This window comes from Trifolium pratense, linkage group LG5 (assembly GCF_020283565.1).
Source record: "Trifolium pratense cultivar HEN17-A07 linkage group LG5, ARS_RC_1.1, whole genome shotgun sequence".
NCBI lineage: Eukaryota > Viridiplantae > Streptophyta > Magnoliopsida > Fabales > Fabaceae > Trifolium > Trifolium pratense.
The window spans coordinates 37,444,570-37,516,658 of record NC_060063.1 but is presented as its reverse complement, the minus strand read 5'-3'; the positions used below and the strand labels follow the sequence as shown (position 1 = coordinate 37,516,658).

The 72,089-nt window shown below is 33.7% G+C and overlaps 4 protein-coding genes and 1 long non-coding RNA gene across 26 annotated transcripts; 2 read left to right on the top strand and 3 right to left on the bottom strand.

Annotated features, from left to right (window-relative positions):
- The first annotated feature begins 143 nt into the window (after positions 1-143).
- LOC123884456 lies at positions 144-5,920 on the top strand. 22 transcript variants are annotated; one of them, XR_006800801.1, is made up of 16 exons: positions 158-486; positions 819-870; positions 968-1,101; positions 1,253-1,389; positions 1,931-2,086; positions 2,159-2,198; positions 2,302-2,585; positions 2,792-2,841; positions 3,176-3,291; positions 3,413-3,492; positions 3,605-3,705; positions 3,849-3,905; positions 4,180-4,273; positions 4,373-4,471; positions 5,446-5,619; positions 5,710-5,920. It is a non-coding gene; the product is annotated as an uncharacterized LOC123884456 (long non-coding RNA). The 22 variants fall into 22 exon arrangements; XR_006800794.1 differs by having other exon boundaries at positions 3,595-3,705; positions 3,854-3,905; XR_006800784.1 differs by having other exon boundaries at positions 3,595-3,705.
- Positions 5,921-36,748: 30,828 nt separating this feature from the next.
- Positions 36,749-40,412, bottom strand: LOC123886579. The gene is made up of 10 exons (XM_045935884.1): positions 40,137-40,412; positions 39,820-40,047; positions 39,147-39,401; positions 38,395-39,065; positions 38,118-38,312; positions 37,915-38,019; positions 37,747-37,813; positions 37,559-37,654; positions 37,373-37,475; positions 36,749-37,245 (listed from the first exon to the last, which is right to left on the bottom strand). Exons 1-9 carry the CDS (start codon positions 40,410-40,412, stop codon positions 37,383-37,385), a joined length of 1,986 nt encoding a protein of 661 aa, XP_045791840.1. The 3' UTR covers positions 36,749-37,245; positions 37,373-37,382.
- Positions 40,413-40,779: 367 nt separating this feature from the next.
- LOC123886578 lies at positions 40,780-45,139 on the bottom strand. Its single transcript, XM_045935883.1, has 3 exons — positions 44,767-45,139; positions 44,219-44,373; positions 40,780-44,036 (listed from the first exon to the last, which is right to left on the bottom strand). The coding sequence occupies exon 3, from the start codon at positions 44,032-44,034 to the stop codon at positions 40,780-40,782; it is 3,255 nt and encodes a 1,084-aa protein (XP_045791839.1). The 5' UTR covers positions 44,035-44,036; positions 44,219-44,373; positions 44,767-45,139.
- Positions 45,140-55,047: 9,908 nt separating this feature from the next.
- LOC123886577 lies at positions 55,048-56,990 on the bottom strand. Its single transcript, XM_045935882.1, has one exon. It carries the CDS (start codon positions 56,872-56,874, stop codon positions 55,048-55,050), a length of 1,827 nt encoding a protein of 608 aa, XP_045791838.1. The 5' UTR covers positions 56,875-56,990.
- A 5,230-nt stretch (positions 56,991-62,220) lies between these two features.
- LOC123884853 lies at positions 62,221-63,501 on the top strand. Its single transcript, XM_045934086.1, has 2 exons — positions 62,221-62,570; positions 62,679-63,501. Exons 1-2 carry the CDS (start codon positions 62,484-62,486, stop codon positions 63,144-63,146), a joined length of 555 nt encoding a protein of 184 aa, XP_045790042.1. The 5' UTR covers positions 62,221-62,483; the 3' UTR covers positions 63,147-63,501.
- The last annotated feature ends 8,588 nt before the right edge of the window (positions 63,502-72,089 follow it).

Sequence of the window (72,089 nt, the reverse complement as noted above, 5' to 3'; positions counted from 1 at the left end):
TTTTGACACACCTAGGTTACAAGGCTGTCTTGAAAGCCCTAAATCTTTGCTTATTAGAAACCCTAATCCTTGCCCAATTAGCCTTTGACATCTATCTGCATCATCCAGGGTTTCTATTTCATTTTATATATTTCTTTTTTCTCAATTTTTTTTTCATTTGAGTTGTTTCTTTCTCTCTCTTCTCACGCGCTCTCTCTCTTTCTCTTCTCACCATCTAATGTTGTTCACCATGAACAACAAGAACACCATGCATCTTCATCCCCATCCCCAGATTCCGGCGAGCAACCACCACCGGAAAGTCTAATCACTTCCATCTCTTTTTTCCCTCAACCGTTCTTAATATCTCTCTGCCCTCACCATCTCGTCCTTCACCACCGCATCCACCACAACCTCCACCACCACCTACAAATCAATCTCCGAATCAGAACGTCCTATCCGCTTTTGGTGATGCCGCCGTCATCAGAATCAAATTATTCTTCCTCTCAGGTAGGTCGAAAATCATCAACCCTAACCCCCAAATTTCAATTCCTCAAATTTTGATCTTGCATGTTTGAAATCCTCCATGAAATTGGATCTTTGGATGTCAATAAACTCACGTGACTAGAAAAATCTCCTCTCTTTCAAACTGTTTTCGTTTTTTTTTTTTTTTAATTTTAATTTTTGCAGAAAGCATTTCAATGATAAAATTGAATTTTTATCAATTGGTTTATGCTTAATCAAACCCCAGATGAATTTTGTTATTTTGTGCAAAACAAAGTTAAGTTTTGATTTTTAATGATTTATGTTTTGTGGGGTTTGTTTGTTTGTGTTGGACACAGGTAGTTGAAGTTTCAACTTCCAAAAAACTTGAATTCTTCTCATAACTGTGATGTATGATTTTCATTTTAATATGAGATTATCTTTTGGGTTTGGATTATATTTTTAATTAATTGATTAACTAATGTGTGTTTCTTTGTTGTTACAACAGGTTCATCGTGTCAATGTGCTCATGAACTTGCTTAATCTTTCGTTTTTTTAGTTTTCTTTCATATACAGATTTGATGTTTTCCTGGAAATCTATACTTCAGCACTACTGCTTTTGTTTATCATTGTCTTCTCTTTGTATGTATTCATTCTTTGGCACTTATCTTTTAATTGTTAATGTTCACCGGGAGCCTGGAAATTTTGTTATTACTTTCCCCATATCTCCATCCAAAAATTACCAGCTTAAATACAATCTAAAGTATATCATCTGTATTCTTTGTGTTTTCAGGTCTGAATTGTGCAGAGGTAGTCAATTTTGCTCCAGCTGACTGGCTACCACACCGTTCATTTGGAGCTGATCTCTATAAGCGATTTCACAAAACAGCTGTCTTGTCTCATGAGGAGCTTCTTTGTGTAGTAGCCCAGGTTTGCACTTGATTTGAGTGTGTTACATTTGTTGAAATGATAATATATTGATGAAATTTAAAAAACTTAGATGGTCTGTAGTATGTATGTATTCATTATGATCACTAAAATGCGATCTTGCTATCGTTCTCTTTCTTTTGTCCAGCATTTTGTGTAGTTTTTGTTTTCACCATTTCATTCTACAGTGCAGAAAACCTGGTACCATTTTTATGATTTATAATTATAATGAAATCATACTAGCAAACTAGACTAATGTTTTCCTATTCTATTTCTGTTGATTTAGGTTAGATTTAACAAGAAAGTAGGTTATTTTGGACCTAATTATATATTTTTGATGATTCAAGGTTATTATGTTTTTGAGTTTGATAAAATAGTTTCTCCTGCAAAATTGCACCCAATCCATTATCCAAGGTAGATTTTGGTGGTTTTTATTTTTGATTTTGAGGTTGGATTGTTTGTGTTGTGTGTCATGTTAGTAATTTTGTGTGTTGATATTGTATTATTAAAGTTGAAAATTTTGTGTTATTACCCATTAAAACAGGGTTAGAGAAGTGAGATGGAGAGGAACTGGATTGGTGGTCCAACAATGATACTATTTTCTAAGGATCCGAGACCGTATCTTCACTTGGCGCCGGAATTTGCTCACTACAAGGGAAATCACACTTATGTACCTGTGACAAGAAAAGGATATTGGCAGGTTAATTACTGCATATAATTTTTCCCATGTATAGTATTCTTTTTCGTAACCTTTTTTTTTTTTTCTTTTCAGTTGGATATGGGAGATGTAATTATTGATGGTAAATCCACCGGTATGTGTAGATTGCTATAAGCATAATTTCCAATTTATTTTCCTAATATTTCATAAATTGATCTTAGCTTTCATTGGTTTGACGTTTTCTTATTGTCATTCAGGATATATTGTGTTGATGGTTGTGCGGCCATTGCTGTAATACTGGCTTCTTCATAACCAACATTCGTATCTGCATTGACACCTAAATCAACATCTCTATAGTTCAAATATGAACTTCTTGGTGACTCTGACATGTAAGGTGTCATGTAATCATAGAGGTTTCGAAGCCGATCTAAATATTGATTCGCAACATCATTACCTTCCTCTTTCCAATTTACCAGCTCTATGCGGAAACGGTGTTTCCGCCTCAGAAATCTCACTCATTTTCCCACCATAAGGATTAAATGTAAGTGTAACCTTAAGATGAGTAACTGAACAATGACATATTTCTGATTCTACTTAGTAACTGAACAATGGCAGTGCTTCTTTTTTTTTTTTTTTTTACGTTTAAATGGTTCAATTCAAGCAAATGGTTGAGTTCTTCTAGATTTCATCTTTCTCAATTTGTGAATATTAATCTCTCTAATTCGTTTTCTGTGTTGTTTTTTGCAGGCTCTATGAAAGAGGCAGCTCAGTTTCAATTTTTGGGTTCTCAATTTTAGGTTTGGTTTATGTTTTTCTGTTTCTTTGCTGGGTTTTCTTCTATTTTTCCTGTATCCTTCTTGCTGATTTGTTCATCATCTTCTTGCAAAGAAATAGAAGCCTCATCCCATCAATTTGAGTTATAGTTATTTGGATTAAATATACATTCTACTTAAGTTACAAACAATAGAAGTTTTATCATGTCATTATCTTCTTGATTATGAATGATGACAAATTTAATAAGTTTGATTGACGGAACAATGACAAATTTAAAAGTTTGAAACAATTTTTAGTGTTTTAATAAGTATGCAACAATTTCTTTGTCATAGTAAATAATCTCTTTTATTGTTATAGGTAAAAGATGATTTGTTGAGTATGTACCAGAGAAGTTAGACCTATATGAAGGCATGGATGAAGAATTTAAAAAAATATTTGAGAAGTTTAGTTTCATTGATGTCGCTGCTTCGGAGGTAATGAATTGGTCTTAATTGTCTTTTTCTCATTGCAACTTCTTTGTTTTATTGTTTTGATTAAAGGTTTTCTATTGTACTACTAGGAAACTGATAAGAATTAGGTTTTCTATTGGTAAAGCTTACTAGACTGCTAGCGTGCGTTTTGAAGTGCTTTCTGCTATTAAAAAGACTGTGAAACTTGAAGAAGTTGCTCCTGAGGTTAGTCATATCTGAAAATTGCGTAGTTGTTGCGTTGATTTTCTCTCGGCATTTATATTTTGGAGGATTCAGTATCATCTTTGAATTTTATTGTTTATTCAGATTATTGCAGCTGCTAGAGATGTCCAGAAATAGACGGAAATTTATGCACCTTTTAACATTCTTCCTTTGGATTCTGCTGGGGCTTCTCAGCCTATTGTGCAGCTTGAAGAGGTATCATTTCTGCCGAGATTCATGTGGAGTCTGTTTAGTGTTTCGAATTAATTACACTTATTTCCTTGCCTTTGTTTACGTGTTTAATAGATTAATTACACTCATTTCCATGAAAATTACTTACCATTTTTATTTTACCGCAGCGCAGAGCACACAACGAAGGGACAATGACGACTCTACCATAGAATCTGACATCAAAGGTGCCCCATTCTGATCAAAAATATTGAACTCAATAGCTAGAGTACCACTCTTTTGAGTAACCATTATTCACTTTTGGAATTTTCACCTTAAGTCATATACTATATTAATAATTATAATTCATAAATTTTCCTCTCTGGTTTTTATTTCTGGCCAAGAATTCGGGGGAATGTATTGCATTGTTTTAATTGTGAAGCATGTGGTTTTCTATGCTTTGTTATTTTCCTGAGTTCTTAATTTTTGTTAAGCTGACTTTGTATGTATCATACTTTGCAGTTCTGTCGTAGTATCTGCTGGGCTTCTTAGGAGTTTTGGCTGCAACATTGCTGAGCTTCCCCTGGTTGCTACAAGTAGAGAGCATCAAGGAAAAGTAAGCAATTTATTGTAATTCAGGAATGACTCATTGAAAAAGTGGATTAATAACACTCTTTGTACATCTTCCAAATTAACATGCAATTTTCCATTGTAGGGTTATTTTCAAGTGATGTTCTCTTGCATAGAGAGGTTGTTGTCTTCTCTAAATGTAGAAAAGTTGGTGCTCCTTGCTGCAGGGGATGCATATAATTAGGTATTAGGTATTGGACATTTAATTATTAGTAGCATCGCATCTTTGTCGTTGTATTGTATGATATGCACTATGCACTATTTCATATTGTTTGAGCTTTGCGCACTGGTATGAGATGTTAATTTATGCATAAATTTTTCACTTTGAGTTTTTCCCAAAGTTGATCAATTTTTTCTATCATCATTTGCTTTTTTGAAGCTTTTGCAATAGGCTTGGTTTTACACGTTTTGAAATATTGGAATTCTGTTTCTGATTTTGTGAATTGTGTGAAGTAGATCAATTTTTGCAGTTTGGTTAGGAGTGCTTTTGAATTGGTTGCTGCTAGATAATTAAGTTTTAGCATGGCCTATTGATGAATGAGTTTATTTTTCACACAAGATTCCAATGACAAATGTGTTTGAAATTTCTGCAATAGCCACTGAAGTACCTTTCTCTCAATTTTCTTTTCTTTAATCTTTCTCTCGATGTGTTTGACCATGACAGTGCCTGTGGTGGCAGAGGTTGCAACATCTACCAAAAAATTGTAAATAGATACATATTACTTCTCACTTTTTGAATTTCTTTTGGTTTTCATAGGAAATTTCTGATGTAAGTTAGTTGATTGGTTTTTTTGTCCCCATTCCAATACTGAATGTCAGTTGGCTATGAATTTTCTTTGGACAAGATTGAGTGAAACTGAAAAGGATTGCCGATATGTATACAACCAACCAATTATACATGTTTACTTTTTATTTACATAAAAAATAATTGGTCTTAAACACTGTTTCTATGGAAATTGAGTTTATTGTCCAGTTTAGCATTGTATGGATGATTATGTTTATGTACTATAAGATATTGCTTAAAGGTGTTAAACACATTTTCTATATTTTGTCCTAGCTTCAATATGATAATTCTATAAGTTTCTATTTACATCAGATTTTTGTTTACTTTCTTAACCTTCATATCTACTCAACATCAATGCCCTGCAATTGTTTCAGATTAAGAAGTTGACACGGTGAAAAGGCAAATGATGATAAATATGTAGTAGCAAATATAGCAAATGGAATGAAGTGAAGATTAAAGAGAAGAGATAGTTATTATATATGGAAAAAAGTGGTAGAATAAATGAGATGAATAAAACGGGTGGAATCAAAGTTGCACCCCTTTGCTAGGTACATACCACTAAACAAATGGTTGCTATTTTATCTCTTATTTTTCATTTGTTTGTTTTACTACTGAATTTTCAAATAATGAATATGCAGGGAATCAAGCACTCTATGCTCATTCAACATCCAGCCGTCGGAAGATATTCTATCAAAGTCAGCATCATTATATGCTCTAGAATTCCCACTATTTAACTTTGGAACTATCTTGCTTTTCTTTGTTTTTAATCTTGTGTTGTAATATCTGTACCAAACTTGAATTTTATGCTTTTTGGAATGCTTCATCTTAATGATCCTATTTTGCGCCTTATAGCGGGGTTGTTTATTTGGATGAACATAGTAGGATGACTTATTCTCCAACACAGATGTAGGGAACTCTCTTTATAAGGAAAACAGGCATGATCCCAGTATTTCATAGGTTAGTTGGCTTGTGATAGCAAGGTGAGATCACTTTCAACTAAGTGCCTATGTTTTCTTTCCACTAGGCACGACACCTTATACGATGAATGATCTTGCAATTAAATTGCAGTTCAACCCTAAATGTGAAATGAACAAATTTGCTTAATTTCCATATGCTTATGGCTAACTTTCTTGGCCCATAGCATCCATGATTGTTATATATATGGCGTTACTCCAAATCGGTGCAACACACGGGCCGAATAATAATGTGGTTGTTTAATTTATCATGGTCAACAACATCCATGATTGATAACATCCATGATTGATATATAAATGGTGTTCCGCCGAACCCGTGCAACGCACGGGTGGCCGACTAGTTTAGAGAAAAGTTTTGTTGGAGAATGAGATAAGTATGAGAAGTACCTCAATGACTTTACCAAAATGAATAAATATCATACTCTATGAAGATGGTTTTCGAGATTAGGAAGCAAAAATACTATGAAGTTTTGGATAGGTACTGACAGTTGGTAATTATTCACAAGAATATATCAACAACTGTCAATACCTGTCCAAGGCTTCGTAGTATTTTTGCTTCCTTATTTCGAAAATCATCTTGTTTGAGTATTGATTTTTATTGATTTTCTTAAAGCCATTGAAGTAATTCTAACACTCATCCCAATCTCCAGCAAGAATTTTCTTTTCAAAATACTTCAAATTGAAGAAAAAAAAATCATATTCTTTGATCCACCCTAAAAAAATCCAATTTCATTTTACCATTACTAGCTACACACCAAACCATGCAATATAAAAAAAATTTAAAAAGACATTTTTTGTACATCGATCATTGCTTTTGCCACTGATATAATATTTCTTATACTTCATCTAGTCCTATATATAAGAAAAATTTTACTTTTTAGATTAATTATAAAATTAATGAATCTAGACTATAATATATTTTTTCTTATATATAAAACTGAAGGGAGTACAGCTTTGCCTAAATTTTGGAAATGAAATTATGAAGCAATCTTGGAAGCGTTTTTTTTTTTATCAAAGGAGACGGACAAAGATATGTTTAACCTTAAGTTTAAGAAAGTTTAACCTTAAGTTAAAGAAATTTTGAGTTCTAATAGAAAAACTCAAGTAGTGACCATTACCTACTGTAACAAAGTGTCTTCAAAACCATGTTTGAGCGTCATTCAACGCCTCTGCTCAAACTCTTCTGTCTTGGAATTAATTTGGATTGATTTATTTGAGTTATTCAACTGACATAAACAATTACAAGAGCATTGCTATATCAAACGAATTTTTTTATCACGAAAGGTGTAATTAATAATTTCAAACTGTTGTACCTTTGACGGAAATCAAGGTGGGTGTGTGTGATAAAAACCAATTACAATATGCCACCTCATGTCGTGAAACTGTTTTTCGCTAAATCCAACATTTTCCCAATTACAAAATTGTTTGAGATAATTTATGTAAACAACTGTGAAATGATTTTTAAATATGTATATGCATGTATATTAGGATGGCAACGGGCGCCCATGGGTGCGGGTTTGACACTTACCAAACCCACACCCGAAATCATCACCCAAACCCAAACCCAAACCCAAAGGTTGTTCGGGTGGCAAAACAACACCCACGCCCACACTCATTGGATTCGGGTTTTTTCCACCCAAACCCAAACCCGCAGCACATTTGAAAATAATTTGCAAATTTAAGAAATTAAATTCCAACATAGACTTTGAATTAAATTACAACTAAAATTAAGGTCTTCCAAGGAAATTCAAACATAAACTTTCAAGAAATTACAACATAGACTTCAAGAAATTAAATTACAACTAAAATTTAAGGTCTTCCAAGAAAATTGAGGGAAACTATGGGGATAATTAGGTAATTATAAAATATTTTGGGTGGGTGTATGGGTTTCAGGTGTGGGTTTGACTGATACCAAACCCACACCCATATTATCGGGTGTCACCCGAACCCAAACTCAAACCCAGTCAAATCGGGTTTCGCCCGTTGACTTGAGTTTGGGTTCGGGTGGATCTCTCGGGTTTAGGTTTTTTTGCCATCCCTATTGTATGTATCGTATTCAATTTTTTTTTTAAAAAAAATAGTGTTTTATAATGAATACATAATGAAACAATGAAAGCTCTAACTTACTCTTGACCAACAAGACATAGGATGATATCTCAAACTTAAAATACCTTTTATCCTTATTCAACAATAATAAAAGGGTCATGAGCTTAAAATAAATATTGAAAAAGACAACTTTTGATAATTTTGAGGTATTGAATGCACACAGTTGGAGGTAGAATTTATATTTTTAAATGCTTAATCAGTGCTCCGGTGCACTGTTTAGCATTTTCCATAATAAAATACCTTTTTGTTGCTTAAAAAAACCTTCATTCTAGTAGTTTTGAAGCAAATTTGTCGATCAAGTCTTCATATTGTATCAAGTGATCATTAAAAAAAAAATGATCATTCTATATTGTTGTCATCAATACTAAGCAATTAACTTTTTTTTTTTTTGTAACATAGTAAACCACAAGTAAAACTTTAAATTGAAATCTACTGCACTTGTGGTCGGCCCTATCCATATGTTGCATAAATGTTTTTAAATTGCGGTTGTTGATGGATGCGTTCGTTGCGATTGTGATCATTATGGTTGCTACGACGTGCATTGCGACTATTGTGGTGTGAAATCATTTTTAATTTTCACGAAATTAATCAAATTACACCACTACGTCACGATAGCATTGTCTCAGTTTATTACGGAATAACTAATTCGAAGGTGCTTGAAATACATAATTAAAAGATTGTTAAGGGTAAAAAAAATCATTGATTTGGCACAAATTGAGAGTCGAGATTCATAAATTTTAATTTTTAAGTGAAAATATTTACACTAGCATGATTGAAATCGTCTGATGCAATTACGATGCAATCATACACACTGCAATTGCAGTGCAAAGAGGTTGCCATTATTAACACCCCTAAACCCACTGCCCTAACAGTTGTAGGTATCTTCCCCCTCATCGCCACAACCTCGAGTGTGTGCCATTTTCTGTAGTGCATAATTGTTAATTAGTTCATTGTGAGTCTAGTGCAGGATATACGAAATGTACAAGGTTTTTACTTCATTCGGTTTTCAATATAAACAAAAATAATAATATTTTCAATTTATTGAATAATCGATGAATCTATATCTAAAGAGTTACTTTTTTACTTATATTTAAAATTAGAGGAAATACCGTACTTCTTAAGACATGCATCATGTGAAGTTTATATTGTATCCAATGGCTTTGTCTAACATGCACCACTTAGTGGTGCATGGTGCACAAGTCTTCGATATTTTTATAACGAATACGAAATTTATAAAAGTCACCGTTGGATGTAAAGTTTATATCGTTTCGATCATCCATAAATTTTTTAATTTTTTTGAAAATCATTTGATATGTTATTGAGATCCATCAAGATTAACGGTATTGAATAAAAATCCATAAACCGTTAATTTTGACGGGTCTCAATAACATATCAAATGATTTACAATTTTTTTAAAAAAATTTATGGATGATCTATACGATATAAACTTTCTATCCAACGGTGGATTTTGTAAAATTCGTATTCGTTATAGTGTTTTCGGTGACTTGTGCATGATGCACAATTTAAGACACGTGTGCACCATGGACACTTGTGCACCATAGACTTTCGGTGACTCGCCTATATCCAATAGGAATCACTTAAAAAAAAAAAAAAAAAGAAGAAACACACACTTTCTAATACTTTTGCGCTACTAGCAATTTGCAGTCACCAAACTCTTGTAGCCAAATACCAAATAATGATCATTAGATTATTAGAGTTTTATTAGAAATTATAAGTGAATTGGATACTACAAACTCGAACATGTTGAGATGATGAAGAACATAATAAAAGTTGTTGGAATTTTATGTGCAACTTTTATTATGTTTTTCTTCATCTTTTTTCCTCTCCAAATTTCTTTCATATGAGCACACACAAAAAAACGTCACTAAGCAAGCAAATTTAAGATTTATCAACTTTTAAGATTTATCAACTTTTTCAGCTGATTGATCTAAGAAACATCATTTTCTTTCTTTCTCTAGAGTCTTTTGATCTCATCACTTTGAGATAGAAAAATGGCATCTATGAACAAGAAAACGGTGTTACTCGTTCTTCCACTTCTTCATGAAGAGAATATGAAGGAAACATTTTTTTTCTTAAATAGTCAACTTTCTCACGACCCAATTCGAAGTCATGACCAGCACATAGATCACCGCTAACTAACCATGTATTTAACCTGGCAAGCCTAATACATAATACACTATACACTATAACGAATATACTTAGTTAAAATATAGAGTTACTGAAATTGTATCTTGACAGGGAGGACCCCTGATCCTACATATCTTAAACGATTAGCGAATCAGAGCCACGTAATTCTCTAAGTGTTAGTTAACTAACAATAAAGTATATAAAAACCATCTCATCAATGGTACAACTCAAAAGAGAAATTCCATCATACTCAAATCATAAAATATATAATAATAATAATAATAATAATAATAATAATAATAATAATAATAATAATAATAATAATAATAATCAAATCTCACACATAGATTTCTACAAACATATCTGCAATTGAACATAATAAAAACTTTTCGTATATCGCTTATAATTTATTTCATTCTACTATGTGCATATAAACCACATTATATCTTCATTGTGACGAACGGATATTTACTTAAAAATATACTATGAACAATATTTTTATTTTATTTTATTGTATGGTGAGTAGCTACAATGGTACTACATCCATTCTTTTTTTATAAGAGACAATTCACTTTAGATTCATTGAATAATTAATGTATTTGATCTATATATATCAGATATATTTGTTATTCAATGAATCTAAAAAGTGAAATGTCTCTTATATAAAAGATAAAAAGTAGTAAAACAATTTTTTTTTGTGTTTTGGCTGGAGCAAGAATGTGGTCTCCTCTTCAATTTGAAGTATTTTGAAGAGAAAATTATTTCTGAAGATTGGGATGCGTGTGAGAAGTACCTCAATGGATTTATCGAAACCAATGAAAATTAATACTTCATGAAGATCTTAAAGAACGTCTTCATGAAGTATTTTATTTTATTTTTTTAAAAAAAAAATACTTCATGAAGACGTTCTTTAAGATGTACACGCAAAAGTAGGGTTGGACAATAGGCCGGGTGTCATACCCTAATTTTGTCCTACCCATTTCACATGCACATCTCATTTTTATTTTTTCTTCATTATTCTCACATTCCATTATTTTATTAAAAAAAAAAATCCAAAAAATGTGTTCTTTATTATTATCTATTATATAAGAAAAGAACATACGTATGAAATTCTCAATTTGCCCCTTTTTCATTTTTTGACACATAATCAATTCAGGGTTATTTTGTGTCCTTATTAAAAAAAGTTAGTAGAAAAATGCTAAAAAATTTCTTAGTATGATTCGAACCCTTAACCTTTTAGTTACACTTCTTATTACATTTACCACTAAGCCATATGAATTAATTTGTTATATTTTTGGAACTAACATATAATCAATATGAGTTAAATGCCCAATTGTAACCACTAACCATAAAACTCCACTTTATGTGTTACTTCTTCCACAATTTTTTTTTCTTTTTATCTAAAAATCCAATTTTTGTATGTAACCCAAATTCAATTTAATTACTCAATTTAAAACGTTTCTTTACCTTACAAAAAAAATAAAATAAATAACACATAGCAATCCGCATAAAATTAATAATTATGACCGACGAATGAATATAATGACACATTTAATCTCTTAACAAAAATACAACAATATCATTTAACCACATATACTATAAAAAGAGCATTACTTTGTACATTTTTTTTCACAATGCTCACTAATCAAGCAATATCTTCCTATCAACTATGACAATGATTACAGCTAAGAGAGGTTTTAAACATTCTCTCAAGAGGATTATTCTCTACGGTGCGCGCGAATGATACATTTACTTTTAAAAAAAAACAGTAAAAATTAAATACAAAGTTGAAAATAGTTGAAAAATAAATGACATTTTTTAGAAGTTTTTTTTTGAAAGATTTTTTGTTGTTGATATAAGGACTAATATTTTTTTTAACAAACCAAAATGAGATATATTAACATAGACAACCTCCCGACACAAGACGTACCGAGGTAGACTACAAAAGTTTACAAAGAGTCAGAGAAACAAAACCATAAACAAATCACGCAAGAAAGATATAACAAGAAAGATATGACTTTCGTTCTTAAGAGATTTTTCTATGCGGAAGAAAATTATTGGAGAAAAAAAATGACTAAAATATTATGTTGCCTATTTTTTTTAATAATTTTACGGGTTATATTCATATTAATACGGGAACCTAATTTTTTTGGATATATCTACGGGTCTTATATTTTTACTCATATATTAGTAAAGTTGTTTTTTTTTTTATTTATAATTTTACGAGTTATAGTCATATATTAATATGGGGACATAATCTTTCGTGTGAATTCTACGGGACCTATGTTTTTTCCTCTTTTTTTTAGACTAACAACAAACAATATTCATTTATTCAAGTAAATAGAGTACGTGTGAATCTGCATTGAATCTGAATCGGAGCAAATCTGTAAATCTGAACAAAACAAATATCGTACTACAATGGAATTAAACCGAACACCGTACCAAGACGCGAACTCAAGACAAAAAACTCTGCACTAAGACGAGATTAAAACAACATCAGACAAGAACAACAAAAGAAAACTCAAATGAAACATAAGAATGTGTGAAAATCACTTATTTAAATAAAAAAATATATAAAACAATCAAAAGGGGGTGATTTCAGATCAAAATTGATCCAAAATCCTCTTTAGAAGATGAACAAGAATAAAAAGCAAAAAGTAGGGTTTACTATGTTGTTGTTGTGGGGCGGCTATGAAAAAGCAAAAAGTGACATATGTTTTTCCGCTTATTAATAAGATTTCATGTTCTTTAATAATTTATGTAGGACATATATATCTATCTATTATACGTACGTATGAAATTCGCAATTTGCCTCTTTTTTCATTTTTTCAGATCAAAATTGATCCAAAATCACCCCTTTTTGGAAGATGAACGAGAATAAAAAGCAAAAATTAGGATTTACTATGTTGTTGTTGTGGGACAGCTATGAAAAAGCAAAAAGTGACATATGTTTTTCCTCTTATTAATAAGATTTCATGTTCTTTAATAATTTATGTAGGACCTATATATATTTATACTCATGAATTAATAAGATAACCTTTTTTTTTGTGATTTCTACGAGACTTATAATTTTAATTATATATTAATAAAGTTGTTTATTTTTTTATAATTTTGCAGGTTATACTAGATCAAATATTAAAACAAGGATCTATTTGTTCATTTTTACGAGACATATTTTTTTTTATTAATATATTAATAAGGTTGCTCATTGTTGACATATATTTATATTCATGCATTAACAAAAGGATATAATCTTTTGTGTGATTTCTGCTGTGCCTGGTTTTTTTTTTTGAACAAACTAAAATGAATTTTATTATTAATAATGAGTCCTGATTGGCACAATTAGGTGTGTCAAACAAAACAACAACAGTTTATATCATACACGTACGCAGGGCCTATGTTTTTACTTTTATTAATAAAATTTTCAGTTTTTAACTATTTTTTGTGAACTTATATTTATACTCATATATTAATATACGATAACCCGATCTTTTGTGTGGTTTATGCGGGACCTATGTTTTTTACTTATATTAATACGTTTGTCCGTTCTTTTATAACATCTACGGAACCTATAAAATACTCATATATTAATATGGAAACTTTTTTTTTTGTGATTTCTACGGGGCTTATACTTTTATTTATATATTAATTAAGTTGTTTATTTTGTTTTACAATTTTACGGGTTATACTCATATTTAATACGGTAACCTAATTTTTTTGATGATTTTTGTGACACCTATATTTTCACTAACATATTAACAAGGTTACCTATTTTTTAATAATTTTAAAAGGATTATATTTATACTTATATATTTAATACAGGGACCTAATTTTTTGGTGGTTTTTACGAGGCTTATGTTTTTACTAATATATTTTTTTTTAATAAGGTAGCCTATTTTTCCATAATTTCTACATTATCATTTATATTCAAATATTAATACGGAGCCATAAGGTTTTTTTGTGATAGTTTTATCATTGTTCTTTTTCTATTTTTTACCAAATATTATATCTTTCTATTTTTTTAATCTTTTAATCTACTTCCCAATAAATTACTATTTTATGTTATCAATTGAGGAGCGGCAACGCCGCGACTCCCGTGCGGACGCACGGGTGTCCTGCAAGTTTTAAATTAAGAGAATAAAATATGCCTTACACCAGACCGAGAGAGCACATGCAAATTTTAATTGTAAAAAGTTTATATGATGTGAGATTACAATTTAATACTCCAGTTGGTTATCATTTATGCTATTTTCTTGTTGCTTCACTACCCGATAATATTTTCTTTTATTGTGTTTGTTCTTTTTCATTCCTAGGTCAATCCAGTCTGATCTATTTCCAATTTTTTTCCTGATCTGTGTTGCTGCATTATACAGTTAGAATTACACAATGAAGTGTACGATTTCAATAAAGTTGTTTCTGTTTGCACTTTAAAGATAATAATAAATAATAATGGTGGTGATTAAGAGTGATCGTATCCGAATAAATCCAAAAGTCAAACCGCAAACTGATTTAAACCAACCGCAAAACCGCATTTGTTTTGGTTGGATGAATTCAGATGATTTTTTTACTTAATCGCACAGTTTAGTTTGGTTTGCAGTTTTCATTTCAAAAAAACGAATCAAACTACAATGTGTTATATTTTGAAATTATAATGATGCATTACTATAAAATTTCAAGTTGTTTTTTTGGTACCGTAATGTTATTTTTGGAGTTGTAATGTTATTTTAGATAAACTTGTATCGGTACTGTAATATTATTTTGGAACTTAGACTATCTCCAATGATATAGTACCTATTAGATACTTATTAGGTACTACCATTGGAGTACCACCCATTTGAGTACTTATTAAGTACCACTCCTAAAATAAGAACACTCTCTCCTCTTTGACCCATCTTATTTTTTATTAAAATATTATTTTCATTGGACCCACTTTATTTTATATATTCATTTTGAATTAATGGATATTGTTGGGTTTTTGTATATTGGCTACATTTTGCAAAAACATATTTTAGCCAAGTGTTGAGACAAATGTGCTGACCCCAAGTGTTGTGACAAATGTTGGGACACTTTGGAACAACACCTGACTCTGTATCTGCGCGCGCCAGCTAACTGTTATTATTTTCTACTCAATCTTTTGAAGATCTGTTTGAAGAATTGTTTCAAGGTTTCTTACAGAGGAAGGCGCACGTGTTTAATGTGTTTCATGAGGCAGCCAAACCCTAGTTTTATTTTCCAAAGGAATTATATTTTTGGAAAATATATTTTTGCGTTTCAAAAATATAACTATTGTTTTCAAAAATATATCACAGCTGCCGCAATTCTAGAAGCCCTAATTTTGTCTTGAAGCCCAAGTCGCTCTACTACTATAAATACGAAGGCAAGCATATGGTTTCAAGGATCTAAAATCGTGTCTTACAAAGCGTGTGTTTTTAGGGATTTTAGAGTGTTAATTGTGAGCCTTTCTTGTGTCTTACTGATGCAAGCTTAGGACCTGAGTTTATTGAGTTGTATGTGTGAACTTCTCCTAAGCTTTGAAGTACGGAGATTGTTCTATTGTGTTGTGTGGTTTACTCACAAGCTTTTAAGCAAGAGTGAATCCTAGTTTCTTAGGAGTGTGTCTCCACCTGTTGTGATTGTTGAATTGAATAACAACGCTGTCTGTGTTGTTAAGGTGGGAATTGGGACGGGGTCTCATATCTAGGAGTTCCTAGGTAGAAGTGTCATTGGGTAGTGATTAAGTGAGAAGTTGTAAACGGGTGAGTTTAGCTTCGAAGTAATACTGCTGATAGTGGACTTCATTCCTGGATTGGTATCCCCCAGAGTAGGCTTTAGGCTGAACTGGGTTAACAACTCTTGTGTGTTATTTACTTTACCGCTTGCATTGTTTTATGTTATTTGCTCTGTTTATAGACAAGTGTTGGCGCACTGGTAACAACATCTGTCTACAACAGACAAGTGTTGTCACACCTTGATCAACACCTGTCCACTGTGTGCCAGGAATTGCAATTGGCATCAGAGCAGGCACCCTGTTCTGAACTTTAGGGTGAGCTCCAGGGAAACCGTTCTTGGCAAGGATGGACAAAGAAGGAGGGTTTGTTACCAGACCACCTCTTCTGGTTGGTACTTCAAACTATGACTATTGGAAGTCTCGCATGATGGCCTTCCTAAAACAAATTGATAGCAAGACATGGAAGGCAATTCTGAGAGGGTGGACTCCACCTGTGAAGATGGACAAAGATGGTAAACCAACTCTTGAGTTGAAATCTGCTGAAGAATGGTCCAAAGAAGAGGATGAGCTTGCTCTTGCAAACTCAAAAGCATTATATGCACTATATAATGGTGTTGACAAGCACATATTCAGACTCATCAAAAAGTGTGTCTCTGCTAAGGAAGCTTGGACAATTCTTGAGACTGTTCATGAAGGTACCTCTAAAGTAAAGCTGTCAAAGCTACAACTCCTAACAACTAAGTTTGAGAATCTTAGAATGAATGATGATGAAACCATTCAGGATTTTCACATGACCATACTTGATTTTGACAATCAATTTGATGCCTTGGGTGAAAAGATACCTGAAGAAAAGCTGGTAAGAAAAATGCTCAGGTCTTTACCTAAGAAGTTTGACATGAAAGTCACAGCTATAGAAGAAGCAAAGGATATCACAGATATGAAGCTAGATGAACTGGTTGGTTCACTACAAACCTATGAGGTAGCTACAAATGAAAAGATGGATAAGAAAAACAAAAGCATTGCTTTTGTTTCAAATGCTGAGGAAGAAGATCAACTGAGTGACACAGAGTCTGAACACAGCATCTCTGATGCAATGGTTCTTTTGGGAAAACAATTTAATAAGGTGCTAAAAAGAATGGACAAACGCTCTAAGACAGGTGCAACTGACATTGGTCGCAACACTTACAGGAATTTCAGAAAACCTGTAACAGATGAGAAATCAGCTCCAAATAAAGGTGTTCAATGTCATGAATGTGAGGGGTTTGGTCACATTAGAAGTGAATGTGGAACCTTCCTGAAGAAACAAAAGAAGGGGTTAACTGTAACTTGGTCAGATGAAGATTCTGAGGGAGAAGCTGATACTGCAAAGGCTATACATGTATTGACAAGTGTTTGCACATCTGACACTGAATCATGTGAAGAAGAACTGACCTTTGATGAACTTGCTGAATCATATAAAAAGCTGTGTCTAAAGAGTGCAGAAGTCTGCAGAGTCTCTGAAGAGCAAAAAGAAACAATCACTAAGTTGCAAACTGAGAGAGCTGCTAATCTGTCAAGAATCTCTGAATTTAGTACTAAATGGGAAGATAGTTTAAAGATCATTGAGGAACAGAAGGCAACTATCATCAACTTAGAAGCTGACAAGATCAAACAGCTGACTGAGATAGCCCATCTGAATGAAGAGGTAACTGAATTAAACTCTCATCTTGAGAATTTAAAGAAGCATGTTTTTAGGCTATTCAAAGGAAGTGATCTAGATGAAATCCTGGAAACTTTGCCTGCTCCTAGTAGATCCAAAACAGGCATTGGGTATGAATACAAAAATATTAACAGGATTATGGATTACAACAAAGAGGGGAAATATATGCCTGAGTTAAGTAAACAACCGTCTCCAAAAATGCATGACAGGATGTCATCACACCTGTCTCCTAGACAGCAGAGACAAGTGTTACCACATGTGGCACCACATCAGCAAAGATGGCAGAGACCTAGATTTATACCTAGACCTAGAAGCAGGTACCACTCATGGAGATGTCACCACTGTGGAAGAAAGAGGCACATAAGGCCTTACTACTACAAATTGTATGGGTATCCAAGTGAAATTCCTCAAGAGTCTGATCCATCCATTACTAAAACAAGGATGGAATGGAAGCAAAAAGATGATACGACCAATACCAAGGAGAATACAGCTGAAAGCAGTGGGAAAAGTCTGATTGCCCATACTTCTCTCAGAGCCTCATCAAAAGAAGATTGGTACTTTGATAGTGGTTGTTCCAGACACATGACTGGTGTTGAAAAATATTTGAAGGAAGTAAAATCCTATGCCACAAGTTTTGTGACATTTGGAGATGGAGCAAAGGGGGAAATCAAAGGTATTGGAAGACTGATTGACCATGGTCTACCAAAACTTGAAAATGTTCTCCTTGTAAAAGGGCTAACTGCCAATCTAATCAGTATAAGCCAACTATGTGATCAAGGCATGAAAGTCAACTTTACAAAAAATGAATGTCTGGTCAGTAATAATGAAGGGGACACCCTTATGAGGGGAGTTAGATCAAATGACAACTGCTACTTGTGGATCCCTCTTGAAGAAGCTAATGTATCTACATGTCTCTTAACTAAAAATGAAGAGGTTAAGCTGTGGCATCAAAAATTAGGACACCTTAATCTGAAGAGCATGAAGAGAGTCATATCTGAAGAAGCTATCAGAGGACTACCAAGCTTACAGATACAGGAAGGCAATATCTGTGGTGAATGTCAGATTGGGAAGCAAACCAAAGTGTCGCACCAGAAGTTGCAACACTTGTCCACCTCTAGAGTTCTTGAGTTACTACATATGGATCTGATGGGGCCCATACAAGTTGAGAGTCTTGGAGGTAAGAAATATGTTCTTGTTATTGTTGATGACTTCTCTAGATATACTTGGGTAAATTTCATTAGGGAAAAATCTGAGACTTTTGAAGAATTCAAAAACCTTTGTTTACAACGTCAAAAAGAGAAAGATTGTGGTATTGTAAGAATCAGAAGTGACCATGGTAAGGAGTTTGAAAACTCTAAATTTGCTGAATTTTGTGCTGCTGAAGGAATAACTCATGAATTTTCTTCACCAATTACACCTCAACAAAATGGTGTGGTTGAAAGAAAGAATAGAACCTTACAGGAATCTGCTAGAGTAATGTTGCATGCCAAAAATGTTCCTTACAAGTTCTGGGCTGAAGCCATGAATACAGCATGTTACATTCACAATAGAGTAACATTAAGAAAAGGTACTGCTACAACACTGTATGAACTATGGAAGAATAGGAAGCCTACTGTGAAATATTTCCATGTGTTTGGGTCAAAATGTTATATTTTGGCAGATAGAGAACCTAGAAGAAAATTAGACCCCAAAAGTGATGAGGGGATATTTTTAGGTTACTCAACCAACAACAGAGCATACAGAGTCTTTAACTCCAGAACAAGAACCATGATGGAATCAATTAATGTTGTTGTTGATGATAATGACACAACAAGTGCAGATCCAGCTGAAGAGACAGATGTCATAACACCTGTCCCAACACCAGATGATGATCAAACTGAACCTGAACCTGATCAACATTCTGAATCTACTACAGAGGCTCCTAGACCAAACAAGGGACCATCTACTAGAACACAAAAGAATCATCCTCTGGAACTTGTCATTGGAAATCCAAATCAAGGAGTTGCAACAAGAAGATCAAAAGAAGCAATCTCCAACTCATGCTTCATATCCAAGATTGAACCAAAGAATGTTAAAGAAGCTTTGACTGATGAATACTGGATCAATGCTATGCAGGATGAACTAACTCAGTTCAAAAGAAGTGAGGTATGGGATCTAGTACCTAGACCAGATGGTATAAATGTTATTGGTACAAAGTGGGTGTACAAGAACAAAACTGATGAAAATGGTGATATCACTAGAAATAAAGCCTTGTAGCACAAGGATACACCCAGATAGAAGGAGTAGATTTTGATGAGACTTTCGCTCCAGTTGCTCGTTTGGAGTCCATAAGATTACTCTTGGCTGTGGCATGCATTTTAAAATTCAAGCTATATCAAATGGATGTAAAAAGTGCATTCCTAAATGGCTATCTAAATGAAGAGGTATATGTTGAGCAACCAAAAGGGTTTGTAGATCCAAGCTTTCCTAACCATGTCTACAAATTAAAGAAAGCTCTCTATGGATTGAAGCAAGCCCCTAGAGCATGGTATGAAAGATTGACTGAATTCCTTGTCAGCCATGGATACAAGAAGGGTGGTAATGATAAAACCCTGTTTGTAAGAGAAGAGAAAGGGAAGCTAATGATAGCTCAGATATATGTGGATGATATTGTATTTGGTGGAATGTCGCGACAAATGGTGGAACATTTTGTGCATCAAATGCAATCTGAATTTGAAATGAGTCTTGTTGGTGAGCTAACTTATTTTTTAGGTCTTCAGGTCAAACAAATGGAAGACACCATATTTATCTCTCAAGAAAAATATGCAAGAAACATTGTGAAGAAATTTGGAATGGAGGGTGGTAGTCACAAAAGGACACCTGCACCTACACATTTGAAGCTTACCAAAGATGAGAAAGGGATTGATGTGGATCAAAGTCTCTACAGAAGTATGATTGGTAGCTTGCTATATCTCACAGCTAGCAGACCTGATATCATGTTTGCAGTAGGTGTTTGTGCTAGATACCAATCTGAACCCAAGATGAGTCATCTGACTCAAGTAAAGAGGATCTTCAAATATGTCAATGGAACATGTGGCTATGGAATTTTATACTCTCATGGTAATGATTCTACCTTAATTGGATATTGTGATGCAGATTGGGCTGGAAGTGCTGATGATAGAAAGAGCACCTCTGGTGCATGTTTCTTCTTGGGAAACAATCTAGTATCTTGGTTTAGTAAGAAGCAGAATAGTGTGTCTCTATCAACAGCTGAGGCAGAATATATAGCAGCTGGGAGTAGTTGCTCTCAATTGTTATGGATGAGACAAATGTTGAAGGAGTATAGTGTTGAGCAAGATGTCATGACACTTTACTGTGACAATCTGAGTGCTATAAACATTTCTAAAAATCCTATTCAACATAGTAGGACTAATCATATTGATATACGCCATCATTTTATAAGAGAGCTTGTAGAAGAAAAAATTGTTACACTAGAACACATTGCATCTGAAGAACAATTAGCAGACATTTTTACTAAAGCGTTGGACGCAAGTCAATTTGAAAAATTGAGGGGCAAATTGGGAATTTGCCTATTTGAAAATCAATAGCAGTTATTGCAAGGAGAGTGTACAACAGTTACTTTATCTTCCCTCCTACACTCTCTGCACGTTTACATAGGGAAATCATTACAACATTTATTTTATTTCCAAAACACACAACCAACTGCTCAACTTCCTGTGTTCATTCCAAACACAAACAGAACTGCATCTTCTCTCGCTCAAAATCTCTCCAACTTCTTCATCAACTCTGTTCTAATCTTTACCTTTCTCAGAAAATCTTACTCAATAATCATGTCTGACTCTGCAAAATCCTCACCAACGAAGAATGAAGGTGTTCCGTCACCACAAATGGTGATTAATGCTATTCCTCTCAACACCATACCTTCCACAAGTCCAACGATGAGGAGAAAATCAGTTGCAAAGAAGGAAAAATCATCACGAACGAGTATAAATCCTTCATCTCCCTCCGCTTCAATTAAGAAAATGAAGAAGAAGAGCAAGAAATCGCGAACTGAATCGAGAAGGGCCTATACAATGTCTGAACTATATAATGATCCACTGCCATCGAGTGATGTTCCTACACCTGTCATTAATCCTGCAGAAGAGAATGTTGACACATCTGGTAAGACTTCTGGTAATTTAGGTCTTAATGCTGAAAATCCTGCTGAAACCCTAGGTTTAAAGGATCCTACTGTGTCTGAAAAATTGGGGAAAAATGTTCCTAACCCCCCTACTGTTGTTGATGTTAATATTGGTGCATCCACTGAGACCAATGAGGCTGTTGCTGATGAGTCTCTCAAGAAAACTGCTCCTGAGACTCATGTTGCGCCAAATGTTGCAACACATGGCGCTGCGCCAAATGTTGTGCCAGATGTTACCACATCTTTGGCACAGGAAAATATTGTTGACTATTCTGAGTCTGATGAGAGTCCCCCACCTAAGGCTACTGATAAAGAAACTGTTCCTGATAAAGTTGTGAATGAAAATCCTGAGGTTATAATCGTTAATGAAACTACTGTTAGTGATAAGGCTGTTCCTACAAATTCTGAGGCTAGTGTGGCTAGAAGGACTAGAAGTAGGGCTGGTAAAGGGGTAGAGACTGCTAACACACCTGCCCAAACACCCAAACCTTCTAGGGCTGGAAAAGATACTGGTAAAAAGCCTCTTTATGGACCTCCAAAACCTGTAAGTAAGGTAATACCTAGAACAGAAACTAGGAAAAGGAAGGCTCCACCAACTAGTGATTCTGATTTTGAGCCAGAAATAGATGTTGCTGCATCTGGCAGCACATCTAGGAAGAGTATAGGAAGGAAGAAGGTCCCTCAAACTGTTCCCTATGCTCCATTAGACAATATATCATTTCATCTGGAGAATGGGTCTGCAAGATGGAAATTTGTATATCATAGGAGGCTGGCTCTAGAAAGGAATTTGAAAGATGATATTCTTGACTGTACTACTGTTGTTGAAGCCCTTGAGTATGCAGGTTTGATGAAAACTGTGGTTGGTTTGGACAAGTGCTATGACAGGCTTGTCAAAGAATTTTTGATTAATGTGGCTGCAAACTGTAATGATCCAGCAAGTCCTGAATACATGCAAGTATTTGTTCGTGGGAAGTGTGTTCAATTCTCTCCAACTGTGATCAACCAATATTTGCAAAGGGATTCTGATGAAGTGGCTCCTCTAAAAGTCACAGACAATGAGGTCTGCAAGGTCCTCACAGGTGGCAGGATCAAGGTATGGCCAAGCAAGGCAAAATTGGCTGCAACTTCTCTCTCTCTCCATTTTATGCTGTTTTGAATAGGATAGCTGCACACAATTGGGTCCCTACAACCCATTCAGGTGATGTAGCCAGAGGATTGGGAAAGTTCATATATGCTGTGGGTACAAAAGCAAAGTTTGATTATGGATCATATTTCTTTCAAGAAACCTTAAGCCATGCCCTGACATATGCAGTTGAGAAGCCAGTTGCTCTCCCTACTCTGCTATGCAATATCATCCTTGAACAACACCCAGATATACTAAGAAGTACTGATGTTCCTTGTAAAAGGAAAGGGGTGTTGGTTATTGAGCAGAGGCTACTGGATGGGACAAATGCTGCAGCAGGTGTTGGCACATCTGTCCAGGCTGGTGCACTTTCAAGAAAACAGATGATTGCTGATCTTACTGAGACAAGCAGAGCTCTTGAGGCAAGGAAGCTGAAAATAGATCGTGTGATTGAGGCACTCAAGGCTGAGGAGGCTGCTGAGACTGTTGAGGGTGAGCCTAATGCACAAGAAGGAGAAGGAACTAGTGGCTCTGAGGATGGCTCTGAGGATGTGATGGAGGACTCTGATGAAAGTTCTTCAATATGATTTCTGATGTTTTTCTTATGATTTTCCTGATGTACTTTTGGTGTTTCCTTGTTATTACTCTTTTTGGGCAAGGCCCTGGAATTATAGCACCTGTGTGTGCTCTATGGTCTATAATAATTGCATCCTGACACTTCTATTGTCTACTACTCTATGGTTCTCCTATGCATGATGTTTGTCTAAATTGTGGCTAAAAAGGGGGAGTGGTGTGTGTGTGTGTGTGTGCCAAGTGTGTGGACAGATGTTCTCACATCTGGTGACTGTCTGTGTTTTTGCATGAATTGTTCGCATGCTCGTATTGAGGGGGAGTGTGAGTAATATGCATGTACTGAGGGGGAGTAGTGAATATTCTTTCTCTATCTGATGAGTGTATGCATGAATTCAGGGGGAGTGTGAGTGATAGTATCTCTTGATCGCCTGAATGTATTTGATGACAAATGTTGTGCCAAGTGTTATGGCACCTGACTATTGAGTTATTTGATGACAAATGTTGTGCCAAGTGTTATGGCACCTGACTATTGAGTCCACTATCCATTATGACTGAGAATTTATTTTTCTCAGATGTTTATGGGAATTTATTTTTCCCTGATGTTCTTATATTGAAGGAATGCGCCTTAAACTATTAGGAGTTTATTTCTCCTACTTCTTAGCATCTACTATGGGAGTTTATTTCTCCCTTGTGTTGTTCCATGAGGCTAGTTGTGTTTCTATTCCGCCGTTGCATTGCCTCTGATGCTACTTGACTATTTTGGAAGTATGTTTATTATGTGTTACTTTCTTTCCTAGTTGTGTGATCATGTTGACTCGAAGGAAAGGTAATACTGTATCTCTCTATATACTGGTCTAATATTGTTTTAGCCAAAATTTGCCAAAGGGGGAGATTGTTGGGTTTTTGTATATTGGCTACATTTTGCAAAAACATATTTTAGCCAAGTGTTGAGACAAATGTGCTGACCCCAAGTGTTGTGACAAATGTTGGGACACTTTGGAACAACACCTGACTCTGTATTTGCGCGCGCCAGCTAACTGTTATTATTTTCTACTCAATCTTTTGAAGATCTGTTTGAAGAATTGTTTCAAGGTTTCTTACAGAGGAAGGCGCACGTGTTTAATGTGTTTCATGAGGCAGCCAAACCCTAGTTTTATTTTCCAAAGGAATTATATTTTTGGAAAATATATTTTTGCGTTTCAAAAATATAACTATTGTTTTCAAAAATATATCACAGCTGCCGCAATTCTAGAAGCCCTAATTTTGTCTTGAAGCCCAAGTCGCTCTACTACTATAAATACGAAGGCAAGCATATGGTTTCAAGGATCTAAAATCGTGTCTTACAAAGCGTGTGTTTTTAGGGATTTTAGAGTGTTAATTGTGAGCCTTTCTTGTGTCTTACTGATGCAAGCTTAGGACCTGAGTTTATTGAGTTGTATGTGTGAACTTCTCCTAAGCTTTGAAGTACGGAGATTGTTCTATTGTGTTGTGTGGTTTACTCACAAGCTTTTAAGCAAGAGTGAATCCTAGTTTCTTAGGAGTGTGTCTCCACCTGTTGTGATTGTTGAATTGAATAACAACGCTGTCTGTGTTGTTAAGGTGGGAATTGGGACGGGGTCTCATATCTAGGAGTTCCTAGGTAGAAGTGTCATTGGGTAGTGATTAAGTGAGAAGTTGTAAACGGGTGAGTTTAGCTTCGAAGTAATACTGCTGATAGTGGACTTCATTCCTGGATTGGTATCCCCCAGAGTAGGCTTTAGGCTGAACTGGGTTAACAACTCTTGTGTGTTATTTACTTTACCGCTTGCATTGTTTTATGTTATTTGCTCTGTTTATAGACAAGTGTTGGCGCACTGGTAACAACATCTGTCTACAACAGACAAGTGTTGTCACACCTTGATCAACACCTGTCCACTGTGTGCCAGGAATTGCAGATATTTACACAAAAACACAATTTTTTTTGTACATCACAAAAGCACAATTTTTATATAGGCGAGCTCATCTTCAACTTCTACATGATCTTGTCGAGCATATTTGACAGCATTTTGGGCAAGATGATCAACAAAATTAATTGTTTTTAAAATTATGTAATGTTATTTTAAAGTATTTTTTTTAATTATGTAATTCTTAAAATTTGGCAATATTATTTTAAATTAAATTTTGAATTTTAATTATTTTTTTGAATTATAAAAAAAAAATAGTACATACTAATTTTGTAATTTTATCATTCAATCAATTTATATTATAAAATAGATAATTAAATAATAAGTTATTGTAATGATGTGCAGTTATTGATGGGACCCATTTTAAAACTTTTTAAGAAGTGCTAAGTTGGGGGAATTGAGTACTTATTAGGTACTATTATTAAAAAATAATAAATTAGTAATATGTCCATGTGGACTCATTTAAGTATTCAAATTTGGAGTTCTCCATTGTGGATGCTCTTAGTTCTTTTTTTTTTATATATTTAAAATTTATGTTGTAAACCACACCAACCGAACCAATCCAAACCGCATTGTTTTGGTTTGGATGACTTTCTAAAAACCAACCAAACCGCATGCATTTTTATCTCGCGGTTAGGAAGTCAAAACCGAACCAAACCGCACCGCGAGCACCCCAAGTGATTATAAAGATGAAAAACAGAAGATACAAATGAAAGGGAAGATAATGGTTGTGATCAAGGTTGTCAAAACCGGACCGGACCGGTCGGACCGTGAACCGGAAGTTGGAGCGGTTCGGCTAAGCCTGAAAAACGGACAGCAAAAAAACCGGTAAAAAAACGTTCGAACCGGCGCAGAACCGGGCCAAACCGGTGAACCGGCCGGGACGGTTTAGCGATTCTGGACTTTTTTTAAAAAAAAAATTCACCCCTGTTTCAAAAAAAACAAAAAATTCTTCCCCTTCCTCCTCTTGCGGCGGCGATTCTCCTCCTCTTGTGGCTGGTTTCTTCTTCCAAGTCCAACAATGTCTTTTATTCCTCAACTTAAATCGTTTCACCTTTTTTTCTTCTTCTAAAATAGCACAGTTTGACTCCATCACATGATTTTGCTTTTTCTTCTTAAGTCTTTATTTTCTATAACCAGAGAGACAAGAAGAAGAGAAGTTTAATGGAAGAGAGAAAGAATAAAAGAGGTTAAAAGATACTAAAAGATAATGGAAAAAGAGATAGTCTAATATGTTTCATTATTTTTTTATGGTGTTGTTTATCTGAATTATTACTAAAATTATTATTATAATATTAAAACAAATATTTTTTCATTTCCCTAGAAAATAATATGGGAGTGGAGTAAGTGTATTTCAGTACATGCTGTATGGAACACACTAGAGAACTTTTTTGATAGTCACGCTATAAATTTGTAGTTGTATGCATTTTTCCTTAACAATTTTTTTTAATTACGGAATACTAATATAGTGACATTGGAAGTTGGAGAGAGACACTATCTTTATTATTTAATTTAATAATAATAGTAACAATAGTTATGTCTTGGAAGTTGGAGAGAGACTACTATCCTTTTTAATATTGTAATAATAATTATGTTAATCACTTAATTGCGGCAATTTGTAACGTTTTTTTTATTTAATAAGCAATAATATTTTCCTTTTTAAAAATAAAACAAGTATATAAAAGAAAACGGCGGTGTTTTAAAAAAAGAAAATGTCAAAACATTTATGTGGACTTTATTGTTTATTATTATTTATATATTTTTTAAAATAAATATATATATTTAATTAAAAACAGTTGAACCCGGTTGAACCTCGGTTCGACCGATTGAACCTTGAACCAGTGAGTATTCCGGTTCAATGTCCGGTCCGGTTCTGACAACCTTGGTTGTGATTATGATCAAATACATTAGATTCATTAATTCATTAAGAATCTAGAAAGTAAATTTTCTCATATAAGTACAAGAGAGAAATTTTGTGAGTCCACCGATGAGAAGCCAATCCACGACCGAATTAGCGATCAAAAGGAATCGAAATAAGTACAAGAGAGAAATAAGTGCTGAGCTGATTCAACAACTTCGCAGCAAAATATATATATATATATATATATGACTGGAGGGATTACAAATGAAAGGCGACATTGCAAGAAACACATTAGATTTTCAGAAAAATACAGAAGCTGTTATTAGCAGAAAGTAGTTCTGTAGATGAAGATTACACTTCAATGGAGGCAAGCCTGCTACGACCTACTACGGAAGGTGAGAACAGAGTAAGGGAAAATGCACGCAAGGGCTTCAGGTTAATGTGTTTTAATTGTTTTCTTTTCATAAGGCTGCACTCTGCAATAACACGTCATAGGATCCATTTCCTGACCCACATGAATTTCAACTTTCCATAAACGGACCACTGTAATGGAAAGTTTTGGTACAGGCTTTAAGACTCGGTGTCAATTACTACATTGGTTGTTTCAATGTATTTAGTGACAAAATGTGTGGTATGCATGAGTGAAATGGTTAATGGTGTTTTGACAAGAGTGTTGGTTTGTCTAAGCCAAAAACGGATGGGCAAAGAGGGGATAGGAGTTGATGCAATGGCGGAGCTTGGTTGGTATTTTTCAGGGGGGGCAAATATTAGTGTGCACTAGCAAATCGGGTTCAACCCTTGCATTCCACATTTTTGCCAAGAAACTATTAACAAAAAAAAAAAATACTTACCCCATTCAATCCCTGGAACAATACATTACAAAAGTGGTGGTTTACCACTGCAACAACATGCATACAGTATATGTTAAAAGAGCATCTTAGTAACTGATCTAACCTGTTGATCAGAAAGGTTGAGGAGGCTAATGATGGTGTATTTTAAAGATTTATCAAGTCACTACTAAGGTTGCAAGTTTTCAACAGTTGTGCATTAAGGTGCAAAGATTATCATGTCAAGTATCAAAACAAAAATTTCCAAAAATTTCACCAATCCTACAACTATACTGCTCTAGTCCTAAAACATGTGACTACTCATAACATTTGCATACATGCTGACACTATTTTTTATTTTTTTTTATTTTATCTATTTTTTTTAAAAACAACTAAATGTAAAATGTTCCCCCCACACTTAAATTAGACATTGTCCGCAATGTAAAAATAAGTATAAAGTGAGAAAAAAAACGGAAGGAACACACCCGAGGGGTTAAGATGTAGCTGCTGGAGCTTCCATGTCTGGTGGTTTTGGTGGAGGCCTTTCTGCACTTCGAATACATGAAACGGGAAAAAGCAAATAGCAGATGAACGTAGATATTAGTAAAAAATCTGGTGGCTTGGGAGGAATAGCCAGCACATATGGTACACCTGCAATAACAAAAGCATGGAAATCAGACAATCCACGGTTAGTTTGTGAGTCAGATAAATTGGGTGGAAGAGATGCACAAATGGTGAAGGACAACTGCATGTTTCTTGGCTTAATCAAAGGTTTCACCAACAATTTTTTTTCTATAGTCAATGGTTTCTTCCGACTAAAATCCACATTTTTGCTGTCAACTACAAGAGTTATTGAATTTGCTTGAATTTCTGCACAAGTGGTTGTCGGCATCAAAATATCTTCACTTAAAATAGCTGCATTGATCTCAAGACAAACATTACAAACACCACATTCACAAGAAAAAATTTCAAAAGATTTATCTACTTCAAGCGAAGTATGTAATTCATCCAAATCAGATTGTAAAGCATTTTGTGGTGTAATCTCTTTCACGCATTCACTTGAGTTCATGCTATTTACTTTGTGTTCATGAGATGAAGCAAACAATGTTTTAATGGGCTCACCTGGAGAGTCATTAAGACTTGTATCACATTGCATTACCTCCAGTGGTGCAACAGGTTGTACATTATCATGAGACATCTTGTTCTCTTGAATTTGATGGTCGATGGAGACTATTTGTTCAACATGATCAGGCTGGACTTTCATAACTTGAAGAGATTGCATATGTTGTTGAAATTGCGAATTATCTTCAACCCCTACAAATTGGTTCATACCAATAAAACTAGTATCGAACAATATAGGACATGCATCCATACTATGATAGTTTGATCCACAAAAATTACAAAACAAAAGTGGAATATGATTTTGAAAGCATGCTTGTTGTTCTCTTGCTTCCAACAAATTAATAAGATAAGCTAATTCATCCAATGAGGTACCCATTTTTTTTTAAGTGTTTTTTTTTTTTGGGGTCTAAACAAAAATGAATAGAAAAATAAAAAATGGTGTCAAACAAAATCTAAAAAAAATAAATATACCACCTAAAATCTCTAAAATTTAAATATAATTTTTCCAGATTTTTTTAAGGTGATTACTTCTCTACCCTCACATAAATTGAGGGTATATGTCCTATGCTGACATGACCAATCAAATTCAGCCATATATGTGTCCAAGTCAAACATAAATAATTTTTTACCAAAATATAATTTTGACTACTTTAATTTTCAAATAATTATACTTTAGGTTACTAATTTTCATTAATTATATTTTAGGTTACACATATTCTTATCATTTACTAAAAATTACTTTTCACAAATCCTATTCATCTTTTCTTACGTATTCATCTTTTTTTAAGATTAAATTTTTTCGTCGGTGCTTCGCTTGTCGCCGCCGCTTCACTTGTCGTCGTCGCTTCGATTTAATTTCTTGAGGGATTTGTAATTGCTATTTGAATTGTTAAATTGACAAATAGTGATTAAAACATACAAGAGAAAAAAAAATAAAATCAATGTTATCTAGATGAACCGATTCTGGAACAAACGTAGCCGAAACAAAATTCTGAAAGACAATTGTGAAGAGACCGATGATGGAGAAGTGATTCCGGAGCCTAAGGAAGCGGCGATCTTAAAGGATCACAAGTGAAGCACCGACGACGACAAGTGAAGCAGCGGCGACAACCGAAGCGCCGGCGAAAAAATTTGATCTTACGAAAGAAAAAAAAGATGAATCCGTAAGAAAAGATGAATAATATTTTCAAAAAGTATTTTTTTAGTAAATGATAAGAATATGTGTAAGCTAAAATATAATTAGTAAAAAGTAGTTACCTAAAATATAATTATTTGAAAATTAAAGTAGTCAAAATTATTTTTGGTAAAAAATTATTTGTGTTTGACTTTGACACATATGGCTGAATTTAATTGGTGACATGTCAGCATAGGGCACTTACCCTCCATTTATGTGAGGGTTAATTAGAAAAAACCTTTTTTTAAATATATCGAAAATTAAAACAAAATAAAAAGTGGTCTAAACGAAGGAATTTAGGATTTTCAGCCTGAAATTTTGTATCTTTGATACAAAAGTATTATTCTCTGATATATTTCTGATTTTGTGATCAAATTTCGGACCAATCTGAGCTGTTGGCCGAAAATTGATTATTTTTTTCAGCTTCAATGCAAAATTCAACGTCAGAACCTGTAACACAGCAGAAACTCACAAAACAAAAATTGTTAGTAATGTTAGTTGATTCTCAATTTTACTAATTCTAATCAGAGATCCCCGGCAACGGCGCCAGTTTGATCACTGTCGTTTCGTGATCAAAATATTTTTAATTAAAGAGTAGTACAAGGTAGTTAACCTTGGTCGTCTCACAAGGACCTCTGATTTGACAATTAGTGAAAATAAGAATCGAGTACAAACTGTAAATTATGGGGGTTTCAGTTTGTTAAACAGAAACAGAGATAACAGATTTAATTAATATGAAAGCAATTAATCCATCGGTTTTGGAAACTTTGTTTGTCATCTATCATAGGTTCTCATAAGAATGTTCATTCAGTTTATGCTTCGGCTGATTATAGAACTAATTTAACAAGCGAAAATCAGTTTTATAAAGAATTCGTTGATTAAGCACCAGCGTGTTCAATTAACTATGGTGATGATCAAGCGTCACCGATAACACAGTTAACATCATGACAATAATTCGGCAGCCCTTTTTATGGCGAAAAAGCATATAACAGTTTCCTATTCAGATTAATTTAAACAAGCGATGAATTAATTCGAATAGTCTCAATGGTATGAATATGAAACAAAATAATTAAGCATCAATTGTATCAAACTCATACACAAAAGGGAGACACGAAAATTTATATATGATAAGCATAAACATATGAATTGATATTAAAACCACCGAACCTCAAGAATCAAGAACAAGTTCCCTACACCGATGGATCAATAGAAGGTTTAGTTCTCCATAAAAATGGAGCAGCCGCTTTTCTGTTCTACAGTGCGTGAATACAGACTGAGCAGCCCTAGCTGCGTTTTTAGTTTAAATATTATGGGCTTCAAAAGTTACGGGCCGAAAACATAAGTTTGGGTCGAAAATAAATTAAGTTATCACGTTTGGAACCTAAACGCAATTATTTGACACACTTGCGCTCCGAACTGGGTTTTGGCCTCAACATGAAAGTTGTAGCTCCTGATCTCAGCTTTCCAACGCATCTTCCCGCGCCTCAATCCGATATTCGTAACTCCAGTTATGACCTGCGGACTGGAAGGGTGTCAAAGTGCTATTTATTCATAAATTAAGTGCGAAAATAAAATAAAGTTAGAAATAAACTTAAATATAAAAACACGTTAAAATAGTGAAAATAGTAAATTAAACCATAGGAATACACTAGTACAATAGTAGAAGAATGTGCATTAAAATGCACTGATCACTCCTCTTGTACAGGGCATTGCGGCATAAATTATTGAATTTGAGGCTCATATGTACTATGTAGTGTGAAGATGAACCAAGCTCAATGTGTTGAGAAGTTATGTGTCCTAGAGTATGAAGACGCGTGATGGCCTCGTGGGTAGAAGTATGAATTGGTTATGGTATAGCTTGGAATGGTGGTACAATTGCTTGGAGTAGTCATCGTGAAGCCTGGTTATGGCGATTGGCGACACCATTATGGTTGATGTGACGTACATTGCAGTTGTTGAGGTGTGAAATCATTTTTAATTTTTACAAAACTATATGGCATGACACCATTATGCTAGTATACTATTTACCTACCATATTCGAGATTGGGAGTTAGAGTCTAGGGGCATCTTTATGGGTCGGGTTGATGGTCCACTTGGGTGGTATGGAGGCTGGAGTGTCCTTCTAAGAATGGGATGGAAGTGAACCTCTACTAGGTGGTGTATGTTTTTAGCTTTTTCATTGGTGTTCCGCATATATACGACGCATTTATTTTGTAGTTCTGTTTTTCCCGATATATTCGTCTTGTGCAGATACCAGTTATTATTAATAATATATTCGTTGTTAAAAAAAACTATTTACCTGCCATAGCATTCCATAAATATTGATTCGAAGGTGTTTGAAATCAAGGCCGACCCCAAAAAGAATAATCATTTTGTCGTCATTTAAATTGAAAATACCATCTATTATAACACTAAAAAATAATCATTTTGTCACTAATATAAAAAAAAGTTTGATAAACAAGCGAATATTTATCACATGCATCTCCATTTGATAAGACTACACCAATTATCTATAAGGTGTAGGGGTGCTCGCGATGCGATTTAGTTCGGTTTGGAGTATAAAAGTCGTCCTAACCGCAAGATAAAAATGCATGTAGTTCGGTTGGTTTTTAAAAATTCATCAAAACCAAACCAAACCAAAGCAATGCGGTTATGGTTGGTCCGGTTTTTGCGGCTTATCACGATATAAAAAATATGACAATATTTCCAACTTGTTACAAAATAAACATAGGAAATTTTAATTTATTTTATTGTTTACATGATACAAGATGCATATACAGAAATTACATAACATAATAACTTATTTTTAATACCAACAATATAGTTCTGGATCACGTGAAATGATATATTTTGACAACCTACTATTTTATGAACTCAATTTGGATTGATCACTTGATTGTTAATACTTGATAGAGTTAAGTATTGCGGTTTGGTTTGGTTTTTCGAAATGAAAACCGCAAACCAAACTAAATGCGGTTTTTTGCGGTTTTCGGTTTGGATTGGTTCGATTTACGGTTTTACTTTTAGATTGGTTCGGATACGATCACCCCTAATAAGGTAAGACCCTTCACAATAGACCAATCTCTTTAAAGACATTTTGCAACTAATAAATCTCTCATTTTAGAATAAAGAGAATCTTAAATACTTATATTCCACAATCCCTCATTTTATACCTGATGGTGGCTCTGCAAGTGCACAGAATCGCAACCAAGTAATAAAGTGATAAGTTATAGTTCTCCATAAGGATTGTGTCAAAATTACTAGTTTCGCTTTGGAATGGTTTTGCATTCGCTTTGTTGTTTAGAGATAGTTGTGCGGGTAAAAGTAAATTGTAGGAAAGTAAATAACTGAAAAAGTAAATAAAGGTGTGTGTGTGTGTGTGTCCACGCGGGGTGGTTAAGTGTTTTCTAATCCCTCTCTTACTCCTGCTTGGTGGTTAATTCCCTTGTTCCCCTCTATCAGGATTAGTCTTCTAAAATAGGTTCGAAAGCACTCGTTCCCTATTTCTATTACAAACTAGTCAGAGCCTAGTTAGGGTTGCCTTTACTCTGCTTAAATATCCTCGCCCCAGTCGGTTCCACTTACTCGTTTAAACTTTGGTATCATTATCCTTAAGGCTCAATGTGTCGCAAGCTGTCACGTGTTCCTCAAACTAGGCCTAACTCTGACTTCAGGCAGAATTTATCGTTCTAGACTAAGATTTTAATCCTATACTAAGACCTCGGATACTGAATTTAATGGTCTCATGTTGGACCTTAGCACACCGTCCTTCGTTCGGGATAATTACCTTCGTTTCCTATCTGATATCCACTAATTTCCTTGGATTTAATTTTATTCTAGTGTGATCAGTATTAAAATAAATATAAAAACCAAACAATAAAAGAGTTTCAATAGGAACAACTGAATTTATACCCAAATTATACAAAACCAAGCATTCGTATGAGAGTTCATCGACTCCACCTAACCTAGGAAAAATAAATTACAAAGACAGAACAGAAAAGAACCTCCTTGCCTCCTCCTTAGAATTCTCCCAACTCTCTTTTAGTATCACTATTGTTGAGTGATTTCTGAATATTTTGGAATGAATAATAGTGAAGGAGGAAGGCTCTATTTATAGTTTTTCAGCTGGGTTTGAGCTTTTTCTGCACATCCATCGCACCCATCGTGGCCACGATGGCGTGTAATTTCGCCTTATCGTGACAACGATGGATCATATCGTGGTACGATGGAAGATCTTCTCCAGATTTTCTGTTTTCTTCAACTGCCTTTCATCGTGCCACGATGACAAGTCATCATGGTACGATGGTAAAGATTTGTTGCTGATTTTCTTCAATTTAAACCATTTTCTCATCGCGCCACGCTGAATCTCATCGTAGGGACGATGGATTGCGTTGTTTATTACATTTTTGCCCCTTTTTGCTGCTTTTTCCACTTTTCTTGCTTTTGGGCCAAGTAACTTCGCTTTTCCAGGTATTTGCTTGCTTTTGGGCTTCAATTGCTATTAGAACTACCCTAAATTTCTACTAAAAACATAATATAATTGACTATCATCAATACCCTAATTTAATAATACTACTATCCTATAATATTTTTTATTAGACGTCCAATTTTATGAGGCTCTACTTCATAGCCCATGTAGCAGATGCATAGGGGCTGACCATACTTCAAATACACCCCTAAGAGTCTCTTAATAGCAGATCCTGATGCAGGGTATACTGTTGCGGAAGGTTATCAGATTCTGACTCATCAGGTTTATGTTGCCTTACATGATGCGGAAAATCTTATTTGGCACCCTCAGGTTCCGTTGAAGGTTTCTATCTTTGCGTGGCGCTTATTGCGGGATAGGTTGCCCACGAGAGCCAACCTGGTCACTCGAGGAGTTCTGTCTTCTACCGTTGATTCTTGTGTGTTTGGTTGTGGAGAGACTGAGTCGGTCCATCACTTATTTTTATCTTGTAGCTTTGCTGGCTCTCTTTGGGATCTAGTTTGTGCGTGGGTTGGCATTTCTCCGATGGATTTTACCACTTTGCGTGATCATTTTGTCCAGTTTACAGCTTCGGCAGGTGTATCTCGAGCGCGACGGTCTTTTCTACAGCTTCTTTGGCTAGTTTGTGTTTGGGTGATATGGACAGAGAGAAATCATCGATTGTTCAAAGGCTCAACAGGCACACCTCATCTTTTGTTGGATAAGATCAAGCTTTTCTCATTTAGGTGGTTGAAGTCGACGAGTATTACTTTAGCTTTGAACTACCATAGCTGGCGGTCTAGTCTATTGTTGTGCTTGGGTCTTGTATGATTTGATTGTGATTGCATCCCTACGACTCTATTGTAAACTTTTTTAGTCTACCTTGGCACGTCTTGCGCTGAGGAGACTGTATGTGTTAATATATTTCATTTTGGCTTCTTCAAAAAAAAAAAAGAGTCTCTTAATAGTAAGATTTTCATTAGATCGGACCAAATTGGGATTTGAAGTCACTAGTGCAGAAAGGGGATTCCACTACCGGCCAAATAGGGATTCCACTACTGGCCGCGGCCGGTAGTAAACACACTCGTCGTTGTAAGTCAATACTTTCCACGACGGGTCTTTTTATACCCGTCGTGGTATGTCAGGTTTCTACTGTATTATTAATTAAATTTATGAGGATTCCACGACGGTTTTTACAAATACCGGTAGTGGTATGTATGAGATTCCACTACGGGTATTTTCAATATCCGTAGTGGTATGTATGGTTTTCATTTTTTTTTTTTTTTATAGTCTGGGATTCCACTACCGGTATTTGTAAATACCGGTAGTGGTATGTATGGTTTTCATTTTTTTTTTTTTATAGTCTGGGATTCCACTACCGGTATTTGTAAATACCGGTAGTGGTATGTATGGTTTTCATTTTTTTTTTTTTTATAGTCTGGGATTCCACTACCGGTATTTGTAAATACCGGTAGTGGTATGTATGGTTTTCATTTTTTTTTTTTTTAGAGTCTGGGATTCCACTACCGGTGTTTACAAATACCGGTAGTGGTATGTATGGTTTTCATTTTTTTTTTTTTAGAATCTGGGATTCCACTACCGGTATTTGTAAATACCGGTAGTGGTATGTTAGTTTTCACTACTGATTGTTATAAATATCAGTAGTGGTATGTTAGTTTTATTTTTTTTTTTCGTTTTTTTGTAGCATCCTGTGCCTGCATATTAGTAGTGCAGGTGTGTAGTTTTGTAACATGACCAAATTTCATCACAGACCCCAAAGAATGAGCCATTGCTGCTAGTGCTAAAGCTATATGTTAAAAATCAGTTGCACTAGCAACCAATAACCACACAACAATTGCCTTTAAATTTCCAACATCTTGATGCAAATTAGATAAGAAAGTAGCAAGATCATTTCCATCAAACAATTCATGTGCAGTTAAACTATGCTTCTCAGCAACAGCATCATAAAATTCCATCACCTGATAAACAGTCCTAAAATACCAATTCCTAAAATACCAATCCTAAAATACCAATTCCTAAAATACCAATTCTAAAATACCAATCCTTCATAAAATACCAATTCCATCACAAAAATACCAATTCTAATACCAATTCCTTCATAAAACCATCCTAAAATAGTCCAAAATAAACAGTCCAAAACAGTGAGAATGCACATCCGAGCCAAAATACCAATTCCATCACCTGATCTGCTTCCAAGACTCAAACTAAAGCTAATAACCAATTCATCACCCTGCAGAATCTCAAATTTGACAGAAACAAAGTTCAAATAAACAATTGTAAACTAAAATTGCTGCAATGTATTGAATAGACCAATTTGCAAAAACAAAGTTCAAATAATTAACTATTCTATAACTCACCAGATAAATCTTAACCCTCCAATAACTCCAAAAAATATGTTGACCAACGTAATCGCAATTCATACATCTCCTCAGCTGTTAACTCTTTTGGGTCATTAAATACCTACAATAAGTAAATAATAATATAAAACTATTCTTGACTCGGTTATAAAAAATTATTGATGTATAAAAAATAAAAATTATTACCTCCATCCAAGAATCAGTTATCTTAGCAGTGACAATGTCCAACATATTTTTCATTACATAGTATCCACAGTCATTTGAATTATATTGTTTCCTCGCCTACAAATTATATATAGTAACATTTGATCAAAAAATACCACACTTACTTATCAAAAAAGTAAATATATATAAAGTTAGAATACCACACTTACTTGTGGATAAAGCCATACGGTATTGTTCTTTCTATTGCCATTCGCCATTTGATCAACCGTAAAAACACTAATTCATAAGAAAAAAAAGCCGCATAAAATCATATAAAATTTGTAATAATTTATGTTTATAGTATATAACCAAAACCCCTAAAGTATAAACTTAATTACCTTGAAACAATTTTCTCCATTATTGGATTAAGTTTCCAATGTAGTGAACAAATAACAACCACGGTATTTATCTTTGGACAAAGTACTATCAACTGCCAATGTCCTCTGTACGCGTGCGTGGAAGCAGTATTATATTGTTAATAACTATGAGTTATAAAAAATAAATAAGTATTAAAAAAATACACAAATTCATACAAACTTACCCATGGTTAAATGGTAATAATTGACACTCTTTCTTTTCATTTTGTAACTTATGCTGGATGTATTTCTTGCATTTACTTTGAGATATTCTCTGATCACTTTTTTTCCCAGCATCACCAACAATGTTCAGAAAAGTTGGTTCCAAAATTCCATATACATTTGTGGTGTTGTTTTCAATGCATAAACGATGAATGTACCTGAATATAATTTTAAAGTTAGGAGAGATATATAACATATTAACAGATATTGAGATAGTAGTAAATAAGAAAGTACACTTACGAGCACCAAACACTTAGAGTACTCATGTCGAGCCAAATAAAACCCACCAACAACTCTCTTATACACTTGCAAGACATGAGAAAATTAGTACACATTGAACAATGAATTAATTCTACATCCAAATGATCATCACCCCTTTTCAGAACCATCATTAACAATTTCTGAACATCGTCCATGTTATCTTGAGCCTCTGCTACCGGTGCAGGAGAACGACTTCCTTTTGCGCTTTCAGTGACAACAACCTCCTTGAGTTCATTTTGCATCTTGACCGGTGCAGGAGAACAACTCCCTTTTGCGCTTCCGGTGACAACAAGTTGTTCAGTTTGCGCTTCAGGTACCATGACTCTATTATTTGTATCAGAGGTTTGGGATAAACCCATGGACTTTAGTGTCTCCATAAGAGAATCTTGCATCATCTTACGCTCTTGCGCCAACTTTTCCTCAAACTTAGCTTCCAAATCTGCTTTAAATGCTGCTAGTTGCTCTTTGACATCTATACCTTGACTTTGACGTGAAACCTTTGATCTTCCCCAGTAAGTGGTAATGTTATGTTTTTTTCCAACACCACGAACACTACCACCATGCTCAGGTGTTCCAATGGCTTCTGTTAGGACATCGTGACGTCTCGTTGGAACAAAGTCACCCTTTTTTGAGTCTTCAACAATTTTCTCCTACAACATGCACAAACAAAGTCACAATATAGTAAATAATTGTGTTACTTGAAGCAAAAGCATGATTATAATGTTACTTACAATTTTCTCAGCAACTTTTTTTACAGGCTCGGATGTGAATTCTCCCCCTTTCTTTTGTCGTGCTCTCGTCCATGTCTCATAGCGTTCCGGTGGAGATGGATGACGATCATCATCAGTTAAGCCAGAACTATCTTTCGATAAGGACAATCTCTTTTCATTGATCATCTGCTCCTCGAGCCTCTTATACCCTCCACGGGATAATACATGTGGGTAAACATTCTTTGCATGATTCTCCCTACCCTTTTGACTTTTTTCCTATTATAAACTCAAATAATTAGTAATGTAAAAATCACATTCAGCAGTTTCAGCAGTTTCAGCAGACTTAGGCAATGTTAAAGACAGTTTCAGTCAAGTTTCAGTCAAGTTTCAGTTTCAGTCAAGTTTCAGCAGACTACCAACAATGTTAAAGACAGTTTCAGTCACAGTTTCAGCAGTTTAGGCAATGTTTTAACGCAGTTTCAGCAGAATCACAGTTTTAGGCAATGTTAAAGACAGAAACAGCAGTTTCCGCGCGGTTTTAGCGCAGTTTTAGCGCGGTTTTAGCGCAGTAGCAGCAGTCAAGACATAAAAATCACAAAATCACAAATCACAAAACACAATATTTAACACAGTAGCAGCAGTAGCAGCAGTAGCAGCAGTCAACACAGTTTAATGATTTTGAAATTACACTAACCTTAAAATCAGAGGTCTGTCGATACTTCACAAACTCTTCCCATATATCTTTTTTGATGTAAGGATACTTGACGTATGGAGGAACGTCATCTGGTTTGGGGTCTGTGATATAAGTTCTAGTCAACCGTGATTTAAAATCTTTCCACCGCTCCGCCGCATAGTGAAACCATATTTTCTTAAAATGATCATTCCTTTTTGCATCATCAAACTCGGGTATAACAAAAATAGCCTAAAATATTTACATTAAAAAATTTGGTGTTAGCATAAGATGTATTTGATATGATAATAAAATATAACAAAATGTTGAATTTCAAATACCTTAATATCTGTCCACATAGCATTTTTTACTCCTTCAGGTATATGTTTCCACAACTCTTTCGCAATACTGCATCTTTCTCGAGTAAGAAGTGCTACGTAACTCTTAAAATGGGAGGCATTGTTACCATAACACTCTCCAGTTTCTAGATCAAACTGGAGAGGGATCTTTATACCCGATTTACGAACGTTTTCAATTGCTTTCAACATAGTGGGACCTCTAACACTTTTTTTATTACGTTGACTAGTTTCAGCAGAGTTGTCGGTTGAATCAGCCATATCGTATCTGTTTACACAAAACACAAAAAAGTTATATTGTCGGTTGAATCAGATTATGCAGAAAAAAAAATTATGCAGAAAATGGTTCTAACCATTTTAAATATCAAATTATGCAGAAAAAAAAATAAGCACAAGCTCATAATTAAACATAAGTTATATTGCCCAGAATCTCAAAACAGATTTCTTAAGGTTCAAGTATTTAAACAATACAGCAGTAGCAGAAGTTTTTTTTTCAAAACATAAAAGCTAAAAACTAACAGTACATATTCAAAACATTACAGATGCATTACATAAACAGCACATCAAAACATAATCAAAATAAAAGGAGAAAAGCAATGATATGCTAGCATCTGCAGCTTTTTCTTCTCTAATCCCATATTCCTTCGTCATGATCTAAACGAATAGCTGCATGCACATCATCCTCTTCGTTTTCTTCAATGAAGGTAGGCACATCTGATGAGAAAGGAGGAATTTCGGAAATATCAAGCTCTTGATTTTCATAACTACCATGCACATTTTTTCCTTGTAGAACCACCGACCACCGTTCATTAGAAGGATCTTTGACATAAAACACTTGTTTTGCTTGGGATGCCATGATGAAAGGTTCGTCTTTATAAGCTAACTTGCAAAGATCAACTATTGTAAATCCTAATTCATCAATTCTCACACCATTGTTGATATCAATCCATTTACATTTAAATAAAGGCACTTTAAACACAACGTAATCAACCTCCCAGATCTCTTCAATCACCCCAAAGTAGGGTGTAGATGCCATAACCGGATTTTTATCTTTGGAACTAGAGAAGTGCATGGACTCTGCCACAATCATAACCCCACTATTTTGCATGGTACTGCGGTCATCCTTTGATTTTGTATAAAAGGAAGTTTTGTTAATATCATATGCACTCCAAGTCAATATGTTACATTTAGGCTCATAGGACAACCACTTTATTGTATCGGAAACACTATCATCTTGGCAGACCTTTTCTTTAAACCACTCTGAGAATTTCTTATTATGCTCTCTTAACACCCATTTTTCATTCATCTTATCGTGAATTTTCTTTATGATGCTTTTGTGAGCAGACAAGTAAGGTTGAACTTCATCAGTGTTATTCAATATATACAAATGCGCTTGAAGAATTATATCAATATGCATGCTCTTGACATTTAAACCTTGCGTGCCCACACCGTCACATCTTCCATCATGACGAGACTTGGGAACCCCTATAGCATCCACTTCTGACAAATAGTTTGAACAAAACTCAATAGCTTCTTCTGCAATGTACCTCTCAACAATCGAAGCTTCCGGACGGTGTGGGTTTTTTGTATACCCTTTTAGGATCTTCATGTATCGCTCTATTGGATACATCCACCGTAAATAAATTGGGCCACACAATCTAATCTCCCTTACTAGATGAACAATCAAATGAACCATAATGTCAAAAAATGAAGGAGGAAAATACATCTCCAATTGACACAAGATAACTGCAGCTTCGTTTTCCAACTCGTCTAACTTCAATGGATCAATTGCTTTACAACATATTGCATTGAAGAATAAGCACAACCTGCATATAGCTTTCCTAACATTATCGGGCAATATCCCACGAATAGCCACAGGTAGTAGTTGTTGCATCAAGACATGACAATCATGAGATTTTAAGCCGATTAATTTGAGATCTTTCATTGATACAAGGCTCTTGACATTTGACGAGTAACCATGTGGCACTTTGATACTTTGTAAACACTTGCAAAAACTTGTTTTCTCGTCTTTAGACAAAGTGTGACACGCGGGAGGCAAATATGTCTTGTCATTGATTTTTTGTGGTAATAACTCTTGTCGTATACCCATCAAATCCATATCAAGACGAGCATGTGCACCATCTTTTGTCTTGCCTTTAATGTCGAGAAGTGTTCCAATTACACTATCACATACATTTTTCTCCACGTGCATCACATCAATACAATGTCTTACATCAAGACTAGACCAATATGGAAGATCAAAGAACACTGACCTCTTTTTCCATATACTTTTCACAACAGGCTGCTTTTTCCTTTTGACACTTTCACTTTCGGCTTTTGGCACTTTCGCTTTTGGCACTCTCCCTTTTGGCTTTTGGCACTTTCCGAAGACAACATTAATGTCTCGTTGTCGTTCATAAACTTCCTCTCCAGTTAAGGGCGTTGGAGCAACACCATTCTCTTGGTCTCCGTCAAAAGCTTTTCGCAATCTACGATATGGATGATAACGATTTAGAAATTTTCGGTGGCCAAGATAAACAGTCTTCTTTCCATTTTTCAGTTGCTTATAACATGTTTTTTTTTCACATATGGGACACGCATTATGCCCTTTAACGGAATACCCAGACAAATTGCCGTATGCCGGAAAGTCGTTGATGGTGCAAAACAACATGGCACGCATGTTGAACTGTTCACCAGAATACGAATCAAAAACATCCACTCCTTCCTCCCACAACACTTTCAAATCATCAATTAGTGGACTTAGATAAACATCTATGTCATTTCCTGGTTGTCTTGGGCCTGAAATCATCATCGATAACATAATATATTTACGCTTCATGCACAACCAAGGAGATAGGTTGTAAATCATCAGGAGAACAGGCCATGAACTATGGTTAGTACTTTGATTACCAAACGGATTCATTCCATCAGTAGCAAGTCCAAGTCTAAGGTTTCTCGACTCTTTGCCAAAATTTGGAAACAAAGAGTCAATTTTCTTCCATTGCAAAGAATCAGCTACATGGCGAATTTGGCCATCACATTTTCTCTCTTCTGCATGCCATCTAAGATTCTTTGCGTCATTTGCATTAGCAAACAATCTCTTGAACCTTGAAATTATTGGTAGGTACCATACGACTTTCGCGGGAGGACCCGTTTTGGTCACCTCATCATCACTAGAATCACCATCTTTCTTTTTGTAGCGAGACGCCTTACATGTCGGACAATGATTATAGTTTACAAACTCTTTTCGGTATAATATACAATCATTAGGGCATGCATGTATCTTTTCATACTCCAAACCCATTGGACACAATACTTTTTTCGCCTCGTAATAACGATTTGGCATTACATTACCTTCTGGAAGCATTTGTATCAACAATTCAAGCAATTCAGTGAAACTTTTGTCGGTCCACCCATTTTTTGCTTTCAAATTAAACAATTTTAACACCGCAGACAAACGGGTAAAATTTGTGCATCCCGGATACAATGGTTCATCCTTGTCACTGCATAAAGTTTCATACACATGCGCCCTCTTAAACGAATCTTCTCCAATATCACGCATCATGTCTTCCAGTCGATCATCGATATCCACACTACCACTTTCTCTATGGGACACACTTGGCATTGCAACTACTTCACCGTGCCATATCCATTGTGTATAATTTTGACAAATCCCGTCACAAATTAGATGATTCATGATTTCTTTCTTAGTACGTTTTGGTTCTTTATTTGCACAATTTATACACGGACATAGAAAAAGTGGAGGAAATTCAGGAGGAGGACGTTCTAGTTCAGCATTACTTTCCGCAAACTGTAGAAATTCCATCACTCCATGTCTGTACTCAGTACTTAATCGATTAGCTCTCATCCAACTACGGTCCATACCTACGTTTCGAAATTTATGCATTCTAAGTTAAAGGAATGACTAGGTTGTTACTATTGCGAAACATTCTCTCGCCCTATTTTAATAAAAATTCATAGCCTATAACAGAATGACTACATTATGCATTCTATTTTAATAAAAATTCATAGCCTATAGCTTCTATGTTTTGAAATAGAATCGGTACCTGTAGATGAGACCGTGATTGAACCTTCTAACTTCAAACAAAGATGACAACACCAAAAAAGAGCAACACCAGCCCCTGCACAGCACAAGCAACACGCAGGAGCAGCAATCACCGCCTAACGCAGGAGCAGCAATCACCGCCTAACACAGCAACCCCTGCACAGCACAAGCATTACATATCATCTATGAAGTAAAAAATAATCAAAATAGCAGCAAAATAAATATCATAAACAGAAATGACCATATATCTTTTTACTTTTCATTAAATCTCATGCTAAAGTGACCTACACAGACCTACACAGACTTCCAAATCTCATGCAAATTTGTATTTTTATATTGACATTCTCATCATCAAGCCATCAAGCAGAAGAAGAATGAAAACCCACACAAAAAAACACAGACCCACACAGAAATGAACATCACAGACCCACGAAAACGACGTGAATGAAAACGAATGAAAACCCAAGCGAATGAAAACGAATGAACAAGAATGAAAATGAATGAAAACGAAAACGAATGAAATTTGGAGGAAGTTTGATTTATTCATACCTTTACCGAATAAAAACGAAGAAATTTGGAGGCGATTCAAGCATTCTAGGGTTTGGAGAATGAAACCGAATGAAATTGGAGAGATTGGAGAATGGAGAATGGAGAATGGAGAATGGAGAGATTGGAGAATGATTGGGAAATTGGAGTGTTTGATTTGAAGAACTTGGGACGATTTGGAAGAACTTGGGACGATTGAGAATGGAGAGTTTGCAGTGGGAGGGAGATTGAACGCGTATGAAAATTGGGAATGAAAATGACAATATGAAAAATATAATAACACTATTAGGATTCCACTACCGGTGAATCCTAGATCGGTAGTGAAAAGTGGGAATATGAAAAAAATAATAACACTATTAGGATTCCACTACCGGTGAATCCTAGATCGGTAGTGGAAGATAATTAAAACAAATTTGTACGTAATTACGACATTGCCACCGTGTCTACTTTCCACTACGGATTTAGCAAAGCCGGTAGTGAAATCCCTTGTCTCTGAACTTTCCACTACCGTTTTAAAAATATCAGTAGTGGAATCCTTTGGTCAAATGTATTTCACTACTGGTATTCACATACCGGTAGTGGTATCTCCAAACCAAAAGTCATTTTTCTACTAGTGAGTTCATAAATTTCAATTTTTTGTGAGATGATTTGAACGAATATGGTTAAAATTTTCTGATGCAGTTACGATGCGGTCGTACAAGTGTTTTAAAATCACACCACAATTACGGTGTGATGCGGTTGCAGGTAACTACCACATCAAGCATTTGCCATATTGCGGCCGCAGTTTTAACCCCATCATGTCATTTGCTACAGTACAAGATTGAACATTATTAGTTAATAACAATTTAGTATTTGATACAAGATATGTAAGAATACCTGCTGCATCTGTATGTACTAGACTATGTTAGGGTGTCAAAATGAATGTATTAGATCGATTTGGATTGAATTGCTAATGGATGGATCAAAGTGATTCATTAATCCATTAACAATCCATTAAAATTCATTCAAAGAATCAAATCCATCCATTAGAGATAAAATCAAATCCAATTCATTCATTATGGTATTTTAAATGGATAGATATTCATCCAATCCATCTACTAAATTAGTTTTATTTTTTTTCTTAATGGCATATTTATTTATTAATTAAGTAAATAGATTATTTCTTATTTTAAAAACAATTTTTTTCTTTTCTTTAATGAAATTGTGTAAAAAGTAAAAACAACTCAAATTTTGGTAGGCCCAAATGCTCAATAAGCCCATATATATATATATATATATATATATATATATATATATATATATATATATATAGGGGAGTGATCAAATTACACCGGTGTAACTTTTGAGTAATGTTACACCGCTCAATAACGCTTTAACGAATACACATTTTACAAAATCCTGTAACGACCCAAATTTATTATTCACTACGTAAGTGTTTATTTATTTGGTGACGTGACTTTTAAGTAAGATAGTAACTTTAAGTTATTTATCGAGAGTTTTAGTTAACGCGCGAGTTAGTGAGAGTTAACGCGAGTTGGGCCAAGTTAGTGGGCTTGAGGCCCAATGGGCCTTGTCTCATGAGAAAGGGGCGATTTATATAGCCCATTAGAGAGAGAAAGTCTCATTTTTCTTTGTTCTTGAGAGAGCTAGAGATAAGGGAGAGCAAGATGGAGCTAGGGCAAGCTTGAGCAAGAGAGGTCAAGAGCAAATCGTCGAGCTTTCGTCGGATTAAGGTATGAGAGTTGGTTTCATAATCGTGGGTGACTCGAGGAAGGGGAGAATGTCGATTTCTCCTCACCCGAACTTCCTCCACCCCATTTTCGTTTTAGCTTGAATGGATTTTTCTTAATGGAAATCGATTCTAAGGTTCATAACATGCTTTTAACATGATGAATGGACAAATATAATGGTTAAAAATGATGTTTATGAAAGATTAAACTCAAGAACTTTGTGTTCTTGAGAGTTTTGAGTAAAAGTGTTCAATCTATGCTTTTTCGATGTTTATGATGTGGATCTAGGAAATGAACTGTCCTTTTGTGTTTATACATGTTTGTTACACTTGAATACAAACTCATTTGGGATTTATAACATGAAAAATGGGATTTTTGGGTGATTTGAAGTAGAAAATCGCAGGTTTTGAGCTTCCTGACAGAAGGCCTTCGCCAGGCCTTCGCTCAGCGAACTGGTGGCGAACAGTTCGCCACAGCTCGCTACAGCTCGCCACGAGCAGGTGTTGCACTGGCTTGGTTCGCCAGGGCTCGCCAACCTTCGCTCAGCGAACTAGTTCGCTAGTGTTCGCTTAGCGAACAGCACTGTGACAGCAACTTTTTGTTAATTGTTTTAAGTGAAGTAGCAATAAATGTCACAAGAAAGGGGGGGTTTGAATTGTGACCCTTTTTAAAAATCTTTTAGGTGAGTTTAAAATAACTCAAGACAATATTTCTTTTAATTGGTTAGTTAACAATTAACAAAGAAATATAGTTAGCAATAATAAAATAAACAATATATAAATGAACAAAATAAATACTGAGTTAGTTGCTGAATAAGTAAATGTTTAAGGCCCAGAGCACTCTGGTATTACTCAGTTAGTTAGTTTAGTATGTTTTAAGGATTTTAGAGTCCAAGAGAAAAACACACAAAAGTTATCCTGGTTCACCCAACTTGGGCTAGTCCAGTCCTCACAGTCCTTGTGAGATTGTCCACTATAAATGCTCAGATCAGAACCTTCTGCTTCGCATCAAAAACTTGATCACAACTGGATCAATACAAACTGCTTTTCTTCACTCGAAAAGACTTTTACACAAATGCTTTTCTTCACTCGAAAAGACTTTCACACAAATGCTTTTCTTCACTCGAAAAGACTTTCACTCAAAATGCTTTTCTTCACTCGAAAAGACTTTCTCACAAACACTCAATCTAACATGAAAGAAAGACTTGAGAGGGTTACAATATTTGTGGGGAATATGGGTTAAATCAACTCAAGTGAGAGATTGATAATAGCAAGCTTTGTCTATTTGTTTTTCACAAATTTATGATATATCTTTGATGCTTTGCTTTGCTTTTGAAGAGTTTATTACTTGTTGATTTTTGCTTCAACTAAGTATATGATTTGATTCTTTTTGCAAACTCTTAATCTTCTCTTCATGTAGCTCCATTGTATTTATAGGCAAATATAACCTTGGAGGAGCGTATGAGAGAGGGATTTGAATTTCAAATCCAACTTGACATGTCACAATGTTGTGCTGTCAATTTGCTGTGAATAGTGCGTTATCGTTGCTTCAGTAACATTACCGTTATGGCAATCTGCACTACACTTTTAATCCAATGACAACCACTGCATTTACGTGGCCCATATATATATCCATAAGAAGGAATCTTTCCTAATTTAGGGTTGGACAACTTGTATGCAAGTGGGAAAAAATATCATGTAATTATTGTACTTTGTTTTGGTGACTCATTGTCCTTTGTTGTTTCCTTGTCCCCTCTATGTTCCCTTGAAGAGAATGAGGCAAGCTACAACTTGGCTTATGGTGTGACTCCACCTTGTTGGCCAATTTTCGTCCAAGCCATCATTGTATGATGTGGCTTTCATTTGAAATTCAAATCTTCTTCAATCATTGATGGAAGCTTCCTTTGTTTGTCCAAAGGGGCTTTTATTCACTTTAGTCCAAAAAGGCTTTATGGCCCATGATTCAATTTATGCCATGTTTGGCATATTCCTTACATAAGTGTTTCCTTAAAATACTACCACTTTTGATGAGGCAAAGGAATAATATCTTTGTGAAGCACTTCATCATTTATGCCAAGACTTTAAGATGCTTCTGTTGTTTCTACTCATTGCTTATATGTTTTGCTTGTCCATTGGTTGTTCATCCATAACGTTACCGTTGACAGATGATATTATTATCGTTGAAACATTTCTCACAAAACACATTAGTAGATAACAAGATAATCATAATTAAAATTAATTAACATGTTTGTTATCTTTAAAACATCAAATAAGGATTTTGTCCTCAACAATCTCCCCCTTTTTGATGATGACAAACATTTAACTTAATTTTGATTTTGAGTTTTTGATAAAAGATTTTGATAATCTTTTGCATTTGATTTGTCAATAACTCCCCCTCAATTTAAGCATTCTATTTTCAATAGCAAATTGAGTTTAAACTTTGATTAATAATATGACAAATTTTAACAAGTCATTCTTTTACCAAAGTGAATGTTTATGGTTATGATGGTTTTGCTCAAAATTTGAATGAGTTTCATATCAGAGTTTTTAAGGATATTTTCAAAAACATTTGTATGTTTTGATTAGAGCATTACTTATCCTTTTGGTTGAATATCTTTTACCTGCCTTCAATGCAGAAACTTATCATGGATCAAAAACTTAGCATGTTTCAGAGAATCAAACAATATGAAATTTATCACATATTTCAACATGAATCCTGAAACTGTCTTTTGACAGAAAAAAAAGAGATCATGATAAAATTTTGAGATATCTCTCAACTGCATAATTTCTCAAAGCATAGCTTTGTTTTCTTGTGATCAAAATAATGATTCATAAACCTGCTGTCATAATAACATAAGCATTCATTTCATTGCAGCAAAAGTTTTTCAAAATATCATTTCAAAATGAAACTTACAGATGCATGCTATCATAGCATAACATACTGGCGCATTAGTTCAACATACATATGAAAATGCATCACAAAACATAGTCTTTTAACATTACATAGCTTAAAGCAAAATAAGTTAAAAACAGAACAGAACAAAATGTGCGCGCTTTGTGTTGTGCCAGCATCTGCAGCTTCAGCTGTGTTCTTTTCTTTTCTCCCCCTTTGTCACATCAAAAAGTGAACTAAGGAGCAGGCCTTGATGGTGATGAGCCATCTGATGATGATGATGTGGAAGGTTGAGGCATAACATGAACAGGAATGGGATATGGATTGGCTGGAGGTGTTGGAAGATTGAACCTTGGACAGAAAACATTAGAAATCCAATCCCTCATGATGGAGTTTTCAAGGGTGATATAGGTTAGATGAGAATCAAGAAGTTGATTAGCTTGGAACAATTTTTTCACATCACTCCTAGTTTTGGAGGTGATTCTTTCAACTTTGGATCTTGGTAATTGTGGTGAAGGTCTAGGTGCAGCATTTGATGGTCCAGCATTGAAGTTTGAGATGTTTGGGAGATTCAAAGTGGGTGAAAGGATGGAAATGTTTTGAGTGAAGAAGGGTTGAGAAAAAGGGTTCTGAGGTGATGAAAAGTTAAAAAAGGAACTGTTAAAGCTTTCATTGAACATAGGTGAAAGATTGAAGCTTGGTGGAGAAGTAAACAATGGAGCACTACTAGTGGATGAGGAGGTGAGATGGTTTAATACAGAGTCAGGGTCAGGTTGGTTCACAAATTGATTGACTGCTAAATTTGGAGCAATTTGAGGCTGTGGCTCGGGTTGAGGTGTAGCTGCAACTGGTGATTCATTTTGTGGATAGGCTAGAGGGATGTTCAAGTTTATCTCAGCTCTAGGGCCTAGCATTTGAGATGAGGATGGAGAAATAAAAGCCTCATTTTGAGGAATTTCTGTTTCAACAGAGTGTGGCGCAAAAGGTGGATTTGAAACAAGTTCATCTTCAACAAAAGTTCATGCATTTGTTGAGATTGTGCAGTGTCATCAAACTGCTCATTCCTTTTTCTCTTGGCTCTAGTGTAAACTTTTACAGGAGCTTGGGAGATAGGTTCATTCTTGAAGTGTTTGAGGTTTTTTAAGGAAAACTTCTTGTGTTCAGTTTCAGCAATTTCCCCCTCAAAAGGTACTTTGAAATGATCAAAGATTTTGGTTAAAGCCATGCCATACGAGACACAGAATTTTTTGTTATTCCTATTAGCTATATCCATCATAAAATTGATCATTAGGAATGGAAGGTTTAGCTTTTTCCTTTCAAACAGGTGATGAATGACCATGAGTTCATTATCATCTAGCTCAGCATATTTTCCTTGTCTTGGCAAAACACTTCCTTGAGTTATGATATGAAAAACTTTGGATAAAAAGTTTAGGTCAGAGGTTTTGCGAGAGTCTTTTGGAGATTCTAAAGTGAAAATAGGGATTCTAACTTCTTCAAATGTGGTTTTAGCTAGGCTATACCAGTTTCTTCCATAAGACATAAATCCATCATTTGGAATTTTAAAGATATCAGCAATAACATTAGGGTTAAGTTCAAATTCTACTCCCTTAACAATGGTTTTAAAGGTGCAATTTTCACGATCACACTTAGCCTTAAAGTAAAAGGCTTGAACTAACCTAGGGTAATAGGTTTCTCTAAGAGATAGAAAAGAGGACCAACCTTGAAAGTCAGTGTAGGCTTTTATCTCAAGAGGATGTGATTGAAGAGCTTCAAAATTGAAAAACCGTCCTGGTGCTATTGGCTTGGTTCTCCATTTTTCTTGAAAAATCTTTTCTTCAGCTTCTGATGAGTACATTGGTGTTTCATCTTGAAACATAGCATTCACAGATTTTTTCTTTTCCAATCTCTGTTTCGGCTTAGAGGAAGTTTCACAGACTTTCTCTTTTCCCTTTTTAGTTTGAGGTTGAGTTGGAATGGTGGAATCTGACTTAGTTTCCACGCTTGAGGATTTTGATGAAGGGTTAGAGTTAGATTTGGACGATGGAGGAACGAAAGTTTCTTCCTCATCACTTTCTTCTTCATCAGTTGAATCAACATTTATGTAGATTTTTTCAACATTGCTCTGAGTTTGTTGATTTGCAAAGTTTTCTTTCAACCTTTGGGAACGGCGAGGAGGAGCAGAAAAAGAAGGTTTTTTCTTTGATTTTGGCTTGAGATGTGGTGGAGTTTGATTTTGATTTAGTGGTGTTTGAGCTGGATTTGGTGGTGGTTGATCATAGTAAGGAGGAAACAAGGTTCTTAAGGGTTTCAAATTTAAGGGTAACGATGAAGATGGAGGTGGTGAAGGGTTGCGGAATCGTGGTGGTGAACGGTTGAATGGTGGTGCGCGTCTGGCTGTTTGTTTGGTTCTCATGATTGTGATGGAGAGGAAGATGAAGGAAGAAGAAGGGTTTGGAGAGGATGATGAACTCGGTTGAAGTGAGAAGAGGAAGAGTTGATGAATGAGGAGTGATGGTGGGAGTTGGTTTAAGTAACCGAGGGAGGGAGTGATTAGATGTGATATCTTTGAAAAGATATCCCTTTTCAGATACTTAATAAAGTAAGTTAGATGAAAAGTTTTTAATAAGAAAGGAAATCATTAATGGGTTGTCATTTTATTAAATGATAAATTTTTAATTCACCTTAGATATTTCTGGATTACTAGCTTTTAATGGGATTTTGAATTATTTTTAATTTAACTTTTAACTCATTAAAACGATCTTCTACTAAGGGTTTAGTGAAGATATCAGCTAGTTGATTTTTTGTGTCAACAAAAATTAGTTCAATTTCCTTTTTATTAACATGATCCCTAATAAAATGATGTTTTATCTCAATATGCTTGGATCTTGAATGTTGAATGGGATTTTTTGACAAATTAATTGCACTAGTATTATCACAATAAATAGGTACATTTTCGTACCTTATTGAGAAATCCTCAAGCTGATTTTTAATCCAGAGAACTTGAGAGCAACAGCTTGCAGCTGACACATATTCAGCTTCAGTGGTAGATAATGCTATCGTGTTTTGTTTTCTGCATGACCAGCTTATGAGTGCTTTTCCAAGAAATTGGCATGCACCACTTGTACTTTTTCTTTCAATTTTGTCTCCAGCGTAGTCAGCGTCACAATAAGCTATTAAATCAAAAGTAGAATCTTTGCTATACCAAAGACCAAGATTAGTAGTACCGACAAGATATCTGAAAATTCTTTTAACAGCAGTTAGGTGCGATTCTCTAGGAGAAGTTTGAAAACGTGCACATAATCCTACTGCAAAAACTATGTCTGGTCTACTTGCAGTTAAGTACAATAGAGATCCAATCATACCTCTATATTCCTTTTCAGGAACAATTTTTCCTTCCTCATCTTTATCCAAAATTGTAGATGGATGCATGGGAGTTGCCATAATTTTGGCTTCATTCATTTTATATTTTTTGAGAAGATCTTTAATATATTTTTCTTGACAAATAAAAATTCCATTTATTTCTTGTTTAATTTGTAAACCAAGAAAATATCTCAGTTCTCCCATCATACTCATCTCAAATTCATTTTGCATGAGATGGGAAAAATCTTCACATAATTTTTCATTTGTTGATCCAAAAATAATATCATCAACATAGACTTGAACAATTAATAAATCCAATTTATCAATTTTTGTAAAAAGAGTTGTGTCAATTTTTCCTCTAGAAAAATTGTTCTTGATTAAGAATGCACTTAATCTGTCATACCAAGCTCTTGGAGCTTGTTTTAGACCATACAAAGCTTTTGAAAGTTTGAACACATGATCTTTTTTCTTTTCATTTTGAAAACCAGGAGGTTGATGAACATACACCTCTTCATTTAGAAAACCATTTAAAAAAGCACTTTTAACATCCATTTGAAATAATTTAATATTTTTATGTGATGCATATGCTAAAAGAATTCTTATTGCTTCTAACCTGGCAACTGGAGCAAAAGTTTCATCGTAATCAATACCTTCTTGCTGGTTATACCCTTGAGCAACAAGTCTTGCCTTGTTTCTAATAACCTTACCTTCTTCATCTAGCTTGTTTCGAAAAACCCATCTTGTTCCTATGATTGAATGATCTGTAGGAGATGGAACAAGTAACCATACTTGATTTTTCTCAAACTGAAGAAGTTCTTCTCTCATTGCTTCTACCCATGATTTATCAATAATGGCTTCACCAATGGATTTTGGCTCTATCTGGGAGATCATTGCCATGTTGTTATCATTGTCTTTGAATGATAGTCTTGTTCTTATTCCATCAGTGGAACTTCCAATGATTTGATCTTGAGGATGATTCCCAACAATTCTCAATGTTTTTGGAGGAAGAAGAGGATCATCTTCTTTCTTTTGATTTGAAACATCCTGAGAAGTTAGTCTTTCTTGCTCATCATCAATTGATGGCATTATAAGATCATCAAATTCATCAAAGATAATATTCATGCTTATTTCCATGGTTTGAGTTTTCAAGTTATAAATTCTATATCCTTTAGAATTAGTAGCATAACCTAAGAAAATAGCTTTATCTGATTTTGAATCAAATTTACCAAGATTATCTTTTGTGTTTAAGATATAACAAAAACATCCAAAAATATGAAAATATGATATGTTTGGTTTTCTATTTTTCCAAAGTTCATATGGAGTTTTGTCTAGAATTTTTCTTATTGAAACTCTATTTAAAATATAGCAAGAAGTACTTATGGCTTCAGCCCAAAAATATTTTTCAACATTTGATTCATTTAACATTGTTCTTGCCATTTCTTGTAAAGTTCTATTTTTTCTTTCAACAACTCCATTTTGCTGAGGAGTTCTTGCACAAGAAAAATTATGAGAAATACCATTTTCATCAAAGAATGATTTGAAAGATGAATTTTCAAATTCTCCTCCATGATCACTTCTGACAGAGATGATATTTGAGCCTTGTTCATTTTGAACAAGTTTACAAAAGTTTTTGAAAGCATCACAAGATTCATCTTTATTTTTCAAAAACAAAACCCATGTGTATCTGGAGAAATCATCAACTATAACAAAACCATATTGTTTTCCACCAAGACTAGTGGTGTTGACAGGACCAAATAAATCAATGTGAAGTAGTTCTAGAGGTTTTTTAGTTGAAATAAAATCTTTTGGATAAAAACTACTTTTGACTTGTTTTCCTCTTACACAAGCTTCACAGATTTTATCTTTGTCAAACTTGATTTTTGGAAGACCTCTTACTAGATCAAGTTGAGATAATTTTGAAATTGTTTTCATGCTTATATGACCAGCTCTTTTGTGCCAAATCCATTTATCTTTTTCGATAGACATAAAACATGATTCAGCTGGAATGTCATCTAAGTATAAAACATACAAATTTTTCTTTCTTGATCCGGAAAAGAAAACTTTTCCTGATGAAGTTTGTTTGACTTCACAAATATTTGGTTTAAAAATAACTTCAAAACCACTATCACATAATTGACTGATACTAAGTAAATTATGTTTTAGACCTTCTACATATTGAACATCTTCAATTTTTGCAGAATCATTATTACCTATAATACCTTTTCCTTTTATTTGTGCAGTATTATTATTACCAAACGTAACTGACCCTCCTTCCTTTTTGATGAAGGAGAGAAAACACCTTCTATCTCCTGTCATGTGTTTTGAACAACCACTGTCCAAAAACCAAGGCTTTTTCTTTGCACCTTGATAGTATCCCTGCATTTTGAAATTTTTGTTTAGGTGCCCATAATGACTTGGGTCCTTGAGGGTTAGTTTTCACAATTTGTTTATTCTTAAAATAGCATTCTTTTTCAAGATGCCCAAAGTTTTTGCAAAATGAACAATGTTTATTTTTTCTCTCCAAGTGACGATAACGTTTTGGTTCATAGTAAAAACTTTCATAACTTTCTTTTTGATAGCAAATTGATTCATGATGACCATTTTTGTTACAAAATGAACATCTCAACTTAGACTCTCTGTTTGCTGGTAAAAGAACATTTTCAAAAATTTTGTTTTTAACTTCATTAAAACCTAAGCCATTTTTGTTAAGAGCTTGAGATTGTGATCCCATAATGTTTTGAAAAGTTTCAGTTGATTTTATAAACCCAGTGAGATCATTTCTCAGTTCTTTTATTTCATTTTTCAACACAACATTTTCATCTATTTTCTTAGATAAAACACTAGAGCAAACATGTTTTTCTTTTGACTCAATTAAGTCTTTGTTAATTTTCTCAACATTAAGAATGTCAATTTGAAGTTTTTTCTTTTCTTCTTTTAGTTCAGAAACTTCTTTTTGTAACAAAAAACATTGTTTGGATAAGAATTCAGAATCATGTAATAAACTATCAAAATTAGTTTCTAATTCTTCATAAGGATGAGTTTTGTCAAAGAGAAATACCTCATCATTTTCTGAATCTGCCATTAGACAGATGTTGGCTTCTTCTTCTTCTTTATTTGTTTCAAATTCATCATCATCATCCCAGGTAGCTAACATGGATTTTTTCTTGAAGGGAAAATTTCTGGGTGATTTGTTTAAGGGACATTCTGATTTGTAATGTCCAAGTTTGTTGCAACCAAAGCAGGTCACTTGACTTTTGTCAAAGTCATTTTTCTGCAAATCTTTTCCTGAAGAAAAGTTTCTTCTAATTTGATCTCTTCTTCTTAACATACGTTGGATTTTGCCAGAAATGAGAGCTAGTTCTCCTTCTGCCTCTTCTTGGGTAGATTCTAATTCCTTAGAGTCATCTTCTAAAAAACTTATATCTTTTTGAGAAGCTTTTAAAGCAATGGTTTTTTCCTTTTTTAAAGGTTTATCTCCTTGAAGAATAACTTCATGAGCTTTTAAAGTACCAATAAGATCTTCTATGGGAAGTGTTTTCAAATCTTTAGTTTGAGTAATGGCAGTAACCATTGGTCTCCAAGTAACTGGAAGACATCTCAAAAGTTTTCTAATTCTATCATTAGTTGAAAAAGTTTTTCCAAGAGATCTTAATTCATTTATGATAGTAGTAAATCTTGAAAACATTTCATCAATAGTTTCGTTTTCAATCATTTCAAAAGTTTCAAATTTATTAGTTCCTATGTCTATTCTTGTTTCTTTTACATGACTAGTTCCTTCATGATGAACTTGTAAAGTGTCCCAAACCTTTTTAGCAGTATCACATTCATCTACTCTTTCACTTTCTTCCATGCTTAGAGCACAGGATAGAAATAAATGAGCTTTAGAGTTTAGGAGTACCTTTTGTTGTTCTGCAGTTGTCCATGCATCTTCAGGTTTGTCTGAAATGACTCCCTCAGCAGAAGTTACAGTAGGAACATAATCTCCTTCTGTGACTATGCGCCACATTCCTACTTCTTGAGATTTTAAAAATAATTGCATTTTGTTTTTCCAAAAATAGTAATTTTTTCCAGTGAACAAAGGTGGTCTTGAAGCAGATCCTCCTTCTGGAATGTATCTTTCTTTTGACATTTTTTCTTCCTGAATCTTTTTCCTCTAACACTTGTTAAGTGTATAAACCTGTAGAGACAGGCTCTGATGCCAATTGAAGTAGCAATAAATGTCACAAGAAAGGGGGGGTTTGAATTGTGACCCTTTTTAAAAATCTTTTAGGTGAGTTTAAAATAACTCAAGACAATATTTCTTTTAATTGGTTAGTTAACAATTAACAAAGAAATATAGTTAGCAATAATAAAATAAACAATATATAAATGAACAAAATAAATACTGAGTTAGTTGCTGAATAAGTAAATGTTTAAGGCCCAGAGCACTCTGGTATTACTCAGTTAGTTAGTTTAGTATGTTTTAAGGATTTTAGAGTCCAAGAGAAAAACACACAAAAGTTATCCTGGTTCACCCAACTTGGGCTAGTCCAGTCCTCACAGTCCTTGTGAGATTGTCCACTATAAATGCTCAGATCAGAACCTTCTGCTTCGCATCAAAAACTTGATCACAACTGGATCAATACAAACTGCTTTTCTTCACTCGAAAAGACTTTTACACAAATGCTTTTCTTCACTCGAAAAGACTTTCACACAAATGCTTTTCTTCACTCGAAAAGACTTTCACTCAAAATGCTTTTCTTCACTCGAAAAGACTTTCTCACAAACACTCAATCTAACATGAAAGAAAGACTTGAGAGGGTTACAATATTTGTGGGGAATATGGGTTAAATCAACTCAAGTGAGAGATTGATAATAGCAAGCTTTGTCTATTTGTTTTTCACAAATTTATGATATATCTTTGATGCTTTGCTTTGCTTTTGAAGAGTTTATTACTTGTTGATTTTTGCTTCAACTAAGTATATGATTTGATTCTTTTTGCAAACTCTTAATCTTCTCTTCATGTAGCTCCATTGTATTTATAGGCAAATATAACCTTGGAGGAGCGTATGAGAGAGGGATTTGAATTTCAAATCCAACTTGACATGTCACAATGTTGTGCTGTCAATTTGCTGTGAATAGTGCGTTATCGTTGCTTCAGTAACATTACCGTTATGGCAATCTGCACTACACTTTTAATCCAATGACAACCACTGCATTTACGTGGCCCATATATATCCATAAGAAGGAATCTTTCCTAATTTAGGGTTGGACAACTTGTATGCAAGTGGGAAAAAATATCATGTAATTATTGTACTTTGTTTTGGTGACTCATTGTCCTTTGTTGTTTCCTTGTCCCCTCTATGTTCCCTTGAAGAGAATGAGGCAAGCTACAACTTGGCTTATGGTGTGACTCCACCTTGTTGGCCAATTTTCGTCCAAGCCATCATTGTATGATGTGGCTTTCATTTGAAATTCAAATCTTCTTCAATCATTGATGGAAGCTTCCTTTGTTTGTCCAAAGGGGCTTTTATTCACTTTAGTCCAAAAAGGCTTTATGGCCCATGATTCAATTTATGCCATGTTTGGCATATTCCTTACATAAGTGTTTCCTTAAAATACTACCACTTTTGATGAGGCAAAGGAATAATATCTTTGTGAAGCACTTCATCATTTATGCCAAGACTAGGCATGGCAATGGGGCGGGGCGGGGACGGGTTTTGCCATCCCCAAACCCAAACCCATAAAGTTCGGGTTTCCCCAAACCCGTCCCAAATTCGAGCGGGGATAAAAATGATAACCCCAAACCCATACCCAACGGGGATCGGGTATCCCCATCGGGTTTCGGGTATCCCCATTACGTCTTTTTCCACATGAATTTAGATTATATTTTAGTATTTTTTTTATTAAAAAAAAAAATTAAATGTCCAAAATTATTTTCTCTCAACAATATTTTTTAAATAAAGAAAAAAAATAGAGAAAATGGTTTGTTTAATACTCAAATTAAAATAAAAAATAAATATATGAACGTAATTTAAGAGATTGTTTAAGCATTTCTAATTTAAATGAGGTGAAATCTAATTTTTAGTATAAGCGGGGCGGGTTTGGGGACGGGTTCGGGATGGGTATCAATGTACCCATTACCCGCCCCAAACCCATCTTTTGAAATCGGAGAAAACCCAAACCCGAACCCAAACCCAGTCAACTCGGGTTTTCCCCGTCAAAACGGGTATGGTTTGGGTGGGTACCCGCGGGTATGGGTTTTATTGCCATGCCTAGCCAAGACTTTAAGATGCTTCTGTTGTTTCTACTCATTGCTTATATGTTTTGCTTGTCCATTGGTTGTTCATCCATAACGTTACCGTTGACAGATGATATTATTATCGTTGAAACATTTCTCACAAAACACATTAGTAGATAACAAGATAATCATAATTAAAATTAATTAACATGTTTGTTATCTTTAAAACATCAAATAAGGATTTTGTCCTCAACATTAAGTGCATTTGGGCACTTGTAACATGTGATTAGGGTATTCTAACATACAATTAGGTGTTTATAACCATGATTAATTGTATTGTGATGAATTGTTGATTATATTTGTGTAATATAATTGTTGTTGATGATTGTTGATGATGTTTGTTTAAATATCAAAGAAGTATATTAAGGTGTTAATCAACTTAATAAAGAAGGATATTAGGATTATGTTATTCTAATAAAGAAGGATATCGAATTATGTTATTCGATAAAGACATATATTAAGGTATAGTGTTATCTTAATAAAGACGAAATGTTGGATAGTGTTCCACATTTATAAATGACGAGCTTAATGCTAAATGTAATTGTTGATGTGAGAATATTCATGAAAACATACATGCATTCATGAATTATATTAGGGATATTGGATATTCCAATAAAGAAGGCTATCGGATTATATTTATCCGATAAAGAAGGATATTAGAGGTGAGATACTCTAATAAAGACGATGGTACCACATGCATTAGATATGTCTAGGGGACATAGCATGAAGATTGTGGCATTAGATTGCATTAGGATATGTGTACATTATTTGATATTTGATATGTGACACATATTTTGCTAAGTGTACTTATTGTTATTCGAAGAAGTGATGTTTGATTATAATGACCTAGAACTTATAAGGCTTAATTAGTAAAATGGTCCCTTAAAGACATTTTTGGTTTCACATTGGTCCCTTAAAGAAAAAAAGGACCAAATAGGTCCCTTAAAGAAAAAAAGGTCCGAATAGGTCCCTTAAAGACATCTCCGTTAATCAGTTTGGTCCTCGAAAAAATGGACGGAAAGGACCAAACTGATTAACGGAGATGTCTTTAAGGGACCTATTCAGACTTTTTTTTCTTTAAGGGACCTATTCAGACTTTTTTTTTAAGGGACCTATGTGAAACCAAAAATGTCTTTAAGGGACTATTTTATTAATTAAGCCAACTTATAATTGAATGATAGATGATGATGTATATGTATAATGTATGATTATGCATGTTTTATGAATGAGTGTTTAAGTACCGTTTTACTTACACTTATATTTTGATTATGTGATCTAACTCTCATGCTTTGTGTTATGTGCTGGACCGTTGGGGGTCCAGATTCACAGGTTTTGTGGTTATCGAGGTCGAGTCGTCGGTGAAGCTCGGCTCTGATTGTGACACCGGAAAAAGGGGTTTTATATGTATATAGAGTCTCCTTATCTAGGTTGTTTTGTATAGTTAATAAATACATTATTTGATTTAAGATTTGTATAAACAAGTATTTTTACTAAGGCTTAACTATACATTTGGTCCCTTATGTTTATTTTAGGTTTCAATTTGGTCCCTTACGTTTAAAAAGTATCAATTTGGTCCCTTACGTTTATTTTAGGTTTCAAGTTAGTCCTTTCCGTCAATTTTGTCACATGTGACAGTCAATTTGCATATGTGGACTGACACGTGGCACTTGGACACGCTGACACGTGTATTGTTCAAACGGTGTTAGTGAAAAAACTAACACAGAATAGTTTTTGTATGAAGTCAACAAAGACACAGAATAGTGATGAAGGTGGATTGCAATCAATTTCTTAATATTGTAGCTGCTCTCGGTTATTTTGGCCGAATGATCTTTCAATATGCTAGTTTCAACAATTCTCGTTCTTTACATTTCTTCCTAACTGTTTGGCCTGTACTTAAGTATCTGGTTTACCGTCTTAGATAGGGGTGCTCGTGGTGCAATTTGGTTCGTTTTTTAGCATAAAAGTCATCTTAACCGCGAGATAAAAATGCATGTGATTCGGTTGGTTTTTAAAAAGTCATCCAAACCAAACCAATGTGGTTAGGGTTGGTTTGGTTTATGCGGTTTATCACGATATAAAAAATATGACAATATTTCCAACTTGTTACAAAATAAACATAGGAAATTTTAATTTCTTTTATTGTTTACATGATACAATATGTATATACAGAAATTGCATATACATAATAACTTATTTTTAATACCAACAGTATAATTCTGGATCGCATGAAATGATATGTTTTGACAGCCTATTGTTTTATGAACTCAATTTGAGTTGATTACTAATAGTTGATTGACTAAGTTAAATATTGCGGTTTGGTTTGATTCGGTTTTCTGAAATGAAAATCGCAAATCAAACCAAACCGTGTGGTTTAGCAGAAAAATGATCTGTGTGGTTAAAATTAAATGCGATTTTTTTTTGTTTCGATTTGGATTGATTCGATTTGTAATTTTACTTTTAAATTGATTCGGATACTATTATCCTAAAGGTATATTATGACTTTCAATTTAAATGTAGAGGCGGCTCGCAGGCATGTGCGAGGTGTGCGACGACATAGGGCCTCAACTCAAAATTTTGAGGTCCTATAATATTATTTATAAATTATTTATACCTATAAAATATCATATGTATATTAATAGATTAATTTTTAGACCCTAAAATAATATTATTTATATATTGTTAATGTTCATAAATATCATGAGTATCAATATATTAGTTACCTATACCCGTAAATATAGTTCTAGTCCATTTTAATCTTTGCATAAAATTTAATCTTAGATTATGATGTTCCTTTTTGACGTTATATTCAAAGATAATTATTTTGTATTTCTTGTTCCATTTAATTTATTGTAAGATTTAATATTGATAATTTATATGTTTAGAAGAATGTTTTTTTTATATTATATGCAATTTAAATCGATATTTTTTTTAATTTTTTTTATTAAGGGACCACTTTTATATTTTGCACAGAGCCTTCTAAAACTCGGAGACGCTGTTTAAATGAATTTAGTTTTAACCGATCCGTAGAATTTAATTAAAAAATTCAAATAATTCTGTTGATTTTTTAACGGAGGAATTTGTAATTATGTTTTTCATGTGGGTACTTACCCATAAAAAATTGACCCACCACATGAAGTGATACACATCACTTTTCAGTTATCACTAGCTGCCTGCATTTTCGCAGAACGAAGCCTATTAAATAACGTTAATAAATGTAAGACACCAACGTATGTGAATGCATTTACTCTTTCTATACACTCTTTTACCAACCCTCACCTCTCTCAGTCTCACACAACACATTCAATTCAGCCCCCAAAAAAACCAATCTCAATCTCTCTCTCTCTCTCTTCACATCTCTACCATTTCATTCTACTCTCCCTTCCCGACAACTACCAACAGAAAATACAAACAAACAAAAAAACTGATTTTTTTTTTATCAAACCCATTATCACAAAAAAATGTCTAACAAATCTCCAATTTTTCCCATATCAGACCCTCAACATTTCAGTGACTATGGTTTCGACCCACAAATCAACTATTTTCAGGTACCCTTTTTCTCATTTTCTCTAATTCAAATCTCTCTTACAAAAAATTTCAAAAAAAATGAAAAAAGATCTTGTTTTTTTTTTTTTTTTTTAATTTTTAAAAACCAGGTTTTGGAAGAAGCAATGAAACACAAAAGAGAAGGTTCAAGATCCATAGATTCAATCCACTTCAAGTTACAAAAACCCATTTCAAAAGAAGAATCAAGGAACAAGTTTCACAATCAAAAATCAAAGAAAAAACGTTGGTGGAAAAATGCTCTTTTTTTCTTCAAAAGGAAATGGGTCCACCACCACCGTGATGATGACAACAATGATATTCATCAAGCCCGGGCTAAAGCCTTCCGGGCTTCAATTTCTGGGCCTGTTTATTTGACAGAGAGTAGAAGTGGGTCAACTACGCCTTATAGGACTACTAGTAGGCCTTCTTCTGGGCCACTCGCCGGAACTTTGATGCCGGCGGCGATTGGTGCTGTCGATATACCTTATTTGAGTTTAAGGGAGCTTACCATGGAACAGCAACATATGCAGCAACAGAGGATGTCTACCTCTGCTATGCCTATTTATTTTGTTACTTGAATTTGTCCGAACACTTTTCAGATTAGGCATGTTCTGCAACACGACATGACATAACACTATATTGAACTATTTAGTGTGTGTTTGTGTTGTGTCCGATGTTTATGTCTTGCTTCATTAATTTGAATTTGTCTTCAAATTGATGTCTTAGAAGAGTGAAATGGGTTTGGATTTTTTTTTTTTTTTGGGTTGGATGTTATTAAGATATTATTATTATAATTTTAATCTAACTAAAAAGTGTTTGTATGATTTGATTTGATCCATTGGGGAAAAGGGTGGATTCTCTTTTGGTGTTTGTTGGTCACTTTTTATCAAAAATAATATGCAACTCAGCTCTCGTGCGCTTGCTTTTGACCAATGTTTCACTTTCCATCTTGTGATCTATAGTTTTCTATTTCTTTTCTCATGAAATAATTCTGATAATGATCTATAAAATGATTGTTTGAATCTCCGGTGAAATTAGTGTACGGCACTTTATTAATTCTTTAGTTCTTAGATCAGACCCGAATGATTCATTATTTGGTGAAGCTAATTGACCACTTGAACGTCTTAAAGTTTTGAATAAAAATATAGTGTTCAACTTATTTATGTGGTTACTCTTGATTTAATATGAATGATCTATGAGTTTCCCTTGTGATCCAACCATGTTCTACCGTAGCATACTTAACCTCGATCAAAAATTGAAAGTCACATTAAAGTCAAAAGTAATTTAGACCATCTTCAATGGTGTAGTACCTATTAGGTACTCATGGTACTTATTAGGTACTATCATTGGAGCACAACACATTTTAGTACCTAATAGGTACCACTTCTAATATAAGAACTCTCTCTCCTTTTTATGGGACCCACTTTATTTAATATATTCAAAAAAAATTAATTTGGCAATATTATTTTAAATTAAATTTCAAATTTTAATGATGTGGAGTTTTTGATGAGACCCATTTTAGAACTTTTTAAGAAATGCTCCATTGGAGGGGTTGAGTACCTATTATGTACTATTATTAAAAAAATAATAAATTGATAATGTGTTCCATTGTGGATGCTCTTATATATAACATTCACACTTGAAACATAACACCTAAACGCCCTTTAGTCTCTTAATCTTGACCGAGTGGCAACTTTCACCTTAAAATTTTCACATTATTATTTAATTTGAAAATTTAAATTAATGAGTTTATATAAAATGCTCAGATTCTTCAATCTAACGAGACATGGATCTTTAGAAAATACCTCAAAATATTACTTTTATTTTTTGTTTTAAACTCCATCATGTGATGGAATCCCGTAGTCACAAGATCCGGTTGATGTATCAACTATTAGAAATTCTAGTCATTTGCATGTGGGGTTTCTTATCGGTTAGACAAATCCTACGTTAGTTTCTTCATAATTTAGACCAACCAAAGTTAGTTAGTTATATTTATGTGTCTATGGGCCTAAAAATGTGGATCAAGCTTATACTTTAATCTATTATTTAGGAGTTTCTCTCTTGATCACTTTTATATGTGGCATCCTCTCATTTATCATAATCTATGTGGCAACTTGTGAGAGCATGTTTTCCTATGTGGCAACCTTTGAGAACTTAAATAGAAATTATGTAATGTATGTACTCATATAAGGAATTTTTTGTTTCGGTGTCCTTCTCAATCAAAATTTAATGTTAATTCAAAAATAATCATTCAAAAGGAAACAATTGAATACATTTCAATTTTTTTTAATAACAATGTCAATTTTTACTTCTAATTTGATTATTTGATATTTTATTCATTTTATTATTATTACATTATTATTATTATATTATATTTTAGAAACAAAGTCATTTTGTCCAATAATTTGTCAATTAGATAATTTCTATTAAATGACATTTATAATTTCGATCTTCATTCTATTAATATAAATAGATGTGATTTGCAACCGATTTCACACACTATTGCAATTCAAAATTATACTTTTTGCAATCTTTTATCTCTGTTCTTTTTTTGGGTGATTTTACTCTCATTTCCTTCAACTTTTTCGTTGTTCTATTTTCTTCTTTCCATGTTTTTTTTCTTTTCAAGTTTAATATTATATAGTATATTTTTGTATTTTGATGCTATCCTTTTTTGTGCCTACAAGGAGATAATCTTCTTTTCTTATTTTACAGCAGGTGCCCGTCTTTTTTGTGCTTACAAGGAGATAATCTTCAACTTTTTCGTTGTTCTATTTTCTTATTTTCGAAGATGTTATATGCATTTTTTTTATATATATATAAGCTTTGTATTTAAATGATGTTTATGATTAATCATAATTATACTAATTTTGAGCTATAATTTTTTATTAGCAGGTCCATACGGAAGAACATATTGTTCGTTATTCAAATTAGGATTAGGTATTATCAACTGATGTTAGAGTTTTAAGTATTTATTTATATTTTTTTTATATTTTATTGTCATTTTTTTTAATCATGTTTACTTATTAAAAAACACTTTTTGTTCATATTATTTTTTATTAGTGTAAATCATGCTTATAAATGTTTTTTTTTTTACTATTATTAATAAATGTTGTACTCTTTTTTTTACTCATTATTTTTTTGTTTGTCTAATTTTTCATGTGATATTTAACAAATATACTGATAAAATAATAGAAACTCCTCGAAGGACTATACTATAGAACAAATTGCTTATCAAAAAAAATTATATAGAACAAATTGGCCAAATGTGGAACTGAGAAATTGAAGGCTTAATATGTTTCAAAACAAAATTGAAGGCTTAAGAATCTCTGAACAAAAATACTCACCTTAAAAGGAATATAAAAAAAAATAAAAATACTAATTTAATTGTTCACAAAAAAAGTTATTCTTAAACTTCATACTTATCGAACAGAGAAAATGGTGTGATTGTCTGAAATATAAAAGGAATGAAGTAATTGACTTCATAGATTATTTTTCTATTTTATTTTATTATTTTATTAATTTTATTAATAAAAAAAGTTACATAGTGATTTATACCAAACATAATATTACAATAGGGGGTATTGATAAAAAAAAAATCTACATAGAGGTATTAAGCAAAAAATAACTTACACGGGGTGGGACATACATTTGTAGATTTTATTATATAAAAAATATGATAAATATCAATTGAAAGTAAGGAAAGTAACAATGATTTTATATATAAAAAAAGAAAGAATTAAAAGTAATAATATCATGTATTACTTTGTTTTTATTTTCCAAACATCACTGTAAGATAAACAAATAGATAAATTTTTTTAAATTTGCACCATTAACAAATGAGATATGCATAAAAAAAATGATATAAATTTTTTTTGTGTCAAGCAAATGACAAATAATTCTACTGTTCATTACACAAATGTGAAATTTTTTCACACGGGGACATGGGCTAAAATACTCCAGAAGAAAACAAATGTCTAAAGGAGAGAGATGACGATTAAGAACTAATATATATTAACCGTTAGATTAGTTTTTGCTTAATGACCTTTTTTTATGAAAATAAAAGAACAAATATACGAATATGTGGGTTGGGAACGGGGAGTGAAGTATCATTCTCCGTTCTACCATATCTCCAAAATTTGGATCATTTATCATATTTAAATAAATTATTACATTAAATATAAAATTAATTTTACAAATAATTAAAAAAACCACAAAATATTGAAAATTTAATAATCCATATTTTTCATGTGTCAAAAAAATATCTATATTTTTCATTGAACATTAACCCGTGCATTTGCACGGGTAAGTTATACTAGTAGTGTTATATACGGTAGAAACTCTTTAAATTAATACTCGGTAAATTAATAAACTCTCTAAAATAATAAATTTGTCCAGTCCCAACTTGGGCCAATGTAAAAAATTGAAAAAGTCGATAAAATAATAAGATAATAATTTTTCGGGAGATCCCTTTATAATTTTCGGTCCCAAGAAAATCATAAATTAATAATTCATAGAAACTGAAAAAAATATATTACACTCTATTGAAATATGATTCAATAGTTGTTTGGTTTCCTTTAAAGTTCAAAAGCCCTTATTGATTTCCAAAGCATATGAACACAGTAGTTATTAATTTACGTTGAGTCTCAAGGTTCACTGCAACGTAATTCTAAGAGGCATAGACTAATTTGCCTTTTTGTTTAGTATGTACAGTATAATTACTTAAAAACTCTTTAAATTAATAATTATTAATTTATCGATAAATTAATAACTCTCTAAATTAATAAATTTCTCCGATCCTAACATTATTAATTTAAAGAGTTTCTACTATAGTTGCTACTTGCATGTTAATATGTTATACACATGTTAATATGTTATACACAAAACGTCAAGATATTTGTCCGTTAATTGGGACCCACCCCATATTACCATACCATGAGATGGGAGCTGGTTAGAGAGGGACTGTGACACAAAGTCACAAACAAATGACCCAAACACACAAGATGGGTGAGTGAATCGATTTGCTTTAGGAGTTGGTATGGGACCCATGGACAACGTTTCGTGCCCGCGCAAAGATGAAAAAGCTGTGAAAATAGTAAATAGGGGAAAGTGTAAATTTTGAAATAAAATGTCGGGTGGAGATCCTCTCCGGTGTATTTTCACCGAAGAGTGTTCAGGATAAATATCAGATGTTAAATAGAGATTTAACATTTTGATCAGATTAATTGACTCAAATGAGTGTTGGAATTTCACTGCACTCTATAGTTAGGGTCATTTGCATTCACCGCAGAGTGTAGTGAAATGAATCATCTGCACTGTTGAACTAGAGAAAAAATAAAATGAAAGGAGAGAAGTGATCAGTTTGGTGAGAAATAAAATTGTGGGTGTGGTATTTATAGTACGAGATGAGAGTTGAGTGAGATAATATATTTTTTTTAAAAATCCACAAATCCCAAAACTTCTTGATCCTAAACTCTTAAAAATTCTAGACCCTTAGAACCTTTAAAAGAACAAAAAAAGAATAGCATACTTCATTGGCATCGGTGAAAGTGGCGTCATTCCTTTTTGGATGACTCCATTGCTAATGACGCCAACCATTCACTACAATAAAATAGGGCATTTTAGATTATTTTTTTTAAAAAAAGGTAATTTAGAATAGTTTTTTTTTTGTGTGCATGATTAGTTAAAAAAAATTATAATTCGAAACTAATTAAATTGAGTAGTAATAATAAATTGTTAATTAGGTCAATGGTCATTGACATTAGATTTGGTAAGATGGACCACAATTCGATATCCACCAGTAGCGGAACTAAGGGGGTGGCTGAGGTGGGCCACGGCCCACCCCACTCCGAAAAAATAATATTTTTATAAGTATAGAGTATTAGTTTAAGTGTATTATTAATGATTTTAATTTATTCTATATATATATTAGTACAAATATTAATGAAAATATTAGTTTAGAGTTTATTATTGATGATTGTAAGTCACTCGGTACGCATATTAGTTCAAGTGAAAATATTAGTTTGTAAATAATATATAAACTAATAAGCTATAAGCTCATGAAAAAATGTTACCAATTTTTTTTTTCAATACAAACATATAAATTATAAGCCATAAATTTTTTAGCAGCCCACCCAGTAAATTTTTTCTGGTTCTCCAAGACCGCGGTCGAGAGAGAAATTGAACCACATGATGCAAGAACTAACCTCCGATTCAAATTAGACCGTCTAATTGGCCGAATACCGATGGTGAATTTTTTTGTTTTCTTAGCAGTAATAATTAGGCAAATGCTAAATAGTGCCCCCGGGGCACTCTTTAAGCCCTTAAATAGTAAGTTTTTTATAGAATTTTTATGGAAATGCGTAAAGTCAACGCATTGGAAATTAAAGTGTTTAATTTTTTGAATAAAAAGTTTCTTTTAATGGAATGCTTAAAGAGTGCCCCGGGGGCACTCGTTAGCAAGACCCTAATAATTAAAGCAAATATTTATTTATTCCCAGTTCCCACACAATAATCCCATGAACGTGGAGAATCTGTATATAACATGAATGGTCAATCTCAGGCAAAAGGTCAGTCCAAATTAATTAACGGCCATAGCATGTGAGCATTGCCAATTGACATTGACAATCCAAGTAGGGTTGGTTGGTGTACCTTGCGGTGATAGACGTTATACTTAATTGTACCTCTGCAATTTTTATTTATTTACTACTGGATAGATGAATGAATATTCTTGTACATACAAAGTAGTACTCCCTCCGTCCCAAATTATAAGAGAAAATAAAAAAATCACACTTATTAAAAAAAAGTAAAATATGAGAATTTGAAGTATGTTTTTGTGGGTTTTCCTTGGAATAAGTTGTATAGGAAGATGTAAAAACAATTTTTATTGGTTGTTGTTTATTGAGAAAATGAGAGAGAGAAAAAATTAAATGTAATTTGCATTTAATTTTATGAAAATAAGGAAAAAAACATTCTTGAAAATGATTTTTCTCTTATAATTTGGGACAAAAAAAATGGGCTTTTTTCCCTTATAATTTGGGACGGAGGGAGTATTATAGTTTGATGGGATTTTATATATGCAATCCAAATATATATATCAATTAATTGTTTGTTTCTATAATAGGCATAAGGAATACGTCATATAAGCATTCTCACTATCAAAGTATCAACCTCATTGTTGAATATTTTTAATGAAATTACAATTAATTTATCAATAGTAAAATTTTGAACTTAAATTCAGTTACAACACAAATGTTTAGTGTAATTTATAATTATGTGTTTCATTGACACCAAATCTAATCCGTTCATTTTTTTAATCCAATGATTGTGATCAATTCACTTAAAATATCATGTGATTTTATCTTTAGTGAATTAATTCCCAACTAGTTTGGACACCCGTGTCAAGCACGGGCTAGAATTTCGTCTAAATTAGTTATTTAAAATTAATTTAACTCATCACATACGCGTAACTTCAGAGATTAATCCACTCAAGGTAACTGAGATTCATTTAAGGGGTTGACCCCTCCCAACAAATGTTTTTCCATATGCACCAGCTGGGAACTGCATTCTTTTTTGAACTATAGAAAAATAACATTTAGACAAACATACAACATTTGTAGGTTTTATACTCAATATAATATTTTACTTGATTTAGAAGAATTGAGCCAAATTTCCTAAAAATGTAGAAAAAGAGGAATGAATAATTTAAATGATAAAAAAATAAGGGAGAAATGTAATAACTCATTTCATCGTCAAATTGTAATACAAAAAAACAAACACTAAGACCAAAATAAAGAAACAAATATTATTATACATTATTAAAAACATCATGATAAACTACATTAGTGGTCTCACTGCACACTTGATTTACTTCATCTAATATCAATATCTTTAGACCCTTCTTTGATGTGACTCTAGACAAACCGAGTATAATTATCAATGAGTGAATACTGGTTTTGGAAGATATTTGATTTTAAGCTTGGAATAAGAATTTTATCACCCACATTTTTCCAGTAATGACGATTGCACCAATACAATGTTTTCCAATAACATCAATGATTAATCTAGTCTCATTTCACAACTCTACGGCCTGGTCAATATTTATCATCAACATCACCAGACATTCAACTTTAAATATCAATTTGTGATTTGGAATGTCAAAACACTTAATTTCATTTAAGAATTCGGGTTTGAACCATTCCTTTTGTATCTCGTTATATTCATTTGATCTACAAACCGAAACATAGCTAATATATTCTTGCTCACTTCTAGGGACCAACAATAAAAGATACTCATTAACATGCTCGACTGCATACAAAGTTGGGGCAAGTATACCACGCTTGATCGCGTGTTTATCAACCTAACATCAAGTATACAGTTGCGTCGCGTAATTTTAAAAGATTATCGAACCCAAAGGACCAATAATCGACATACCGTTATCTAGTGTCGTTTTGTAAATCTAAGGCTAATGATTTAAAGGATTTTAAATAATTAAAATTAAAGAAATATATTTTTTAGATTTTTAATATATAAATAAAATACTGCTAGGACGTGCTATTAGTTGCTTCAGAGGGTTCAATATTTAATTTGTGCTAGGCAAACTGTTAAATTTTCGAAACTATATTGATTTAAAAATACTAATCTCAGCTCTCGCAAATCTTGACTAGCATTATATAATATAAAGGTGATGCTTAACTCTCGTTCTCACATCCGCTAATAAAATATTTTTTTAAAAGCAATATAATTTAATTAACTCTAATCCCAACTCTCGTTGCTGATTAGAGTTAATGTTCAGTTTTTACTATCTAGTAGAAATCTCAAGCTCTCGCTCTATTGATTTTTACTTTAATTAATTGTCACTCTCGTGACAAATTATATTCAACGTTAAATTAAAAACTGCTTAAGAAAACAAAACTGTTGCCAGGTAAAAGTTTTCAAGAATTATATTTGATTTAAAAACACTAATCTCAGCTCTCGAAAATCTTGACTAGCGTTATACTTAGATAAAATAAATGCTCAGCTCTCACGCGCTCACTTACTTATAAAAGTACCTTTGAAAATCAATATAAAACTCATCAATCCTAAATAGCTCTCGCGGACTTTAGAACTAACGCTCAGTTTTAACTATCCGGCCCTAAACCTCAACTCTCGTCAATGTTGGTTTATTGCCTTTAAACAATCCCCACTCTCATGACAAATTGTTTGAAAACGTATTATTTAAAACTGGTGGTTGAAAACTACTTGCACGAATCAACTACCGAACCTCTATTAGCTACTAACTACACATCCTAGCAATACTAAATTTAGCTAGACATAACTAAAAATAAAGACATAAAATAAATAAATAAAAATAAAGACATAAAATAAAAACAGAAAAATAAAATAAAGAAAATAAAATAAAACAAAAGAAAATAAAATAAAGAACCTGAATTAATAAAAGAAAGCTTTGAGTACGGACACCGACAGCGCAACAACAGCAATAAAATTTTAAACTAAGAGAAGAAACTAAGAATAAATCTAGG

Coding starts and splice junctions, on each gene's coding strand:
- LOC123886579 (XM_045935884.1), bottom strand. CDS start 40,412: ATGGCTGATTCAACCGACAACTCTGCTGAAACTAGTCAACGTAATAAA. Junction 38,020..38,117: donor TTATTACCATTTAACCATGG/GTAAGTTTGTAT, acceptor GCACGCGTACAG/AGGACATTGGCAGTTGATAG. Junction 37,655..37,746: donor CCGTATGGCTTTATCCACAA/GTAAGTGTGGTA, acceptor TATAATTTGTAG/GCGAGGAAACAATATAATTC.
- LOC123886578 (XM_045935883.1), bottom strand. CDS start 44,034: ATGGACCGTAGTTGGATGAGAGCTAATCGATTAAGTACTGAGTACAGA.
- LOC123886577 (XM_045935882.1), bottom strand. CDS start 56,874: ATGTCAAAAGAAAGATACATTCCAGAAGGAGGATCTGCTTCAAGACCA.
- LOC123884853 (XM_045934086.1), top strand. CDS start 62,484: ATGTCTAACAAATCTCCAATTTTTCCCATATCAGACCCTCAACATTTC. Junction 62,571..62,678: donor CACAAATCAACTATTTTCAG/GTACCCTTTTTC, acceptor TTTAAAAACCAG/GTTTTGGAAGAAGCAATGAA.